General features: G+C 42.0%; 1 protein-coding gene across 1 annotated transcript; it reads right to left on the reverse strand.

Moving 5' to 3' along the window:
- Window positions 1–2213: 2213 nt before the first annotated feature.
- Window positions 2214–58306, reverse strand: LPAR3 (lysophosphatidic acid receptor 3). Its single transcript, XM_067726739.1, has 3 exons — window positions 58228–58306; window positions 48654–49410; window positions 2214–2926 (listed from the first exon to the last, which is right to left on the reverse strand). Exons 2-3 carry the CDS (start codon window positions 49387–49389, stop codon window positions 2595–2597), a joined length of 1068 nt encoding a protein of 355 aa, XP_067582840.1. The 5' UTR covers window positions 49390–49410; window positions 58228–58306; the 3' UTR covers window positions 2214–2594.
- Between the last annotated feature and the right edge of the window lie 667 nt (window positions 58307–58973).

Raw genomic sequence — 58973 nt, forward strand, 5'->3', positions numbered from 1 at the left:
GGGCAGCACCAGATGAAAAGAGCTGCACCCCCCATGCCTCCCTGGTCCCCCCACTGCCTGATGATGCTGCTGCTGGGCTCTCCCAGGCCCGGATCCTGGGCCATCCAAACTCAGGGTGCCAGGGCAGCAGGGGCATCAAAATTGCTAAATTTTGATTATCAACATTTATATAAAGCATCAAAGTGCTAACTGTGAAGGAAATTAGAGTTTTTTTCAAGGCTTACATTTGTTCTATGGTTAAGTATTGTTTTTATTTGGAATTACACAAATGGAGGCATAATCATTTCAGCGCTTAGGGCTTCTTCTAAAAGTTACATTATGGCCTCAAGTCTACCAGTCACTTAAAAAAAAAATGTCACCAAGAAACTTCAGTTTACTTCCAAAAAATTCTTTCTTTCCAAGCAGGCAGTCTTCACGAAGGACTAAACGCTCTCACCCATATAGATTTAACAGAACACCTTGGACAGTGCTACAAATCTAAGGAGAGAATGAAATCGTGCTTGGCTCGGGAGTAGCCCATGCTTTGAGTCAAGGGCTGGTCTGGAAAGGTCTAGATCAAATTTTTAGAACCATCATCACAATGACTTGCAGATAAACTCGGGGTCCTAGGATTTGAATAGGAACATTCTTTCCTTGTTTTTTTTCCCCAACTAAGAGATGGGTTTGCTGTGTTCTTGGTGAGCCCTGTGATGGCTGGCACTTGTCATCTGCAAATATACATGACTCCTCTACTCTTGCACCAGTGCTAAGATATGTGTGTGCATAAAAACAAAAGCTATGTATTTCCACCCCGAGTCTCCATAGTTGGATCCCCTCCAGACACCATTCTGAACATGACACTCTGCTGCAGGGTACTAAAAATGGTGCTTTGCTCAAAATAAAACCTTTAAAGATCCCTTAGTAGCTATTCAGGGATGGGAATTCAATCTCAATTCTCCACCCTTTGCCCGGCTGTAGATTCAAAATGCTTACATGAAACACTGAGAGTATGTACTTCCTGGCAAATCTGATTTTTCTTCTGCAATAGACGCATGTACTATAGTTACCACAAACTATACTTTTACTTAGAAAATACACAAGGTAATAATGCACCTCCAACGATAGAAAACAGATCCTCTTTTTTTATTTTATTTTATAGGTAGCTTTGGTATAAGCTTCAGATAGACCCACTTATTACACAGTTTGTGAAACCTATACCTTTAAATCATACTACTCTCTATTTTAGGCCATTATATCTAAAAGCATGACTTCTCAAATCCTTTTATTACAAGTAGTTCTTGCACATAAATGTTACACCACAATAGCAAAAAAAAAAAAATGTAAACTTCTTTTGCAAACTACATAAATACTATAATATCTGCCTTGAAGTTATTCTCATTTTAGAATCAGAAGATACTCTATATGCTTTACATAGAAAACTCTGGTCAGTAGCCTATGTATATAAATTTTTTTTTTTTTTCTTACTGACTTGCCTTTCATGTTGCCTACCTAGGTCTTTGAAGGAGAAAACTTTTAAACAGAACCCAGATCAAACTTCAATCCACAAGTAAAACAAGTAGTGGAAACATGTCAATAATTGTGGATAAAATATGAGGTGTGAAAATTATTCTAAATACTAAATCTGACAAGTCACCAGTGGCATGGAAGGAACTGGAAAGACTCATTTAAGCTCAAATTTGATCCTATATGCAAGGAACTCAGTCCGCATGCTAATATACTTTTTCACCCTGTTGAATGTCTGTTTTCAAACAAATCACCTCTTTCTATTTTAGAGCACAACAGGTCATTTCTACAACTGTAGTCCTAGACTGGAAAGTCTGGGTGGTCAGTGAATTTATTTCACCATCACTGTCTGTGATGTCTTTAAATACAAATTCGAAGTGTGTAAATATACAGGTGTGTATACACACGCACGCACACTGAGAGGACCACATCAAAGCCTCTTTTTCTTTTTCCCGCAAGAAGAGTTTTTAACGTTTACCTTTTTTGTTATTACTTCAAAGTAAATCTTTTTCCTCAGAATGTTCTTTCAGTTAAAAATCAAGTAAATTAATCTGGAGCCCTGACTGGTTTGTTATTCTGAGATTCCTATTGAACACCTAGCTACTGGCCATGATTTGTTTGAGGAGAAAAACATCACTGCTGAAGCAGTGAAATTTTTAAAATTTCAAATGCATGCAGAAAGAACTACACAGGCTTTCCGAGCAGCTACATAAGGTGGCTCAAGTAACATTTTTATTTATTTTGGCCTAAGCCCTTTAACAGCATCCTTTGGAAACACAAAGAGAATGGCTACAAGACGGTGGCAGAGCCCGGGATGCATGGCCTGGTGGGCGATGCTCCTAGGGGTTCACAGGATGTCAGGCAGGAATCCACCGTGCTGCTTTCCCTCTTTCTGTGCGTTTTCTCTAAATGCATCGTATCCTCTCTTTCCTGCCCATGCTTTTAAATGATGAAAAACAATTTAAAAAAAAATTTCCCAATGATTCATTCAGGGCTCAAATAACAATGTACGTGGGCTTAGTTGGAGACAGGTAACCATTCTGAACAGTTCTCCCAGACGAAGGCTGGGCCAGGCAGAGGGACATTGAAGCCTAGGAGCTGCTCTTGTTGCAGACCTGGCCTCGGCTGCTATTATCCTCCATATACTGGCTGCCCCCCGTGTCGCTCTGGCTGAGGACCACGGAGGGGATGTGGGAGGACCGCCTCTCTGGGTTCTTCTCCTGTGAGAAGCAGCAGAGCATCCTCTTCATGGTGCTGTACATGTCCTCATCCTTGTAGGAGTAGATAATGGGGTTCATGACGGAGTTAAGCAGCGCCAGCAGCAGGAACCACCTTTTCACATGCTGCACATTGCACCACGTGCAGTTCAGGCCGTCGAGCAGCAGAACCACCAGACCTGGTGTCCAGCACACGACAAAGGCCCCTGGAGGGAGAGAGAGGAAGCAACAGGCACTCAGACCTCAGGCTAATTATTTGGGTTTCTTCTCGCCCGGTCTTCGGTCAGTGGTGTCAAGGGACCTTGAGGATTTGTTCTGACAACTGCAAAGCAAACTTCCAGCCTTCCTCTGAGCATTTGAGACTGGGCTTCTTAGAAGCAAACAGACTCTTAACCACGTTCCACTTCACCTTCTTATCTGCTTACCCAGGTACCGTAAGTAGGGGCTTACACTTATCTCTTACTTCTTGAGCACAACACGGACCTTATTTCTGTTTGTTCTCTGAATCACACTAGGAGGCTGTGCAGTCATTATCCACACTCTGCAGGTGAGAAAACTGAGGCCAGATCCCAGGGTCTATGTGGGGAAGCCTCACACACTTAACCCTGCACTCTGCTGTTCTCCAAATCAGACGTTGCAAATGCTCTCCTGAAAATAAGATGCATTGCATCTATGGGAGTCTCCTAGTCTTTTAATCAAGTCACCTGCTCAAAAACTGTATTCTTTACAAATCCATGTTGCTGCCGAGTAAGCACTAAATTCTTTTTGACATAGTCATAGGCCATCTGCTTAATAATCTGTTCTAGGCCGAGATATTTTTGTCAGAAACAAATCTTTCTCTTTCACGATGAGATATCAATGTGCTTTTTATTAGCACATTTATTTAGCATAATTTTAGCACCAATGGCACATGAAGGGGGGTCTGTTCTGAGTCTCTACCCACATGATCATACTTAGCTTACCTCAAACTTTCTGGTATGTTTTTCCTAAAATATGAGACACATGTTCAATTTCCCTACTTAGTCATCGTAACAACAGATAACAATGACAGCTAACACATCAACGCTTCCCTTTATTAACTCATAGAACCACACTCTGAAATAGACATCATTATCATCCTCAGGAAACTGAGGCACAAGAGAAGTTCAGTAACTTGCTTACAGGCCAATAGCTTGTAAGGGACATTGAAGTTTGAACCTAGGTAGTCTTCCTCCACAGGCTGTACACTGGGCCACTATGGGACCTGCCTCCATACTGGGACGTGGTTTCTTTCTCCCAAAGTCCTTCTGATTTCTGAATGCCCTTACTTATCCACTGAATAGTCATTGTGAGGTTTCAATGTGCCAAGAACTGTACTAGACAGTGAATGAGGCGAAGACCATGCGGTGCAGGAACAAAAGGGCTAATGGGAGAGATAGAATGAACAAGCGAGTCTGTGAACCGTATCACCAACTAGTTACTCTTCCTGGTTAGAGTCAGACCTGGACAGTATTCCTCTTGGTGCTTTATCTTCCTTCTGAGAGATATAATAATAAGCAAGTCAAGAATTATAAAGAGGCAGTATGAGGCCATGAAACTCCGTGAGCTATGGGGTCAGACAGCTACGCCCAGCCCCTCACCTTACATACTGCTAGTGAGGCAAATTACTCTTCTGAGCCTTCATTCCCTTGTTTAATAAGGATAATGATCCCGACTTACGAAGTGGTTGTTAAGAGTCAGAGGTAATGAAAAGTGGTGTCTAATACCGTGTTGGGTTCACTCAGCAGTGGTTATCATGAGATGCTCTGTCAAAGACATCTGCCAAAAGTAGACGTGCAGGAGTTCTCAGGGGGTTTCACTTCCCATTTCATAACTACAGCTCTCCAATGGCCCCCTTTTTTCTCCATTCTGTATTATTTTTGGTTTGGCTGACATATGTGAAGAAAGAAGTGAACTTAGAGATAAAATAGCAGGGATTTGGGTCCTAATTCTTCACTTACTGTACAACTCTGGGAGATCCATGTCATCGGTCTGGGCTTCATCTTCCTAAACTGTAAATTGAGGATGTTAGGCAGGTTCTGGGTTTTTCAAACTGTGGGCCAAGGCACCTTAGTGAGTATGCAATCAATTTAATGAATTTGGAAAAGTTTCTTTTTATTTTTTTAATGAAAGAATGGAAATGCAAATGGAATGGAATAGCTCAGAATATATTACACAGACCAAGAGAAGTATTGTTTCTTGAAACTTTTGTTTCAGTTTTATATACTATATTTATGTGTGCATTGGTTATAAAATAAAATATTATTTTTGACTGCTGGGATTAGTCAAAAAGTTTGAAAAACACTAATTTAGATAACCTTTAAGGCTGCATCCAGCTCCAGCGGTCTGTATTTCCCGTAGAAGTAACACTTTTGTTCTCTCTGCCATTTCTGAGACAGGGTTACTATGTTGTCAGGAGGGAAGAACTAAACAAAGCAGACATCAAAAGCTGTAGCTACCAACTTTGACGTGAAGAGTCCTTTCTGTGTGAGACTGCAGAATTCCAAAGAAATCCTAGTGGGAGTGTTCCAAGGTTTTTGTTTTAATGGGTAGGAGGGAGAAATATTGATAAACTTTATACTTAGTTAAATACGCACGTCAAAATTTAATAGTGTATATAACTTCCAAACCAATGGAGGGGGAAGGATGCAAGTAAAGAAAAGGAAAAAAAAAAGTCTCAATGCGTAAGAAAGGAGGGAAACATAGAAAAATGGGATAAAGAAAAAATTAAGATGCTGGAAATGAATCCAGATAAGTTGATCCTTGAACAACACAGGGGTTAGGGGCGCTGACCCCTGCACAGTCGAAAATCCGTATATAACTTTACATTTGGCCCTCGTATCTATGATTCCACATCTGTAGATACAACCAACCTCAGATCAGATTATGTAGCACTGTAGCATGTATTTACTGAAAAAAATCTGCACATAAATGGACCCGCTCAGTTAAAACCCCTGTTGTTCAAGGGTCAACGGTATACTAATAAACAAAATCAATGTTAATTGTACAGTTAAAAAAGTGAATCTAAATAATTTGATGTCTAACATTATAACCATATGTGATAAAACCATGAAGAAAAGCAAGATGATTAACATGAAATTTATAATATGGTTATTTCTACAAGAGAGAGGGGGCCACCAGGATAGGGCACAAAGGAGGTTCTAAAGACACTGAAAATGTTCTATTAAATTGGGTGGCAAGTGCACAGGTGTTTTAAATTTTTAATATTCTTTTAAGTGTTATTCTTTAAACTTTACATGTATCTTATATAATTTTGTTTGAACGATATATTTCACACACACACAACAGAGAAAAGGATAAAAGTAAATTGCCAATATGTTTTCCTAAAGACTGTTTTTAAAATTGGATTTTTAAAAATCATTAAAGCTTTTTTCCCTAGCATAAAACTCTAGTTTGGATTAATCAGGGGACCTAAACACTCTAAATAAATCTTCAAATTGATGCCCTGTTTGTCATAATGTGGTACTTCACATACACTTTCCTTTTGCATTGAATTTCATAAAATAATTCATTCAGTCAACACTGACACACTTTTCACTGAGCAATGGTTATACACCAGGCACTGTTGTAAGCATTTTATATGAATTAACCATTTAATCCTCATAGCAACCCTTGGAAATAGGTATATATAAATATATATAAATATATAAATATATAAATATATAAATATATAAATATATATATATATATATATATATATATATATATATATATATATATATATATAAAACCCTCATTTTAAACCTGAGGAAAGTGAACCACAGAGAAATTGGTAACCTGCTCAAAGCCATGATAAGTGGAAGGGCCAGGATTTGAACAGGCAGCCTGGCCCCAGGGCTTGTGCTCCTGTTCACATGCTAGGCTGCTCAGCAGTGAGCTGCAAAGGATATTATTTCTAAAGTAAGTGATGGGGAAGGGGGGAGGGTACTTCTGACCTTTAAAGTCCCGTTCATAGAATATCATACCTGACTATGAAACTGCATACAGTATATCACAACCAAGTCATTCTTTGCTTTGCTAACAGAAAGAATTTCTGGCAAAGGAAGGAAGGAAGGGAGGGAGGGAGGGAGGAAGCGAAAACGATGAAGAAGGAAAGAAGGAAGGAAGGGAAGGGGAGGAAAGAAAGGAGAAAGAATTTCAACAAAAATACAGGTAAGAACAGCAACAAAAATCTGCTGACCTGGGGCTTCCCTGGTGGCGCAGTGGTTAAGAATCTGCCTGCCAAAGCAGGGGACAAGGGTTCGAGCCCTGGTCCAGGAAGATCCCACGTGCCGTGGAGCAACTAAGCCAGTGCACCACAACTACTGAGCCTGCGCTCTAGAGCCCGCGGGCCACAACTTCTGAGCCCACGTGCCACAACTACGGAAGCTCGCGTGCCTAGAGCCCGCGCTCCGCAACAAGAGAAGCCACCGCAATGAGAAGCCTCCGCACCGCAACGAAGAGCAGCCCCCCCTCGCCACAACTAGAGAAAGCCCGCGCGCAGCAACGAAGACCCAACGCAGCCAAAAATAAATAAAATTTATTAAAAAAAAAATCTGCTGACCTTTTCTTTACACCGTTTCCAAGAACAACAAAAGGCAAGTCTCTGACAGAACAGCCGCCACACACTGCGCTGCTGATGGGTACTTCAGCGGTGCCGTCTGAAGTGATGATTGCACTCCAAGCAGGAACCCTGGGAAACTGCAGCTCCCCAACTCCTCCACCAGCGGCCAAGCTCTACCTCCAAACACATCTCAGAGCGGGGGCACAGCTTATCTAAACATCTCATTCATTGGGGATTTTTACTGTATGTCAGCAGCAGCAGATATGAGGTCCCCAAAAACATTTAAAAGAGAAGAAAATGTCAGGAATGGTTTTGGCCTTGGGAATCCGTCTTTTTGGAGAATACTTGGAGAATGTGGAAGATGTCAGAAACATACAAATGTTTCTGTCTGTCCCAGTTCTTAAAAGAGGGGCAGAGGGTACATCCTGAGAAATATATACCAGTCAGTCCCTTATCAATTTCCAAAAAATTCTAGAGGAAAAAACTAAGATGAATGTTTTTTGAGTATTTAAACTCAATGCTCAGACCAAGACAGCTGGGACCAAACAAGGCTTTCAAAGAGACACATGCCAAGCCTGGATCTTCCCCCCTCCCCCCTAAATCAGGCATTAACAAGTAAGAGCAGATCTAAAGGTATCTATCTGGGAACTGATAGAAGAAATCAAGCATGTTTCTCTTGGAAAAGAAAAGGCAAAGGAAAACCACATTATGTTAACTATCCCCAAAGACCTGAAGGGCCATCACATAGAGAGAAGCATGACTTACCTTGAAGGTCACCCTGAGACAAGCGGAAAAGTACCAAAAGGCAGAATTTGAAGGTAAGACTTCTTTTTAAGAAAATGAAGCTATTAGGAGAGGAATTTGTTGTTCGGCAGACAGAGAGCCTCCCTCGGCCAGGGTATTTATTTTGCCCAGATCATCCTGAGATGTACAAAGGGAAGAGATTTTTCCTAAATGAGAGAGAGAGGGTTAAGTGGCTTCCGAACTCTTTTCCAAGTAGAAAACTGCTAAATTCTACAAACTATGAGTTTCAACTCCCCATAAAATTCAAACAAATTTGACGTATTGGTTTCCCAGACACCAGTATCAGACAGTATGGCTAAAAACTGATTAAGATGAATTCTCTGAGCTACCAGTTCCCAAAGCTGGCAGGCCATCAAATTCCCAGGGGAGCTTTTTAATAATACAGATCCCCCGGTCCTAGACCAGAACCAATGGTCAGACTGTCTGGGGTGGTACATGGAAATCTGTAGGACTAAAAAGTTCCCTGGGTGATTATGATGCATGGTCAGTTTTACAAACCATTTTTCTATGCTGACCAAAATGGTTTAATCAAGCTGATACTGTCAGCAAAACTGTAGATTCCATACACACTTGGCAAAAAGTCATGGAAAGAGAAAGGGGGCAGAATTCTTTAGAACAAGAAAATCACCTTCAGATCAATATCTTCAGCTTCTATTTGGAAAGAATGTTTGAGTACATCTTATGCATAAATGAAATGTACAAACACTAGCAGGGAAACTAGTCTACAGGCAAGGCATATACTGTCCTCCACTGGCCTTGGTTGGCGCTCTGGTTCGCCCTGCCAGGAATGCCTTCCTGGCTCCTAATCTAAGGTCTACTTTTCATTCTAAGCTTAGCTCCTCCACTGGACCTTTCCCATATGTCCAGCCCACAGTGACCATTCCCTCCTCTCAACTCCCATGGCATTTTCCACTTACAACATCCACATGGCACTGGGCATATTACCTGCTTAATTCCACTCTAACATTTCCCAAGAGCTCTGGGCTGGGCAGTGTGCTTAGAGCTTTACATACACCCATTGTTTAAAACTCATGGCCCTGTGAAGTTGCCACTCTTATTTTCCGTCTCACGTATGATGAATTTGAACTTCAGAACAGCTCAAGAGTTTGTCCTAGGTTTAGTCAGAAGCCAACAAATAGAAGAGTCAGAATTTGAACGCAGGCCTGATTCCCCCATGCAAACTCTTGAGCGTTGTGCTGTTCTGAGGTAGTTTTTAATATATATGTCCTGTCTCTTGGGCCCATTGCAAGCTTCCTAAGCATGTAGGCTGTGCCTCATACCTGTCTGTGTCCTCAGAATGAAGTATAGAGCTCCATACTCAGTAGCAGAGAAGATGAGTCCATTGAACATAACTGAAGTTTATTAAGAGCCCACATGGGGCCAGGTAACGCATTAGCTGCAGCACTTGCTGATGCAAACAGTGTGCTGTCCTGCCCTTCGGGCACTGACAGGCAGGGGACCAGGATGTGATGATTCTGATTACTGTCCAGGAAGGTTTCAGGTGAAATGACACTCAGTTGAGCTGAGTATTGAAGGTCAAGAATGACTGTGCAGAGGTGAGAAATAGCAATGATGTACTTGGGGAATTCCAAACAGTTTAGGATGGTTTTAACCCAGGAAGGTGACTAGGGAAGTAAGATGAAGTCTGAAAGATGAACATGGGTCAGACCCAGAAGGGCCCTTTGGGCAGTGCTCAGGAGTTTGGATTTATTGCATAGATCACACCCCATAAGTCTTTTTCAACCAGGAGTTCATCAGGTGAATGCCCTCAGGTATCCATGGCATGTAATGAATTAACCTCTCTCCCAAGCACCTAGAATGGTATGAGTCATACACCATCATGGGAGGATTAAGAAAATATTTCTAGGTTCCACAGTTCATAAAGGAAACCTAATGAGAAAGGTTAAGAGCTGAGGTTTTTCAGGCTCAGTTGCAACTCATCAGTGGCTTGTGAAATCAGTTTAGTAGGTTGCAACCAGCTTTTTTCTAAAAAATAAAATAGAACAGAAAACATCAGGATACATCAAGTATAGTAATGGTATGTTTCATGAAACTTGTTTCAATTACACACAAAAATATATGTATGTATTGGGCCATGATAGAGAATGTACATTATTTCTCACTGTGGGGTCCTGATTAAAAAATAAAAATTGAGGGCTTCCCTGGTGGCACAGTGGTTGAGAGTCCGCCTGCCGATGCAGGGGACAAGGGTTCGTGCCTTGGTCCAGGAAGATCCCACATGCCGCGGAGCGGCTGGGCCCGTGAGCCATGGCCGCTGAGCCTGCGCGTCCGGAGCCTGTGCTCCACAAGGGGAGAGGCCACGACAGTGAGAGGCCCGTGTACAAAAAAAAAAAAAAAAAGAAACCTACTTCTATAGATCATTATTATTCTTTTTAAGTAGAGGATGACTTCCCAAAGAAAATCTCTTGTTAAACTTCAATATCAGAGCTGCTCTGACTAAGGAAGGAGATGAGGTGTGGGGAGTTGACTAAAGATCTTCCTGGAGAATTCACTCCCACCTTCACACTACAGTACTCCCCCCGCCCCCACTACACATACATACACTGAGGCACTTCTGAGGAACCCCTGGGAACCTCGCTGACCTAGGTTTGAAAATGACTGCTGTAGAATGGTAGTTCTTGGAAGATTTTTAGTCAAGAGCATGGATAAGTCTTATATCTTAAAGCAAAGCTGTGTCTGAGTGCTCAGGATGGAATGGAGGTATGTGACACTCCCCCTGCATCACAGTCACCTGGGCTGACTGCTTGAAATTCAGATTTCTGGGTCCCACCCAGACCTACCAAATGAGAAACTGATGAAGGTATGATCTGGGCATCTCCGGTATTAACGAGCTCCCTGGGGAATGCTTTAGTAGGGTGAAGTATAGGACCACTGACCTAGGCACAGAGACTCCTCTGAAGACCAGCTAAAATTCAGGTGGAAAGTCTAAGGATCTGATGGAGTTGGTGAGATGTAGCCAGGTCAGCAAGGTGGTAAGGAGGAAAACCTGTAAGACTTGATGTATAAACAACTGGATCTAGGAAGTGAGGGAGAGGAAAGAATCCAGGGTGACTGGGTAGTGGGATTCTGATAACCAAGCGGGAGAGAGAGGAGGGACAGGCTTAGAAGGAAGAGATGGTGATTCAGTTTTAGGCATTGGGCACTTAGAATATCTGTGGCTCCTCCAGGCATAGAAGAGTAGAAGGCAGCCAGAAATGTGGGTCAGAACTCTGAGAGCTCCAAATTGAAATGTTAACTTGGGAGTCATCGGCAGTAGGTGGAACTGAAGCCATATGTTCTTTCATTAATAAATACTTACTAGGCAACCACCTGCCATGTGTCAGCCACTAAGAGTGAATGTCTTCCAGATGATTACATTTGAATAACAAATATAACATCCTTCTAGTGCCACGTGACAGGTCAGTTATGTTGATAAGAAGCAATTGTTTTTTTTATTTTAATGATATTCTATGTTCTTTCAGTACCTGTTTAAGAGACTCACTAATAGTCCAATTAGATTACCACTGAGCTTTCCTCTAGTAATTCAACTAGTTTCAGTGCTGTACTCAAAAACCAGTATCATGAATTCAATACAAGTTTCTAAAGTCTAGTGAATCATACACTAGAATATTCAGTTAAGTACTGAAATGATATTTAATGACTGCAATTTAAGGTAATCAGAAACATCAAGTTAAGGAATGTCTAACACTTTAGAAGAGACAATTACAACTGAAAATATTGGTGACAAGTGAAATCAAAAATCTTTCAAATTCCCTAGTCAATATTAGGCTGAAATAATCTACAACCACCATCCCCCTTATCTGGAAGTTTTCAAAATATTTCAAACAATACTCTGGTTAACACCTCATGGCTACATTATATGAAAGAAGATATACACATTATAGGAAAGAATACCAGTCCATATGGGAGAAGGGCCCCTCACTGCAATATATTTAAGATAGTTCTTGGGGTTTAGGTGACAGACAAGATGTATAGAAGATTCAGACCTCAAGTTGTATGACTCCTGTTCTTTAGGACTCATACTTTTCTATTCCATCTAGTTAGCCTTATTTTCCTCTGTTTAAAAATTCACACATACAATTAAAAAGAAAACTTGACATGTGAGTGGCACATAAATAAAACATCCATAGTGATAAAAGCAATCCCTCACACAGAATAGTCTCACTTTGGCACACGGGCTATTCATTTCATCAAACAAGAGGATATATTTTAAATATGTTCACTCTGTTATTCTTTGTTTTTAATCCAGGAAAAAACAGCAGGGCACCAGCAATAATGCTAACCTACCAAGCCACAGGGCTGTCTGTTTTACTAAAATAGAAAATTACAACTCTATATAAAAATCAGGCTAGGAACCTCATCCTATGGAAGCTCTCTTCTTATTTGAAAAGAATTTTAAAAGTAAAATTTTAAGTTAATAGCTATTCTTGGTTAGAAGTATTACAATGTATAAGTTACATATTAATAGAATACTCAAGTGAAAATGCTCTTATGATACTAAAGAATTTATTCAATAATTTAAAAATAACACCTCCAGATGTGGTTTGCATTCAAATTCATACTCATTTACCCACAGTGTTTTAGAAGTCCAATAATTCAGAAAATAGATTGTCACATATGTGAAAGGAATGAAAATATATACCTTGAGTAAACCTGACTTATTTTTACTGCAGAAAACAAGAAACACTGAGAAACTTCAAATAGATGATGAGCAGTTAAGCATTCCACAAATGATTCATTTAACACAGTTGTTACTACCGCTGTATCTTTTGACTCTAACAACTGCTTTTAGATACTTGTTTCAAATTTGTGGCCAGCTTTGGAAAGTTGAAATTCTTTGCTGCCAAGGAGTTATGAGATAAAATTTAAAGCAGAGGCGTACTAGCTAGAACCACAGCCTAGACCTAATTGTAGTGTCTAACTCAGGGCTACAGCTGGAAATCATAAAATGCAATAGTAAGAAAACACCATCTCCACCTCCAGATTCCTCTTTAAGCACCGTATGCGTGGACCTACAGTACCTCAGTACCTCACTAACTATTATATCAAGGGCTCTACAGCATCTAAGAAAAGGTGTGAGGTCAGCAGCTATTTGCCTGGTGTAATCTTAAAGACTGACAGGTCCCAGCTAGCCTGCCCACGGATCTGAACTTCTTTCTGCTGGAGTCACTCCTTTGAATTAGGAAGGCCTGCACCTTACCTAGACATGAACATATTAAGCTGTAGGCATGAAATAATCTACATATCACGTAAGCTGTCATCAGCATGGAGCAGGGTTGTGAGGCAATGCAAAAGGGATATCTTTGATGGGGTTGAAAATTTTGAAATGGGTTGCAGCATGGGACAATGTACAGGGGAGCTGACCTGATAAGGAGACAACATTCTAGACATCCAGATGGCACAAAATACCATCCTGAGCTCAGAGGAAGGGAACAGGATGTAGGAGACTTGACTCAGAGAGAGTTGGGCCTGGAAGAGTGATGGTATGGTATAGCTCAGGAAGTACAAAGTCCTGACTCAGGGCTACCCCTTTCCGTCCTACTCCCATGGCCACCATCATTAAGTCACCATGAGCTTCTGAGCCCAGATATGGCCTGGAAGCCTTCACAGCACAGTGCTCAGCCTCTAGCAATCAGCTGGAATTTGCCCTTGGGATGACATCCACTTACCATCCTTATTATGGTAAAAAAAAAAAAAAAGAGCATAGGCTAAAGATCAAGCAGACCCAGAGTTGAAATCCTGGTTTATGCCCACTGGCAAATCAGTTCACCTTCCTGAGCCTCCCTCCACTTCTTAGCTATGGAATGAGCATGAAGGATACTGACCTGACAGGATTTTTTGGGAGATATACTGCGATAATGGGTGGAGAGTGCCTAACACAGAAGACACTCAGAAAATGTTCATTGTGACTGCCCAGATGGTGTCGGACACTTCCCCTGCTGTGCTTCCTCAGGCAATTTATGAACACATCTGGTGTGTTGCTGTCATGTGAAAGCTTGCTGAAGTGTGAAAGCTTTGGCCGCTGTCGTAGGCCCACACCTGTGTGTACGCGTGCGCGCACACACACACACACACACATACACATACACAATTACACTCTATCCTATTTTGGCTACCCTGCTACACTGACATCCTCAGAGGAGATCCCTTTTGCACCTTCTTCAGCTTGGGATACACAGTGCTTGGCCATGTGCCATACACATAATAGGTACTTAATAGAAGCTTATTAAATGAAGAAGTAAGGGATCTTGATTCAAATCCAGACCCTGGACTAGAGTAATTTGAAAATGTCATTCTACGTCTCTGCCTCCAGTTTCTTCATCTGTATATTAAGGGATCTGGACCATAATGATCTGTAAGTTTCCTTCTGGCTCCTACACTGGCTGATTCTGAGTTTCACCTACAGCTTCCTTCTCCACATGCAGATGTGTAGATAGTCCGCTGTAAATCCACCCCACTAGTTCTGAAGTAGCCAGCTTCTCCAATAACTCATTTTGCGTTTGTTATGCTTTCCGCTACCAAGTGGGGAAAAAAAAGAATCCAAGTGACAAACATCGACAGTTTCAACTTGCCAGGTGTATGAATCAGAGCGCCATTCAGAATCTGTCAGAATACCTTTAACTTGCTACTTTTGATCACATGTAACTTGTCCCTAAGCTTGTTGGAATTGGTATTTACCATAATTTGCTTTAAAGGAATGTAATGTGACACCGTCTTTGTTTTCTAAAGACTTTTCTCAGTTTACTTTGTAATTTAGAAAGCAAGGCTAGTCAGAGCACAGTGCTCAAATCCCAAGAATATGGCAATAATTACTGATGAACCTTTTAACTAGCAATACAGTGATGCTAGAGGTGCAAACATAGCCTTGTTTTCTAATTTTCTTTATTCCTCAACTCCTTAGCCGCCCTGCTGCCACCCTCCCCAACCCCCAGCCATGTCCTATTCATCCCAGATGCTCTCCTTTATCTACTTTTCTTCATTTTCTCTTTTTCTTCAGGAATTCTGCTTGTATCCTATTTGTGATATAAGCATTGCTATCCCAGGACTGCATGCGTCAACCAACGAAAATTCATTGAGCCCCAAGAGGTGCCAATAATTGTGTTAATTACCCAGGACACAGATAAATAAGGTGAGACATACTAGCTCTTTCCCAGTTCCTGATTTCACTGGTTCCTTCTCATAGTTTAGCTCCAGGTATACCCTTTGGAGAGCTTTTCCTTTGTGCCATATAAAGTAGCCCAGCCCAGCCATTCCCTAAAATATTATTCTGTTTGATTTCTTTATATCACTCTCTGCACTTACCTTGTTTATTTGTTGACTGGTTGGTTGCTTCATTTACTAATTGCCCATCATCCCAGTTGGACAGAAAACATGAAAATGAGGACTTTGCCCATTTAACTCACCTACAAACACCTTTCTTGTATACGGCTCTTCTAGTTCCCTTCTGGAGGTTCTGATTCCAGGAGCCTGGAGTGGGGCCCAAGAATCTGAATGTTTAACAGATGCCCCAAGGGAGTCTCATGCTCAGGATGAATGTGTGAAGTGCTGGATTTTATACAAACCTAGGTCTTAAAGTTTGATGACCATATCTGCTTACATCCCACTTGGGGATCCTTCCACTGAAAAGGAAAAGTCTTCAATTTGGATATACTCTGTGCACTCCTCTGTGAAATGTAATTTGGTGACAGTGAATGGTGTAGGCCTACAGGAATTTAAGAAAAGCCATTCTCCATCATATTCAAGAAAAAGAAAATTATTGGTAAAGCACAACCTGCTTAATAACTTAGTGAACAAACTATGTAATCAGAAGAAGAAAAAAAACCATTATTTGGAAGCATATTCTCAGTTTGCATTGAACAAACTTTCAAAGCTTGATAGAAGGAATATGAGGGAATGGGTGACTTGAGTATACAGTAAGGATGAAAGGAGAAGAAAGCAAAGTAAGGTTGGAGGACATAAATAGAATATGTATAACAGATAACAGTGAAAGAGACGATGGATACTGCAAACAAGGAGTGCCAGGAGTACACTTGCCAGGAGTGCCAAGTACAAGGAGATGCCAACAAAGTATCCTGTAAGAACCTGGAAATGAGAGGAAAAAGGTCGTTTTTTTAAGTTCAGCCCTATACCAAAGTCATCTTAAAGAGACATTATAGTTCCCAGACCTGCAACACCTTTTCTGAAATCTGACTGAAGGCACTAACACCTCAGAAGAAAGAATGTCTTCAGAGCCAGGGATGTCTAGAACGACTGTATGTAATTCAGAGGGAGAAGAGTTCTTGGTCAAGGTCAGCCTTTCTCATGGCTGGGATGTCTCTATTGTTCCGATTCTGTACAAAAAACATCTAATGGTAACTTGATTTGCCAGGTATTGAGTACCTAAACCTCTGGGTAATTTTATTTCCTCCATCCAAATAAATACGATGGCATTCTAGTTAATCACACACACACACACACACACCCAATCCAGAGACAGGACAGGCCAAAGGGAGGAAGGAAGGAGGCAAACCGGTTGTGGTGCCATGCTTGATTCACATTCTCCCCTCTGCCTCCTGCTGGCCTGAGGGTCTCCTCTTCCTCCTTTGAAAGCAGCTCCCTTGTTACCTCCTATGTGCAGCTTTCCTCAGACACTCCTCCCAGGCTGAGTCATATGTCCCCATCCCACATTTCCATAGGCTCTCCACATACTTACTGTCAAATCGCACACCATTAGTAGATTATCCCTCCATCCGGCCAGCTGGGTTGAGAGCACCTGAAGGGCAGAGATGCTGCCATATTCACCTTGGATTCCTGACACCTGATTGGGGCTGGATGCTTAGTAGTTGCTCAGTTTTCAAGGAAGCAGGAAAGGAAAGCTGAAATGTCCCTAACCTACTGACCACACACACGACATATAAATATACCAATACCTTTGAGATCAGGCACTGTACCTTGGTGCTGCAATACCAGCAAGCTCAGACAACCCCCCGTGCATTTTTCTCCCAGAGAAACTATAAACCATGTTATCGTAGGTACCTGGGAAACCAAGGACTCCTCTTCTGATTTGGGATGGTTTATTATAATCTAGAACAGAAGAGTCTGAGGTTCTTCTTACAGTCCAAGTGTTTCCACATTTGGGTTAATCAAACACATTTAAGCCATATTATATCATAGCTTGAAAGAACTCTCTGTTTAAAAGGTTACTTTTACTATCCTATTAATCAAGTGAGATTAATAAGTCAAAATGTGTAAATGACAATAAATAGTTTATAAATTGTTAATCAGTGAAGACGAAACATCCAAATCACATAAATATAGACGCTGAGAAAGATTGTTCAAAGTTTAAAGGAGTCTATCTTTGAACTAGAGACTATCTATTTACCTTGGTCTGGGATATTGGGCACATCAAATACCCTAAGTTCAATAAAGGGCAAATAAATAAAGTCTGAGATACTGTCTCACTGAAACTGTGGAACTAAAGACATCGTGATACTCAAATAACAGAAAGCTCATCTTCTTATCCTTTAGCCCCTCCCCCACAGGAAAATATTAAACACTTCCTCTTTCAACATATACCTTTTTATTTTCCTGAAGCAAATGTGTTTATTTATTATTGGGTACAGTGAGTAATTTGATCTTTCAACCTAATGATATACATACACTGAAGGATTTACTAGTTAGGTAAACTCGGGTCATTTGCTTGAACTTGCTAAGCCTTGTTTCCTCATCTGTAAAACAGACACTAAAATTCCCCTCGTGGGGTTGGTGAGGCCCAGTTGGGAGAACAGATACAAGGCCCTTCAGTGCAGCATTTAGCACAAAGACATCGTCGTGATCAGCATCTCTTATGTGTACTCCTTTTGTGATCTGATATTTGGAAAACCTAAAACAGCATTGGTCAGAGGAGCATGTTAACAGCTCGGCTCCTAGCACCAAACTACTGGGCTCAAATCCCAGAGGTACACTTGCTTTGGGGTACCCTTGGGTGATTCTTATTTAACCTATTTAACCCACCTGTACCTCAGTTACCTTATCTGTAACATGGAGATAATAAGGACGCCCACCTCCTGGGATTGCTGTAAGGGCTACATCACTGATTATACATAAAATACCCAGATCATTGCTCAGCACTGAGTGAGACATGATGTGTTAGTCATTCTTGCTGTTGACCCTGCTTTCCAGGTTTAAAGATGGTCAGAATCAAACTCCAGAGTGGGAAGATGCAGAAAAATACTAAGAAACTAGAGTTATTTGAGATGCAGTAACTAGCTGCTATTTCCTAAGTAATCCCATAGGGATAATGATTTTTTTCAATAAATTTAATCTTTATTTTTTAAAATTAAGTCTTTTAGAACATAGCTGTATAGGAAGAACTAAGTGAAAAGACCTGAGTGACAGAAGTAGCCTGCGGAGTCCCATCCATTCAGCACATCTCTTTACAGCACTAGCAATGCTGCAAATATTTTTCATTTTCATGTCTGTTTTCTCTGCTAGACCATATGTACCTCAAGGATTATGACTAGATACAGCCAATTTACTTTTGCATTCCCAGTTCTTAGCAGAGTGCCTGACATAAAGCAGACACTTAACCAATACTTATTAATGAGTGAGTGATCAAATGAGTGAATTGAAGAAGAATGGTCTAAAGATATATGTAGATATTTGTCCAAGTACAAGAAGATCTTTTCATCCTATCAGAGCAGAATCTGACTCTTGCATCACCAGGTAGGAGCCAACAGCAAACGAGAAGATAAATGAACAGGAGTGACGTCTATAGCCTGGAACCTCAATTTCACAGAACCTAGTTTTCACCGTGTGGAGGTTTTATTATGAATCCTCTCATTTGCTTGGCAATTCTAATTAGCCCAGTCAGAGCTAATGTACTGCATGAGGCTTTGGCAAGATTGTTTTGCTTTATGTAGATGATATACACCCAACCAACTAAAGTATTTAATGCTTGCTCCCAGTTCAAATAAGATCAAGTCGTCTTCCCATACCTGCACAAAAATGTTGTCAATAAATCTAACAAACATTTTTTATAGAGTCATAGACTCTGAGATTCACAAGCGTTCTTACAGTTTGTCCATCTATCCTCCCACGTTGTGTAAGAATCCCTAAGTAGCACTACACATGAGAGTCATCTATCAGTTACCCAGCACCTCCAGCAAAGGGAAGCCCACCTGTATCACTAGGCAGCCAGCTCCATTGGAAAGCAGCTCTAATTTTTACAAAATTCTTCTGATGATGAGTTAAAATATTCTTTCTCTAATTTCTACCCCTTGATCCTAGCTTTAACTTCCAAACTTCTAAAATATAATTCCTTTGTTTGAACACATATAATGTTTTAAAATAACTGTTATGTCCTCATTTCTTCTCTTCTTTGGTGACAATTCCCGTTCCTTCATCTGTTCTGGATCCTTTCAAACCCCAGTCACTCTCCAGTAGGTACTGACTACACTGACAATATTCCTCTCAAAATGTGATGTCCAGATCTGGCCTTACGGTACCACAGTGGACGTCCTTGTATCCAGAGAAAGCAGCACACTTTCTTTCCTAAGCACAGATCCTTCACATTCCATGAGCATGGCTATGACCACACTCCCCTTTGGGACAGTCATACAGTGTGATGTCCTCAACACGGCAGCACTTCTGGTCAGTAAAAACCCTTAGTTCATGCTTCCCTGGTGGCACAGTGGTTGAGAGTCCGCCTGCTGATGCAGGGGACACGGGTTCGTGCCCCGGTCCGGGAAGATCCCACATGCCGCGGAGCGGCTGGGCCCGTGAGCCATGGCCGCTGGGCCTGCGCGTCCGGACCCTGTGCTCTGCAACGGGAGAGGCCACAACAGTGAGAGGCCCGCGTACCGAAAAAAAAAAAAAAAAAAAAAAAAACCCTTAGTTCTTTTTTTCCCCCAAACGTATATACATATATTGTTTTTAAGATCTTCCTTATTTTTTGGTTGTATAACTTCAGTGTGTGTGTGTGTGTGTGTGTGTGTGTGTGTGCGCGCGCGCGCGTGCACGTGTGTATGTGTGTGCTTTGTCTAAACCTAACGACCATATCTATTCTTATAAAGTGCTGTTCTCGCTTGCTTTGGCAGATCATTCTACTCTGTTGACAGCTGTTTGAATAAGGAACCTCCTACCTGACATATTAGCTATTCTTCTCTCTTTTTGCTACCTACATATTTTGACACCTGCAAGTAATGTTTCTTCCATCTTCTCTAAGTCGTTGCTACTTTGCTGGGGAAATACAGACCAAGCGCAGAGTTCTCTGGCATCCTTGAGATTCTTGCTAGGTTGACATCAAGCCTGTCCCTAATCACCAGGGCTCAGGTGTACCTGTTCAGGTACTGGTGAATCTTCTGACTATTCTATCATCCTGCCCACAGTTCCTCTTGATCACCAGAATACGACATCCAATTAACAAAGGGCTTCTTGACATCCACATATACATACTATCTATAGCATGCTCTTATCTACTCTTCTAGCAACCTTATCACAAATTATAAACTGAGCTAATCCGTTATTTAATTTATGTGGTATTTTACGAGCACCACTTCTCATTTTTTTAATTAAAAATCTATTCTACAATTTTGCTGAGCATGTAAGACTCTTCATCAAAGTAGTTAGTTATGCAATATGAATTCATGACTTATCTTCTGACTTCATACAAAACTGCTCATCTTTGTAAAATACTCAAAGATCTTGTAAAGGTGGTCAGAAAATGAAATTTTAAAGTTCAAAACTGTTGTTTTTTTCCACATATACACCGCATCCTAGGGAAGAAGAATAACATTTCATTTACAGTCAGCCATAATTGCTCATTTGGGACTTTATTTATAAAATTAGAACAAAATCTTAAAACCACAGGTCTCAAAATAAAGTCATTTCTGTGCTTTCTAATTGCTTCACTTCATAGGTGAGGAAACTGAGACACAGAGGGGTTAGTAAATCTTACTAGCGAATCATACAATTAAGGCTGATCTATTTAACAAATTAAAAGCCCTATATTCTTAAGAAAAAAAATAATTCTATCCCTGAAAGAAAAACATTTACTTTATCACTTATTTATTTAAAAACTCCCTTGATATGAACATAGCACTTTATTTAAAGAAAGACAGAAACTTCCCCCAGGTTGACATGGTCAGCAGATACGCCTTCCTGCAGGTACTGAGCCAGGTTGGGGCCAGTTAGGAGAATCTGGGGTCCTTTCCTATTCTAGAAAAAAACCCAAGTGACATCCACTCTGACAGAATTAACAGAGGGTATATGAAATGCCAAACTTAGGCAGGAGTTTCTCATCATAAAACATGGAAATATGGTATATATACATACATATATATATCAGTTTGTTGCCACTGAAAAGAAAGGCTGAAATCTAATGGAGGTAACAAGATACAGAAACAGGAGGGTAGTGAGGCTGGGGAGAGTTATGTTCTTATTGGCACAAAAACTAGGGTGAAAACAATCTTATTTGGAGCTGGAAGAAAAATGGTGTGACTCAGAAACGGTATCCTGACAATACACGTAATTCAGTATTATCACATCTGCTTGTGAAATATCCTCCAGGGATGGTTGAACTAGATGGCCTTTGAGGTCCCTCCTGGCATAATAGCATGTGATTTTAAAATTCCCCCTAGAACACCAGTACTCTATAAAACACAGGTCTAACATGTATTGGGGCATAAAGAGCATGAGGCCAACTCCTTGAGAAACAAGTTGCATTCATCTCCTGCTAGGGCAGGCTCTGGAGGCGAGGGGGCCAGTGGGGATCCTCAGAGCAAAAGGTATCTGAGGGTGAGGATCACTGTTGCCAACAGCCCTGTGCCAACAGTCTGGTTATTAGCCTCTCTGTACAAATGTTAAGAAATCTGTGCCACCCTGTATTGACGCCAGATCCATGGTGGATCCTTTCATAGGTCATCCTCTTTCACTGTGTACTCTACCATCTCTCATGGTCCCTTTCTCAGTGCTGCCAGAACCTGCACTCATATATGGGTTACATGCCATGAGTTCCAGGCAATAGGACCACTGTCCACTAAGTTGTCCAGGCCAGAACTTGGGTGTCATCCCAAAGGACTTTTCCCTTCTCCCACCTTCACATGCAAACAATCACCAAGTACTGTCAATTCTACCTCATTAATATCTCTCTAATGCATTCGTTTCTTTCCAACCATCCTATGCTTCCCTTAGATCGGCTCACCATCACCCCAAGCCTGCGTTAATTTAATAGCTTTCCAAACGGCCTTCCTGCCTCTACATTCTGCAAAGTGTGGTCAGAGATCTCTATATGAGTCAAGTCTGACAAAGCTGCCTCCTTGTTTAGGACATCTTCAGGACAAGTCCAAAGTCTACAGCCTGACCAGCAGGTCCCTGATGACCTCTCCCTGACTGACCCACCAGCCTCCTTGCTCCCCTCACCCCTTGTTCCTACCTTCTGTGTTACTGGCAGTGCCCTGAACAGGCCATGTTGTCTTTCGTTTCTGGGTCTCTGTCCCTGCAGCTCCCTCTGCTTCCAACACACTTTAAAGATCCATGGGCCAGTTCCTCACACAACTCCACAGCTTCCAGTGCTCAGTTTAATAAAAACAGTAGCTTCCACTTAATATGAGTGGTTCTGTTCAAGGCATTTTATGCATCCAGTCATTGAGTCCTCTCAACAACCCTTTGAGATAGGGATTATCATGTTTCCCTTTTAGAGATGAGATCCCTCAAAGCTGGGTTACGTGCCTCTTCTAAGTGCTCCCAGAGCCCCCTGTGTTTATCATAAAACTTACAATTATCTATTTTCCCAATCTTCTGCACCACAGACTGCAGGTCCAGAAGGAAAGACATGTCTGATTTTTGGTGGTCTCCTAGATGAAGCTCGGTGAATGACTGCTGAATTAATAAGTGATGACAGAGCTTGGTGATATGGTATAGGGTTAGAAGCACATGCCAGGAGCAATCTGCATTCAGATCTCAGCTCTTCCAATGACTAACTGTGTAACCTTGAGCAAGTCACTTAACTTCTCTGCCTAGAATGGGGATAATGATAATACACAGTTCAGGTAAGAGTTAAATAAGTTGATAGCTGTAGAGTGCTTAGATGAGTTCCTGGAACACAGAAGGACTATACAAGTGTTTGCTATTATTAGCATTCACGTTAAGGAAGAAACTAAAAGCGCTTGTAAAATGGAATGAATATCATTAGTTCAACTTTACAGGCAAGAGTAACTAAGATAAAGTGACAAACCTCAAAAATATGCTCGTCCTAGAATTAAACATCACTGCCCAAATACTTGTTACAAAGCATCAAGGAAACAGCTTAAGGATGGATTCCTTACAAAATAATCTCATCAGTAGACTTTTTAAAAAACAACAAAAACAACTAACTAACTAACAAAAACAGCAGATGAATGAGTCGGCTCTAACCAACTCTAAAGAGGAAATGATCTAGAAGTTTCAGAGCACACCACTTACTTACATAAAAGATAAAACTCCTACATCTGAGGAACAAATTTATAAGAAAGCTTTTGGGAAATGTTTCCTAAGACTAACTAATAGGACAAGCTCAGATCTGTGAGAATGGTTAGGACCAAAGAAATTCCATTTTACGGGGAAAATTTCCTGAACAATTTACTCACTGACAGTGAAAAAACTTTAATCCTCAGATCTCAACAGGGATTTAATTGTTTGCTCTTAAAAACAAAGCAGATGTCTTATTAAAACAATAATTTGATCTAAGAAAAGATATAACCAAAGGAATAGACACTGTGCCAGGATTTTGTGGAGTAACTGAGTATTGCATCCCTTGTTAGGGACAGTGTCTTTGCTTAGAGAATACTGGAATGGAGACCCCATTTGCTGAAACAGTGGCTGGTTTTCACCAAAAGAGACACATAAATAGAGAAAAGTTTCATTCGGAGTAGACCCTCTGCTGAGCAATCCAAAGCCTTGGTCCTCACGTCCGTGACCCATTTAAATACTCACTGGAATTTCCCTGTGAAGAAACAGCAGAACTTTTACTATAAACGTTATCCTTCAGTTCTCAACAATGATCCATTCTTTGCCAATGCTTGGCAATGAAAATAATACAGTATTCACTGAGGTTCCTATCTTTTCTTTCTAGATCCCAAGTCAAAAATGAATTCCTGAAACTCCATTTCCCATTTTTGTGATGGAGATTAAATCCTACTTAAAATGTAGCATAATCATGAAATTCTTTATTTGCCTGAGAGGTTTGGAAGAACAACCAATGGTGCCTTAGGACAGATAATGTTTGTTTTATTCATTAATTTAATAAAAAATTTTTGTAACAATAAAACCCCACTACAACTAAAAATCTGCAGAGTCCTTAGATTTCACTGAAGTGGAGTTTGTCCTTTAGTGGTAAAGAAAAATGGAAGACTCCCCCCCTCCCCGCATAAGATTCTAGGAAATTCTCAGTGGCTCTTCTGTCATTCTCCAAGTACCCACCTCTACACTTTCAAGTTATGCAGTGTGTAGGGCACCATGTTTTGGGATTAAAATGGACACCTACAAGTCAAAGATTCCCTCTTCTCTGGTGACTGCATACCCCTCTCGATCTCTCTGTCTGTGCCTCAGATCTGTAGTAATTAAGTATCACATCCCTTATCCCTCTCTGCCTCTGTCTCTCTCTGTCATTCTCTCTTTCTCACTCTCCTTCACACACTCCATCCACATGGTTACACAGGTGAGGTTCCTGGCATACCTGATTCTACTTCTGACCAAAATTGGTTCCTTTGAAACACCTGACTCAGACTGGACCAATCAAAATCCCATCCACAGACCCCAGCTTCTGGCCAGATGTGAATGGTCTAAGGTTTAGCATCTGATTTCAGGCTGGGCCAGTTGAGTTCCATCCCAGAGAATATGTCAATAGGAGAGAGGGACCTTGATATACACACATAGGAGCTACTGGCTGCTACATTTTGCACAATCTAGATAGAAGTAGCTGAACAATAAAAAGCAGTTTGCAGAGGGAGATAAGAATAAAATAAGCACATAGGAGAAACTCAGATGAAAAGGGAATAGAATTTCCTGGAGAACACAGGGCTTTCCAAGACCTGGTTCCAGGCCATTCCTTAGGTCTGGTGACCTACACATCCTTGGTTCTATGGCACTGCTGTTCCTCTCTTTTTCACTTCAGCTGACATGAGTTAGTCCCTGTTTTTGCAATTAAGAGGATAGTTAACAAATGAATGGAACTCTAAATTTAAGCATAGGGCCAGAAACTGAAATATATAGTTTCTTCCAGATATTTCGTAACCACCACAATCAGATCAATCATTTGCTGTAATTTTGGAGTCGCAGACAAAAGGAGTTCAGTCATTGGTCAAAAGCCAAAAAGTTCCCAAAGAGTTTGGGATGGGGGGAACATAATGTATGGCCACACAAGTGGTTTTAATGATGTAAATAAACTTGTAGAAATTATTTTCCTACATTTCCTTTAGCTTCGTAAGTTAGAGCTTTGAAGAGATGTATTAAAGAAATGACCTTAAGTAGATTAGTTTTCATTTCTATAAAATGCAAAGTATTCGTGCAGATTTTAAACCTCATCAGTCTGTTTATTCATAGCACTCTTACAAACTTGTCATTTAAAAAAATTATCTGTTAAAGCACTTCTGAGTAAGCACATTTTTTCTTCATGCAGGTAAATGAGGGTAGACTTGGGAGTTCCTTTTAGAAGTAGAAGATAATAATAACAGTCCTATGTTTGAATTTCAAGTTCAGTATCACATTTGGCATGAATATCAAAATCTTCCAGCGGTGCTGCTTTGTTCACAGGGAGGTTTTTCTTGTTTGAGGCTTCTTATGTAAGACTCTTGGAGAAGGGCAAAGAAAGAAAAAAAAAGATTCGCCACATGTTGAGACATAGAGGAACTGGTACGCAGTCGACATAAACCATCCAATAAGCAAGGCTTTGGCCTCTATAAGCCTTATGGCCAGGCAGCTTCATCCTTTCCTTAAAAGATGAGCTCTAAAAGGAGGGGACCAAGTGCTGCTGCGTTTTTGCTTTCAGCACATCCTCTTTCATGCCCCACACAGCTACCCCTCAATCTCCTGGCTGCTGCCCTCAACCTTTGCCTGAGTCAGAGGAGGGGGGGCAGGGGTGACCCATCCTTAGACACAGGAGTAACTTCCTAGGCCTGGAGAGTGGAAGCTTCTTTCTGCAACCATCTTCCAAACAAACTTGCTTTTTGATTATGATTTCTTCTCTCTGGTGGTGTTAAAACACTTTAACAAAGAACTGGGTTCTTAGGAAGCAAGAAAGCGGGAGGAAGGCTATGTCAGTCATAAAAGTGTGTTGGTCTAACCTTCTCCAGGCTGGAGGGGCAGTGGGTCCGTTTTACACTTTTATGTTTCAACACAGGTAGTCTTACTGCTAGGGAGAGAGACTGTGTGAAAACTCCACATCTGCTGGACCCTGGCAGAGACTTGCTGGTGGATTTTAGCGGTTAGAATCCCAGTCTACACTAAGAGCATTGCTTTACTAAAGAGACATAAGCATTTCCAAGTTCCTTCACCTAAACATGGCCTTCTATAAAGAAAGTAAGTAGCTCAATTATCCTCTTCTGGGAGATCAAGAGTCAGTGAAGCTTTAGGGCTATTTCTGGAACCCACCAAACTGCTCCTTTCTCGGGCTTTTTCTCTTGCTGCTGCCAGCTCTGTCTGGGTGGACCCTCTCTGATAAGCGCTGGGCTCAGCCCTCACTGCATCGGGGGTTCTATTCAGGTGTCACATCAGCAGAGAAACTTCCAGGACCACCCCCCTCCCCTCCGCCCGCCTCTGCCCTGCCACACTTTATCCCTTCCCTGTCACTCTTTATCCCTTCCCCTGCTTTATTTTTCATCAGAGAGCTTCACACTATTTGAGATAATATTCTAATTTACTTATGGTTCACGTCCACTAGAATGTAAGTTCACAAAGGTAGGTACTTTGTCTTTTATCACTCTATTCCCAAGGCCTAAGTAGGGCCTGGCCCATAACGGCCCTCAATAAAGGCTATTTGAATGAATGAATGGGAATGGAAGCCAAGTCTCTCCATTTCTAGCTCCCTGTCAGCTTTGATTTACTCTGTGCTTTCTGCCCTTGGTTTGCTGACAGGAGTTGGGAGATGGATAGCTCTCACCCTTTCACACGCCTTGTGCTAAAGCAGGAACACTTCATTTAAAGGTATGTGAATTATATAAGCCTGGTACTGATGGAAAGCATGAGAAGAAAGAATACCGCACGGTTTGTGGGAGTGTGGTTTGATATAATCCATTGGAGGACAATTTAGAAATATCTAACAAAATTTTAAACAGGTATTTTCTTGACCTGTTAATTCTCAAATAATATAGTCCACAAAATAGTCCCACAAATCTTCGGAGATGTATATACAAGGTGTTCACTGCAGCATTATTGATAAGGGTGAAAAATTAGAAGTAGTTTGTAAATTATCAACAATTCAGTATGGAATACAATGTAATCTTATATAGTCACCAAAGAGAATTAGATACATATGTTGATACTGACATGACCAAAAAACCCCCAAAAAACAAAAAAAAAAATCCAAGATATTATGGTCAAGGGAACAAAGCAAGTTAGAGAACTATTATGAGTGTCAAGAACACCTTTCTGGGGGCTTCCCTGGTGGTGCAGTGGTTGAGAGTCTGCCTGCCGATGCAGGGGACATGGGTTCGTGCCCCAGTCCGGGAAGATCCCACATGCCGCAGAGCGGCTGGGCCCGTGAGCCATGGCCGCTGAGCCTGCACGTCCGGAGCCTGTGCTCCGCAACGGGAGAGGCCACAACAGTGAGAGGCCCGCGTACCGCAAAAAAACCCAACACCTTTCTGTACAAAAATCATCACTATATGTGTGTATCACACACTTTTATTTGCAGGGAAAATGTCTCCAAGATGACACATCAAACTGTTAACAGTGGTGCTGACTGCTCTAAAGAGAGGGCTGAGTGGGACTTTCACTTTCTAAATATAATACATTTGTAATGTGTATATTTTAGCAACAAGCAAATGCCACATTCCTAATAACAAAAATAATAAACGTTTTAAACATCATTTAAATTCTGGAGCTGGAACACTTTAATATTTATAAAATTATTTACATTCTGAGCTCTCGTCGCCAACATTCAGATTAACAAATTCTATCACCTCTCTAGGCTTTATTTATTCCTGACCCATAAAATGAGGCTACTGCTCAGGGTTATTGGGTAGCTAAATCAAAATGATGGCATGAGTTTTAAAAACATTTTAAATTCCAAGAAGCCATTATGTATATTGTTTAAGCTTCTTATTAGCATGCTATCATTTATTCCTAAGGATACACTCTAGGAAGGATCTGTGTTATGACTTTTCCAGGTGAAGAAATTTGGGCAGAGAGAAATTAAATTTCCCCCGTAGATTGCAGAACTAGAATCAAATGCTCTGAGGTTAAACCCCCGCTTCATCCCATGCATTACTCAGAGAGAACATAGGTGAATAGACTCTGTAGACTATGATTCCCTCCAAGGTGAAAGGGACTGGGTCTAGTCAGGAGCAGTAATAAGCACCTTTGGAACTATAAAATAAAATACAACTGCAGCGAAAAAAACCCCGTATGTTTCTTTTCCTGCAAAGTGTGTTGTTCCATCTTCACCAAGGCCAATTAACCTTTTGAATTATGCTCAAATAAATGCTTTTCTGCACCTAAAACCAGAGCAGTTTAGGAAAACTTCTTCAGAATAAATATTCAGGATTTTAAAAAAGAAGAAAATGTAGGTCTTGATTCAAACATGCATTTACCTGGAGGAAAAATAAGACTTAGAAAAAAGCAGGGACACTGATTCCACCAAATTGCAGAAAGGGATACTGCAGTCACTGGGAAGTTTCTGAAGGTTTGCTTGTTGTGGCACTGCTACCATTATATACAAACGGTGTACAAACAAGTGGGCGGGACATGTCCTACCTGTCCCACCCAGCCATCGTCCCGTAAGTTATAACTCTTGCCAAGGCTTCAATAGATAAGAGGGCTCACTTCTAAATAAGGTGTGTGGGCTCCAATTCCCTCAGCTTCAAGCAAGCATTTTTTTTTTTTTTGGTCTGTGCCGTGCGGCTTGTGGGATCTTAGTTCCCTGACCAGGGATTGAACCCGGGCCCTCAGCAGTGAAAGTGTGGAGTCCTAACCACTGGACTGCCAGGGAATTCCCTCAAGCAAGCAAATTTTTTTTTTCAATATTTAACCATTCTTATATTTGTAGAATTATCCCAGTGTGATTTTTTAAATTATTCTCCCAGATTTAATTCACCAGAAATATATTTTTAAAAATTTTAATCTGTATGTAGTGGGTATGATCTTAATGTACAAACTCAATTGTTACAGAAATATCACAGTTTTTATTACTTTTAAATCAATTTACTTCCAACTTCAAGCACATATGCCCCTAGGTTGGCAGGAAATTCAGTTAGTTATCCTTGAGTCCCCTTCCTGTTACTGAGGTAGTATAAAGCTTCTGGGGTCTTACAAAGTACCAAGGCATTGGAGGAAACCCTTGTCATCAGTCACCTCTGCTCCTCAGTTGCTCCCAAGCCACCTATTATTCAGTCCTAGATCCCTGTGCTGCCATTTTCCCCAGAGGTTTTACTGCTTTCTAGAATATACCAGAGAACACAGTACAGGTCCCTGATGTTTTAGGGAATTATAAATCTTTCTTTCTTACCAGTTCAAGGGAACTTCTTCGTGGCTTTCCTCTAAGGAAAAACTGGTCTCCACCATGAAAATACTTAAACTGATCTCTTCAATGGAGTTTTTGCAAAAGAGGAGTGATAAGTGTTCAAAAATCCTTGAGGCAGCAAATGACAAATCATAAAGCTTGGGGCTGAGTGGGGTGTGGGGAAGAGTAGTTATAAAGAACAGCAACATAATTTGATAACATGAACTGTGACATTTTGCATGTCTTCCATGCTTTATAACAGTTTAAACAGGACAAAAATATCATTCCTTCTCAGAATTTGGAAGAACTTCTTGCTAAAACCATCTGAGCTTCATACCTTTTCAGAGAATACCTCTTTTACAAGTGTTTCAATTTATTACATGGTTATTGGTATATTGATTTTCTGCTTTTTCTTTGAATTTTCTTTTATACAGTAGGTTCTTATTCGTTATCTATTTTATACATATTAGTGTATATATGTCAATCCCAGTCTCCCAATTCATCCTACCCCCCATCGCGCTTTTCCCCCTTGGCGTCCATACGTTTGTTCTCTACATCTGTACCTCTATTTCTGCCTAAGCAAGCAAATTTTAATCAATGTTACAAAGTTCTATCAATTTCCCACTACTATGGGTCTAAAAACCAAATTTGAGATAGTATGTTTATTGATCATAAAAGACTGTCAAAAAGACTTCCCAGATAAATTTTCCTAAGTGTTAAAACAGGCATTTTAAAGATGATTCAGCTATATAACTAAACAGTAAACAACTACCAATTACACTGCTCCTAGACATTAGTTTTAAATAATAATTATTATTCCTCTATTCCTTGGGAGTATCATCCATGTCTCAAGGCAGGAAAAGACTGTCTTCTTAAAGATTTCTTTGCTTGGATAATTCAAGTCAACAAACATTTCTTGAGCCCAACTGTGTGTAGTTCACAGTACAATATAAAGATGAACAGAGGCACCACTCCCTGCCTCAAAGGCGTTCACCCGACACTCAGAATTAAGGCTAGGGACTTCCCTCGTGGTCCAGTGGTAAAGAATCCTCCTTCCAATGCAGAGGATGTGGGTTCGATACCTGGTGGTGGAACTAAGATCCCACATGCGGCGGAGCAACTAAGCCCTCACGCCACAACTAGAGAGAAGCCCACATGCCACAATGGAGAACAGTGAAACCCGCGCCGCAATGAAAGATCCCATGTGCCACAACTAAGACCCGATGCAGCCAAAAAAATAAAGAAAATAAAGAAATAAAATAAAGAAATATTAAAAGAAAAAAAAATAATTAAGGCTAGAGATGCTAGGCCTAATCTGCACTTCCTTGAAAGTTGCAGTCCTATTAGAGAATCGCAAAACGCAATACTGCAGAACCCCGTGCAGTTTTCGTCTTCAAGATGTTATAGTAACGGGGTCCTGTGCCCAATTCAGACATACTGGTGTTGAAGACGTGCTGCTCCAAACGAGTTGACCTTGTCATCAGGTTAATTCCCGAAGTCCCTCCTCCCCTCTCACTTATAGCTACTTATCTTTCTCTGTCTGTATTTTATGACTTTTTCCACATAAAGCACTCTCTAAAATATTTGGGGGCAAGCTTTCACTCCATGCTTCCTCAAGAGTGCAATAATACTGGAAGCACAGTTTGCAGGTCATCGTGAGAGGTCAGCGAGAAGTCCCCTGGTGTTAATCGCTTGAGTAATATTGTCTTCTCCTTTAGACCACACCATTAAATTGTTTTCATTACCCACAAAGGGGTTATTTGTGTCAGGGCAAATGAGATCTGACACAAATTCATGCTGGCTAATTTCAACCTAACAAAATAGTTTATTCCTATAGAGAAAAGAACAAGACAAGGACAAAAAATGTGTTAAGTCTCCATGATATAGAGGCAGAAGGGAAGAAATGTATTAAATAGATGGGTCCTATCAGAGCAAATGATGCAGCTTTGATGTGGTACCTGGAAGTTGTGAGGGTCTACCCTGCAGGTCATTCTCCAAGAGATTGGGCTTGGGGGAGCACGTATTTTCTAAAGGTTTTTAAAGAAATGATATTTTCTATCAGAGATTTGGGTTTGGGTCTCTCTATTTCACTGAACTTCTCCCATCTCTAAACCAGCATTTTCTTTGTTCTTTCAGTCATCCAAATGTAAAATTCTGAAGCTGAAATCATCCTTTTGCTGCTCCCCTCATGTCGATATGTCTCCACATTCTGAGGCATCTATCATTTTAATGCCTTTTAATTCCATCTTTCCTTTCCTTTTCTCACTGCCATCACAGGAACTCTTGCCTCTGAAGTGTTTATGCATGGGATGAGGGCATTCAGAACACCCTGGTAGTTTTTTCAAAACATGCATGTCAGGGCTGTGGCAGCACACCACTGAAGTAGAAACTGGTGTGTGTGTGTAGGAGGGGAGAGAGAGCTCCGCGTATGTGGAAAATGTTGCCCGGGAGCTCTTGATGCAAAGTACCACCACATTCTGTAACGAATTGTCTGGGCCCTCTTTCCTCAACCCTCCAAACCAAGCACTTGGAACCAGTTAGAGCCTATCTCTGATCAGGAGGAATCTGAAGAGCCCCAAGCCTCAGTTCAGCCTTAACCGTGGTGTCTGCCTTATATCCCTGCCCCACTAATTAGGTCTCCATGGTGACCTGACACTCAAGGTCTGCTGAGGCTGGGCCTCTCCCCACCTCCTGTCAGGGACCTTCCGGCCCCCCGCCCACCATGAATCCATCCACCCATGGTGATCCCAGCTGGGTCTGGGTCGATGATCAGGTTCCCGTTATCCACAGCCAGGTTTCCCTGACCCTGACTTCCAGCTGCTGCTCCCAAGAGGGCTGCCTGTACCTGGCTGCTGCAGGAAGTGGCGTCTGTTGTCGCCAGCTCTCCTGGCTGGATCCCAAACCCTTCCTTGGTGGCTCCTGGGCACTATTCTCGGGCCCATGCTGCCATTAAGGACCTGCCACTTTACACTTTACTCTGTGGCACTCCCTCAGTACCTCCTTTAACAACAGGCACAGGCCCAGAGTCAGCTCCCTCCCTCCACTATGACCCCTACAGCCCAGCCCCGCCTGCCAGCCGCCCCAGCCTGCACCTGCTACAGAGCTCGGACAGTGGTAGCTTGAAGGGAACAGTGGTCTCCACCTGAACGTGGCCAGCCCCCACCTGCACTACTTCCTCAACCCTACACGGGGCTCCTGCCATCACTCTGTGACCCTATCCTGGTCTGGAAGTGTGGGAAAAGCTCCACCTAGGTGGCCACCGGACCGCAGGGGACCATCTGCCCTCTCAGGTCTCCAGGCATCCACTTCCCATGCCAAGGGAATGCCCAGAGAGCTCCCTAGGAAACTCCAGAGGAGCCCACAGCTGCCAGAGAACTTTATCTCCCATGGAGACATGAATCCAGCGAGCTTTGCACCCAGCCTTCCTTGCTCAGCATAGGAAGGGTGGTCTCAGCCTATGCCCTTGACCTACAAATGTGGGACAGGCATTATTGTGCTCCAAAAAGTCTTCAAGGGACCTTAAGAGAATGAGGCCTCTCCTACAGACCCCTCGGTCCCTAGCCTACTCTCTTTTCCATTGTCCAGGGCTGCCTCTGGCTGATGAGCTCTGGCTTGGCTGTGTTCTCTGAATGGCCAGCGCCTCTAAACGATCCAAGGAGGCCACTCTCTCCTGAGACCCTGAAGCTTCTTGAGGCTGCTCTGAAATCCCAGCTTCCCGGAGCCTAACCCTGGGGGCTTCGGAGGAGCTGCAGAGCCAGATCCCAGGGAACTCCTCGGTTTAGAGATCCCCATCCTTCTTTGCCAGACCCTGAAGGCCACGGCTCCTCCACTCTATAATCACTGAGACCACCCCCAGGCTGAGCCCAAGCATCACTTTTCCATCTGGGGAGGTTTAGGCCTAATTCTCCCACCTAACAGCGAAGTCTCCTATGTTACGTCATTCCTGAGATTGAGGGAATCCAAGAAAGCCCTCAACTTAAGAACTTCCAGACTGTCCCTGCAGGGCCCCCAGGCTAGCCAATATTTCTCCCAAATGACAGAAATCCAGAATTCAGGGGTTGGTTCTTGGCATTGTCCCTGGCGACTGCATTCAGCGAGACTCCCTGAGTCAGGAGGGTCTACATGGCCCCTTGTTATACAGAGGCCAACAAAGAAGAATCAGGAATCCTAAAGATTCTCCAGGCTCATGCCAATGCTGCCGTCTCTGAACTGCAGGTTGCCTTAAAGCAGAGGAACAAGATTTCCCCTCCAAATGAGGAGAGTCCAGTTATTACCCCATAAATTAGCATTAACCTCTTGTAGGACCACGTCAATGTCCTTCTGAGGGTCCATTCCATGCTACTGAAGAGACACACTTTCAGCTTCCGAGCTGCACAGAGAGTCAATGGAGCGCCCAGAACCACTCAGCTCTGCTGTACCACTTCAACATCCTTACGTTCCCTAGTCTCGGTGACAGCACTGAACTCCACTCGGAGATGGCTTTCAAACGTCTGCCATGTCATGGTTAGAGAAAAGGCCGTGTGAGGACACAGCAAGGAGACATCCACCTACAAGCCAAGGAGACAGGTCTCAGTAAAACCCAGCCCTGCTTGATCTTAGACTTCCAGCCTCCAAACCGTGAGAAAATAAATGTGTTTGTAAGCCTAAACAAAAAGGCTTGCCATGTGTCTCTGGAGAAACAGCGAGATACCTAAGCGGCCATGCAGATCCTAGGAACTTGGCTACATGCTTTCCAGCATCTGGACCCTCAGGAATAAACTCACTACAACTCCGTTGGAACCCAGAGCCTTCCACAGAACATCAGACCTAGCAATGAGGAGCCCCAGGATCGAGGAGCTTGGAACGTGTCCTGGGGAGGAAAACACGGACCTCTCAAAGGAGGAATTGTTCGAGTGACAAGTCCTGACCTTTCGCACAAGGTCCATTTGCAGGGTTCTTGAGGTGACCCAGTCATGAGGTGGAGTGCTCTGAATACAGCACTTATCTCATAAGCCTTGCCCTGGACCCAGACAGGCGACTCAGAGCAGATACAGAGCAGGAACAGACCGTTCCCTGACTCATGGATGAGTCCAGATCTGAAAGCCCAGTAACATATAAGCTCTAAGCGGGAGCCCTGGCTGGGCCTGTGTCAGTCACGCAGCCCCACTCTACCTCCCGTCAGTACTCAAGCCTGGTGATAAGGAGCCTCACCCTTGAAACAGGACCCTGGAAACAGGCACAGGCCCTAGTGAAGACAAGGAAGCCTCTAAGAAAACACCTCTCTCGCAATCGAGGAGACATCACGAAACGACACACATGGCTGGTCCTCATAAAACTGAAGGAGCAAATTCAACGAGACCTAAGTCGTTCAAAGTGCTGGGTCCTGGGCTAGTTAAGGTCAAGGGGTCAAACTCAGCAGCCAGGGCCAGCCTCGTGGGCATGAAGCCTGTGCAGTCACAAGTCACTCACAAGGGCCCTGAGCCTGGCTTAAAGCTCTGCTGTGGCCGCCTTGAAATCCTAAGTGTACCTTTGAACTTATATTTTTGTAAGTAAAGTTTTACAGGACAATGAGCATGAGTGTGAGTAGAGGAGATGTGCAGGAGGAAGGAAAGTAGCAATTCTTTCCCCTGCCTTTTTGTTATAATTTAAAAAAAAATTTTTTTGAAGTATAGTTGATTTACAATGTTGTGTTAATTTCTGCTGTACAGCAAAGTGATTCAGTTATACATATATATACATTCTTTTTTATATTCTTTTCCATGATGGCTTATCACAGGATATTGAATATAGTTCCCTGTGCTATACAGTAGGACCTTGCTGTTTATCCAGTCTATATATAATAGGTTGCATCTGCTAACCCTAAACTCTCAACCCACTCTCAATCCTCCCCTTTCCTGCCTTCTTTACAAGAGGTCCACAAATTATGTAGCTGGACCTGTCAGCAGCCCTGACGTAATTGCTTCCCAAGTAACATAAACTCCAGGTATTTTCTGGAGCTCCCTCAACCTCTAGTCCCATGCCTCCCAAAGAAATCTCCTTTGATGCCTAGGGTCACTCCTCACACAAGTCAATTCCCATCCCAGCTTTACTTGCTACCCTCTTCAAATTCCCCCCAGCTCAAAACAAGACCACTGGTGAGAAGCAGGACATAGGGGGCCTGCATTCCAGGAAGAAATCATGTTAAGATACCCTAGGGTTAGTAAGAAGGATCCTGAGTGGCAGTAGGACCATCCCTGTGGTTATGACAAGGACAAGGATGGAGGCTGGGACAGCTGCCTTCCAGTGACCCATCCAGTAAATATTACATAAACATTTGTTGAGTACCTACTGTGTGCCAGGCACTGCAGAATGAAGGTAGACACAGTCCTGACTTTGACAAGCTCCCAAGTCTAGTAAGAGGTAAGGGCATTTAGTAAATAAATTGTAATAAAGTGAGCTAAATACTTTTATGCATATAAATAGTGTGCTATAGAAGCACTGCATAATTAACTCTGCCTGAGAGAGTCAGACCATATCACAGAGAAGGATCCTGAAAGATGGACAGGAGTTTGCCCTGCTAAGAAAAACCACAAGGAGTATCAAGCCATCCCTGCATTCCTCCAGAGGGGTGGTGAGAAGTCTGACACAACGGAAGCATGGGCTGGGGCGGGGTGGGGGTGGTGGCGGGGTGGGGGCGGTGAAGAGGCATTTGGAAAAGAAGACTGGGAACAGAGCTGTGAAAGGGGCCTTGCAATTCCAGCTAAGGCATTTGAGATTTACGTAATATGTAGGAGGAGAGAGAAAAGATCAGAGTTAATTGTGCTTTTTAGGAAGATCCCTCAGCTGGTGGTATGGAGGAAGGCCTGGGGCAGGGAAAACAGGGACGAAGGAATCCAGACAGACTCAATGTTAAGCAACAGAACGGCTTCATCAGCACGGTCTTAGTAGAGTGGCAGGGTCAGAGCTAGCTTATCATGATTTAAGGTATTAAGAAAACAGGATAATAAATGGAAGGACACAGAGCAGTAGTTAGAAAAGGGAGGTAAGATCAAGGGTTATACTTTTTAATGACCAAAAATAGAGCACAGGAAAGCAAGAATAAGGATGAGGCCCCTGGGGAGGTGGGAAATGATTCTCACAGAAAAGCTAGAAGGTTACAGGGGGGGCCTTTGTAGGTTGGCTAAGCCGGTGAAGGGAGGGAAATTAGGGGAATTCATGCCAGGTAACTTCTATCTTCTTGGTTAGAAGGAAGCAAGGAAGGAGAGGTCAGCTGGGAGGGGGGGAAGGGCAAAGCTGAAAAGCCTTAAGGAAAGTGGGAAAAGCTTGATTAGGTCCAATCTTGTTTTTGCCAGTCCCCTGGCCCTGAATCCTAGTTCAGTTCCCATGATGGATTCCTGCTTCCAGATCTCTCTGACCTTGGCCACCTGCTTATTCCACCTTTGTCTCCTACCAGATTTCCACAAGCTCATGCTCCACTGGACTGCTCCCCTTCTGCTCCCCTGCAGTCCCCGTTGGTCCTCCCTGGCTGCTCCTCCCTCCCCATGTAGACTGGGCCTGCTGGTGACAGATGTGCTTTCCTGAAGCACCTACTATGACGAGCCAGCTCTGTCTCTCTCGGGCATCTGAGCTACCTACCGCCCACAGAGCCCTGGGCCAATCCCAGCAGTTCCCTAAGTGATCTCTCCCTCTCCAGCCCACCTCGCAACTCCCACCTTCTTCTCAACCCACCAATACCCCAAGATCCTACAGGGGCTGTCCGCTGCCAGATGAGGCAACTTAGCTATGGGCTTATGACTGGCCACAGACCTATTTAACTTCGCCTGCAGGGCTTTTAACAAAAGTTGAACTGTCCCGTTAGCCACAGGTGCCACCCCTCCCTAGTGCCTTATTCCTACCCTAGGCCCAATCCACACACCAAGGTGTTCTACTCAGTCTCTGTAGACACTTGACAATAAAGTCCACACAATCTCAGGATTCAAGGCCTTCCAATCTCTGGTCCAGTCACTTCTCAAACCATGCAAAGCCCTTATTCCAGAAACCTGCCTCCGCCCTGTCCCCACCCCTCCTCCCTGTCCCGGCCCTGGCATGGTCTCCCTAGATGTATGTATGCCTGTCTCCTACCCTATCTTTCCCCCTATCGGTAAGGCCTTACCCTCTCCTCTCCACTTGTCACACTGAGATCCACTCATATCCCCTCTCTTCAAGCAGGCCTCCAAAGACCATCCAAACCCACAGCACTATTTGCCTGGACCTTTCACTTGGCTCTTGTATACATTTCTTTGTTTCTTTTTATCTATATTTCTTTTTTTCTATATTTCTTTTTATCTTTTTTTTTTGGTAAGCTTCTTCATTCCTCAGATAAGCCTATAAATAGTCATTTATATGTCTATAAATGACTATAAGTCATTTGCCCAAAAAGCCACACAGAGCAGATCTGCCGTTGTGTAATTTATCTCATACGTAACCCAACCATTGACTCAAACCATGGCTATCTCCTGACAACCATAAAACTTCAGAGCAGCACAGATTCGTAGCCTTCAGGACAGAGGCCATGTCTTATAGTTAGTATACTGCCTAAAATCAAGTAGGTACTCAATAAATGCAGAAATCTCTTCTTGTTAAGAAAATGTAAAGGATAAAATAGGCCCACTGTAAACTCTCTGACTTGATGGAAATAAACAACTTATTGTTTATCACTGCCACTCAGGCACCCAAGCACAGGTGTCTTTCACCAAAGCAAGAAGAGAGACCCACAAGAAGCAGCAGAAACTAGGAAATCCGGAGCTCTGGCCCCAACACTAGCAATGATTTACAAGATGAACTTGGGTAAATCTCTCAACAGATATTGATTTTCTAGGTAATGGGATCTTTCCTTCTCACACTCTGCAGAGCTATGATACCAGTCTGGTGAGGAGGGAGAAAGAGTAAGTACCTGGACTACAGCAGGGGGAAGGGCTGCCCACCTGGTGTACCCCTGCCAATACTGCCTGGTTTGCCCACCCTTTATCCCAGCTTCCATGTTGACCCCTAGGTCTGTGACAGGCTCTGATTCCAGCAAACACCCTCTACTCCTAATTCCTCCCCAAAATGTTTGCTTTAGCTACACAATGAATGCAGTCTCCAGTGGAAATTTTAAAAGTACAAACAATGTTAACACGGATTTGGTAAAAAGTCTACCAGGGATCAACATATACCATGCTGTTCCAGGTGTTAAGTTAGTCAAGTGATGTGACAGGTAACAAGTACATTCTCCTTTGGCAGAAGTCAAGGCCCTGAGAGAGGGCCTGACTGAGTTCTGGAACTCTAACCCTTCCAGGAGGCTGGGTGCAGAGTTGGATGTAGTTGGGTAATGAAACTTCTCTGTTAAGTGAAATAAGTCAGACAGAGAAAGAAATGCTGTACACACCACATATATGTGGAATCTTTAAAAAAAAAAACAAAAGGCTGAGTTCACAGAAATGAAACAGAATGGTGGGTACCAGAGGCAGGGGGAGGAGGAATGAGAGATGTAGGTCAAAGGTACAAATTTTCAGTTAGAAGAAGTGTAAGTTCTGAGGATCTAATGTATAGCATGATGACTGTAGTTAATAATACAGTACTTGAAGTACTGTATACTTGAAAGTTTCTGAGTGTCTCTTAAGCATTCTCACCACAAAAAAGGAACAGAGTTAACTATGTGACAGATGAAATGTGTTAATTATCTTGATCTTGGTAATCATTCCTCAATGTGTATGTCTATCAAATCATCATGTTGTGTACTTTAAAAATATACAATTATATTTGACAATTATTCCTCAATAAAGTTGGGGGAAAATAAACAAAGAGGTAGAACTTGAGAAGTGTTCCTGTACCTTGTACTCAGGAAATATTCAATAATTGTTCCGGCTGAAGAGGAAGGTTTCAGGTTGCTGAAAAGATGAAAAACCAGAAAAAAACAGTTCTGAAGGAGGGAGTGTGATAGGGAAATAAAAGAAGCTGAATGGATTTAGAAGAACAGAACTGAAGGGGTATATGGAGGAAACAGAAGCAGAGAAGGCAGAGCAGTGATTACACTGGAAACAACGACAAAGATCTGGTAAAATGACTTTTGAACTGACTGCAAAGGAAGGCATCTGAAACAGTAAAGCAGGAAAAAAATAAAAGAACCAAAAGCCAGACTCGAGATAACAAAGGGCTACATACAGCAGAGGCAGAAGGGGAGGAACAGACTCCTAAAAATGTGGGGTTAAGAAAAGATATCAAGAAGTGCAGACAATTTGAAAAGGTGGGATGGAGAGGCATACAGTGATAGATTTTTTTAAATTTGAAGCTATCTTCCCTCTAACATCAGACGTTGAGGTTTTCTCAATCACCACGTTCCCCCTCAGAATGGAGCGGTCTGTCACACTGTGTTGTTGGGGGCAGCACCTGGGGAGCGATTACATTTTTGCCCTCATTCATTCCCAGCTTGCCTGGAAGCAAAGGTCCCTCTCCCGAAGGCCCCTGCTGCAAGGACATGAAGCCCAGAGGAAAAGCGTGTGCCACGAAGGTGCTCCTTTGATTAGCTGTTTTCAAGACAAAAGTACAAACACCCCTGGACAAAACGTACTGAGTAGTGGTGCCTGGGTGGCTTGACTCTGAAAAGAATTAGTCATTCTGATATGACTGCACAGCAACAAGCGAACTCTTGAGTGCCAAAAATCTGATCGTTTCACTCAGCGTTTCTTAAAGCAAAGCTTTAACTTTTTTTTTTTTTTTAACAGATATTTGATTACAAAGGCATGCAAGGCAGCAAACATTGAAAGCAGGCTTCTGTGATGTAGAAGCCACTACAAGGTCACAGAAGCTAAAAACAAACGTTTCAGAATTCCTGGGGACCACAGTTAGTTTCTCTTCACTCCTGGTTTCTGTGTGTGTGCGTGCGTGCGTGCGTGCGTGTGTTCCCAATTCTTTTCAGACAAAGGGCAAATTTCCCAATCCTAGTAAAGGTGGTAATAGTATTTGGTTAACTGGGAATCCTGGTAGGATTCATTAGCAAGATGGGGACAGTTTCTCATGAGGAATGTTTTATAGATCCACACACAAGATGTTGGTGCTATATTACAGGAGTCTTATTAAGCTAACACTTGATAGTCAGGGTCTCACTTATCATGGTTTATTCATAAATGTTGCAAAAGCAAAATGAATTATTAATGCAAAGATCATTTGGCAGAGATAGGAATCATTAACAGAATTTCACCGGCACTGGGGGCCGTGGGGCGGGAGGTGGTGGTAGAAGATGGTTTATAGGGACTAGCAATGCAAGCACAGAGCTTTTCAGATCTGTGGTGACTGTGTTTTCAGATTGGCCTGGGTCTCCAGGAACTTAACTTGTGCCATTTGTCTGCTGTCGGATAGCCTTTGCAAAGCACATCCAGTTAGCTTCCTCCTGGCTACTCGTCCACAATACAAAACCTGCCGTTATGATGGTGCCAACAGTAGGTCCCTAGTTCCCCTCTCCACAGTACCTGCGACATTACTGGGGAACAAGCGCACTCTGCTTGAATACAGGGCAAGGCTCTTCAGATTACCTAACTCTTCTTAGTACTTACTATGTAAATTGTTTAGTACTTTCTATGTGTCAAGCACTACACTAGGTATTTTATGTGCATTGTCTCATTGTTTCCGTAAAAACGTGCCATGCCAGGGGTACTGATATTATCCCCATTTTACAGATGGGAAAACTAAGTCACAGGGAGGTCAGGTGAATTGCTCAGGGTTATGCAACTTGGAAGCTGCAAAGCCAGGATTTAAATCTGGTTCCCTCCCTATTCCAAAGCCCCTACTCTTGCCATATACTTTAATGAACATAAAGTTTGAAGAATGTGGAGCTGTCATTCCCTGGGAGATGTTGTCATAACTGTCACCAAGCTGCAGAATCTTTAAAACAAGAGCAAGGTAAACATCGAGAGATCAAGTACCTTTACTGAAATAAATTTAACTAGAAATTAAGGGAGATACAAGTTATAAACATCATTACGTGGGTAGATGTTGTTCTAGCCCTATCACTTTCAAGAGGCTACTAATTAACCTTGAAAAATTGGTTCCTGGAGCCAATCTGCTTGGATTTGAATCTCAGCTCTGCTACTAATCTTGGGCAAGACACTGAACATCTCTGGGCCTCAGTTTCCTGGTAATAATAACAGAACCTCCCTCATAGGGTTGTCATGAAGCTTAAATGCAATAAAACGTGTCTCAGGAACCATGTATTGCACACAGTGAATATTAACTATTATTATTTTTTCCAGTATGGGTCTATGGGGAAGATGCTTAAGTCCATCCGAGTTTCCTCATCTATTAAACAGATCTGCAGAGAGTTGTTATGAGGGTTAAATGAAATAAAATCCTAAAAGAGTGTAAGATGCAGACCTCCTCATAGTAAGCACTCAACAAATGTTCATTTGTTTTCCTCTTCCCAAGAGATACCTCTGTTTCCCACCCTATGAAATGGGATACCCACTCACTCCTCTCATGCCATTGTTTACCTCACAGGCATGTCACAGCCAGAGCCTGCCAAAGGTCAGGCTGCACACCTGGGTTCTACTTTTATTTCCAGCTTTTGAAAAGCCACTCCTCTAAACCTTGATTTCCTCACTTATTCCTTCTGTTACAACCTCAACAAGTGTGTTCCAGACAGCGTGCTACATGTTAGATAGGCAAAGGTAGATAAATAAGGTACAGACCTCAACTTCAAAGAATGTACACCCTAGTTCAAGATAAAGGCATGTAAACTTCAAAGAATGTACACCCTCAACTTCAAAGAATGTACACCCTAGTTCAAGATAAAGGCATGTAAACAAATGAAGTACACTGATTGAGGTATGGACAAGACAGAGAGTGGCCCAAAGGAGGTAGGATCAGATTCATCTAGGCAAGATTCAGAGAAGATAAGCCCTTGAGTTGAATCTTACAAGATGAATGCAAGTTTCCCAGGCAAAACAGGAAAGGTATTCCAGCTGAAGCAAAGGCCTAGCAATGCAAAGTGAAAAACTGTAAATAATTACTTATAGCTGAGTAGAGGGTGCATTTAGGGGAGTAGGAAGAAAATAGAATAATGTTATCTTCCCCACTTACCATACAGAATGTCCATGAGACCAAATGAGAATAATGTATTAAAACACTGAAAAAGACATAGTGTCGCAGAAATGTCATGTATGATTGTTAGTAGTACTCTAGCAAGGCTTATATGGCACTAAATTTTCACCCATTTCCTAGCATGAGAACTCCTGGTACTGTTTATTCTCTTACCACCACTTTGTCTCCCTCCCCTCTCCCCTGAGAGAAGGCAAGGTGGATTCAGCATTGATCGGAGTGGAAAAGTAGAAGGGAGAAATAAAAAATTCCAGCTCTTTGTTTCAATGACCACAAACCTTTTCAAAGTCCCTTAACTGTAATGTTGCTCATATTTTTGAAAAGCTCTATCCTTATTGGCCAAAAAAGTAACCTGGACCCTAAGACCATGGCTTTTCAAATGTTCTTCACTATAACCCATAGTAAGATATATATACACACACACCATAATCCAGTCTCACACACACACTAACATTATGAAATACACTTATACCTACTATATGCAATGCACTCTGATATTTTCTCTTCTTTTCTACTTTATGTCATTTTTTAAAAGTGTCAGTAACAATCTCCTAATTGAGTTCACTACTTGCTAGTAGGTCACAACTTGCAATTTGAAAATCACCATCCTAAGAGACAGGAAGGTTTATGAAAGATTTCAAAAGTATGGTTCACAAATCCTTTGAATCTTTCTTTTCTTTTGCATTTCAAGATACTGCAGAATAAAAGAAAGCCCAGCCCATTTCCTGGAAAATAAAACATCCATGTGTGCACAGTTCACATCGTATGTTGCTTGACAATAAATAAGAGGTTTCCACACGGGGTATCTTGTGTGTTTGGGGTTGCTGTGACTGATTAGGCTGGCTGACAGGTAAGATTTCAAAATACAGGAGTCTCTCTTAGGCAGGGCCTTGGTGCCCTGTGGAAAGTAGGATCACATGTCTCCAATGTCTTTTCGATGAGAACATTCAACAAGCAACTGGTGGTGCAGTGGTTGGGAGTCTGCCTGCCAATGCAGGGGACATGGGTTCGAGCCCTGGTCCGGGAAGATCCCAAATGCCTCGGAGCAGCTGGGCCTGTGCGCCACAGCTGCTGAGCTTGAGCTCTGGAGTCCGTGAACCACAGCTGCTAAGCCCGCGTGCTGCAACTGCTGAGGCCCACGCTCCTGGAGCCTGTGCTCCGCAACGAGAGAGGCCACCGCAATGGGAGGCCTGCTCACCGCAGCGAAAAGTGGCCCCAGCTTGCTGCAACTGGAGAAAGCCTGCACGCAGCAACAAAGACCCAATGCAGCCAATAAACAAATTAATTAATTAAATTAAAAAATAAGCAACTTCTTTCACGTAAAAGGCCCATCACATATTATAACCCAGAAGTGAGCAGCATTCTGCCTCAGGGCTGCTGAAATGGGAACACAATGCTTAGATGCCTTTCCAGTCACACACAGATTTAAAATCCACCCCCCCATCATCACTACCACCCAGCCGGCTCTGTATGCTTTTTGTGTTCAACCAAAATCCTAAAGCCAGAAAGAAACACAAAGGTCATCTGGTCTACCCCTCTCCTTCCAAAGAGCATGGCCAACTAAACTTTTCTGGCTCATAGCTGAGTTATTTCCCCTTGTACCTCAACATGCATCTGAGTCCACGGGGCCTTCCTTGTGTTACTGCACAAGCTTTACATGTCTCTGCCATCACACTTCTGATTATACTGTTTCTCCTACATAGAATTCTTTCCCTCCTGCCAATACAAATCCCACCCATCCTTCCAGATCACACCCCAAGCTCCCTAAGAAGCCTTCCCCAAACTCTACAGCCCCTAATTATCCATTCTTCCATCCATTCTCATTCTCTGAAATCAGATTAAGCTCACTGAATACATGCAGCCCTTTGCCTCTTAGATGCTATTTAACAGACAGTTGATGTATATTTATTGATTAACTTTCTAAGACTTAAAAGAAGTTACATATATAAGAATCTTTAATCTTAAATTAACCTTTCCTACAAAATATATATCAAGGAGCAAATAGAAAGGTTTAGCATTTTATCATGAAGATATTTAAATCAGGTAATCATTAATGAAATAAGTATTAAGCTATTAATTTCCATATACTCAGAACCAATGACTACAGTGATGGTAGGTCCTGCCAGTCCTGTTGATTTTTCTAATGCATATACTATCATATGAGAGACACCTGTATTAGGCAACCAAATTCTTACATGTACCAGATAGAGCAACTAAGGGGCTTCCTTCCTAAGGAGCACCATGAAAGATGCTCTCATGGAAGGGGACTCTGTGCTTTGATACACAGTCAATCCATGAACTCTGTGTTGGCTTTGGCTACTTACCGTCATGGTAGGATTACTGAATTTCATAACTTTGAAAGAATTTAAAGTTTACCTATTCAACCTCAGATGAGGAAATTTAACCAAGAAAAGGTGAGCTAATGTGCTTCAGATCACCCCTGTAGAAAATCCCAGAGGTGGGGCTAAAACCCAAATCTGTTATCTGAAGAAGTCAGGAGCTGGAAGCCTAAAAACCTCATACCACCTAGCTCTTCGGTTTCATTTCCCCCGTCCCCAAACTTCTTGTCTTCCACCGGATCCCTCTGTCTCACCACTGAGGAACTTCCCCAGGTCCTCCACACCAAACTGTCTTCCTGATGTTAACCAATTCCCCAATGTTGTTTCATCTTGATGCCCTGACTTCTCTTAACCCACTCGGCAATTTCACTGTTTCTTCTGGTTTTGCCTTTATCCAACACCACACCCGCCCAAACCACACAGCTGTTTTAAGCCCTTCCATACATTCCAGACAAAGTTACATATGACCCTGAAGCTGGTGACCGTGATGACCATCTCACAAAAAGTCCTACCTAGGATGACAGAAGGTTTTTTGCCATCTTGTGCTGTATATAATACAGAACATGCTGGAAAAAAGGTTTTCTCTTTAATTAGGCAGGTAGTTTCTCAAGATACATAGCTAAGCAAATGATTACGCTTGCAAGTTAAGCAGGGAAAGCAGCAGAGCTGCTGACACTACCAATAAATACCAAAAACATCAATAGCTCTAGCTCAAGTGTGGAAAAATGGATTCATGTGATTACTCTTTTTCTTACTGTTGTCTATGTTCTTGTCAAGACACTAGAACGAGAAAGAGGCGGTCAAAGCAGAAGACAGGACAAAGAGGAGGCCAGTACAATGTCCAAATAAAGCAAAACTAGCTACAGAGTGTGGTAATAAACATGTGGACTCCAAAGGCCAACTGGTCAGTCTTACTTCCACCATTAACAACAAATGACCTTGGGCATACTTGCTTAAACTCTCCACTCAGTTTCTTCATCTGGTAGGGGGATGACAGTAGCACCTATCTCACAGGGTTGCCATGGGAATTAAATAAGTTAATATCTGTAAAACACTTAGGACAATGTTTGACACATATTAAACCCTACATAAATATTTGTTAATGAAAATAAATCCTCAGTTTGAAATTATTTTAACTATCACACTATGTGTCTGCTGACCTCCAAATCTTATTAGCAGTTTCAGGACCTACAGATATCACGATGGCTCCCATACCACACCATATATACCCTGCATCCTCCGTTATGAATTGTTCCCCAAGAATTCATTTTATAGTTCCTTCACATTGGGAATTAAAAGGAATATACTCCTGGCTCTCTCTCAGTAATGGTCCCCATGGCTGCAGTCACCACACATGGTGAGAAAATGACCTCTCTAATGTAGAACACAAGGTCTGTGAAGCCACAGAAGTTCTTGTTTGCCCACATATCACAAATTCTACCTGTAACCCGGGACTGGAATTGGGGCACAACTGGCTACCTGCCATAGAGAAAACAAAATGAAGGGAAAATTCTTTGCCCCAAAAGTGTCTTCTTGGTCCAGGGCTCACAGTGGAGAGCAAAACCCCTCAGAGCTGTTTAAACTCTGTCTTAAAGACTCTCCTCCCTCCGTTTCTTCATTTCCTTCTCATCAGGCTCTTGGCTACACTAGTTTTGATCTTCTCAAGGTCACCAAACAACTACCACTCTGCTAAGGCTGCATCTGGCTCCACCTCTCAGGAGTATTAGCATTGCTGATACACCCTTTCCTTCTCACAGCTTCCAGGCCACCGTATTCTCCTGGGTTTTCAGGCTTCTCCTTTTCCTGGGCTCTCGTGACATTGCTTCCCGCCTTCCCACCCTCCCTACGTTGAAGTACCCCAGGACTTGTTCCTCGGTCCTCTTCTCTCTTCCATCCACACTCACCTCCATGGTGGGCTCGTCCAGTCTTGTGGTTTAAAATATCATTTTTTTTCCCCAAACGACTCTCAAATAGAGATCTCCAGCCCAGACCTAAATCCTCAACTCTTGATTCAATAGGATCAATTCAATAGGAGAAATTCAATTCACTGTCTAATAAAATCCTAAACTTAGCTAGTCCAAAGCCAGACTCCCAACTTTCCCTCCAAATCTCCTCTTCCGTCTTCCGCATCTCCACAAATGACGTGCTCCACCCTCCCCTCCTCCTCCCACCTTTCTTCATACCTTACTGCTCAGCAAATCCTATTGACTCTACCATGTAAAAAAATTTCAGGGGCTTCCCTGGTAGCGCAGTGGTTGAGAGTCCGCCTGCCGATGCAGGGAACGCGGGTTGGTGCCCCGGTCCGGGAAGATCCCACATGCTGCGGAGCGCCTGGGCCCGTGAGCCATGGCTGCTGAGCCTGCGCATCCGGAGCCTGTGCTCCGCAACGGGGCCCGCGTACCGCAAAAAAAAAAATTCAGAATGCAACCTTGTTGCATCACCTCTAGACTGCCCTCTGGTCCTAGTCATTTCCATCTCTCTTGAGTACTGAAATACCCTCTTAAGCAGTTCTCTGTTTTTACCTTTGCCCCACTACAGTACTTCCTCAAAACAGCAGCCAGAGAGATGCCATTAAAATTCAAGTCATGGGAAGCAGCCGCATAGCACAAGGTCAGCTCAGTGCTTTGTGACCACCTAGAGGGGTGGGATAAGGAGGGTGGGAGGGAGGGAGACGCAAGAGGGAAGAGATATGGGGATATATGTATACGTATAGCTAATTCACTTTGTTATAAAGCAGAAACTAACACACCATTGTAAAGCAATTATACTCCAGTAAAGATGTTAAAAAAAAAAAAATTCAAGTCAGATCACGTCACTCCCTCGTTCAAAACCTTCCAATGGCTTCTCCTCCTCTCCCTCAGAAAAGCAAAGGCTTTGTGATTAACTGTGCAGCCTGACTGAATCTGAGTCACTCCACCTATACCACCTCAACTCTCTGACCTCATTACCTCCCACCCTCCCTCCACTCCACTCCAGCCACACTGGCCCCCTTGCTGTTCAGCCTCCTACGCTCACTGAATCTCCTGCCTGGAACACCCTTCCCCCCACACCCACATGGTTCACTCCCTCATCACTTTCCCATCTCGGCTAAAACGTCACCTTCTAGATGAAGCTGTCCCTCACAACACTTTTTAAAATTGCAAACTATACCAGCTTAGTGCACGCTTTATCTCTCTTCCCTGCTTTATTTTTCCCCATTAGACCACTCAACATCTTATTTTACAAATTTTATAATAAAATATACTATAAAATTATTTTGCTTGTCCCCATTAGAATACTTATATTGTCTTCCCCTATTAGAGTATAAGCTCCAGACAGGTGAGGGTTTAGGTCTGTTCATGTTCACTGCTGCATTCCTACTACCTAGTAAGTTCCTTGTATACGGCAGGTGCTCAACAAATATTTGCTGAATGAAGGGGAATAATGGCTGACTTGGTTCCTCTTACCTAAGACAGTCATCACCGTCTTCATTAGCTTCATGGGTGTCCTCCGGTGGCTGATGGACCCACTTGTGTGCGGAGATAAGACGTTGGTTTTCCTCTTTACGTACATGTAGATCCGCAGGTACACCACGACCATAATGAAGAAGGCCATGAGGTTGGACACACTCCAGAAAATGAGGTAACTCCTGCTATAAATGGGGGCCAGGGAAGAGCAGGCAGAGATGTCACAGAGGCAATTCCAGCCCAGTGTGGGGACAGCCCCCATAAAGATGGCAATGGCCCAGACGAACAAGATGAGCAGCGTCACTCTCTTTTTGGTCAGGTTGCTGTGGACTCGCATGCTCATGATTGACATGTGCCTCTCCACGGCAATAACCAACAAATTGGTCAGGGAGGCTGTTAAGCTAGTGTCCAGAAGCCCCTGGCGGAGAAACCAGCGGTTGACAGTCAGAGTTTTTGAAACTGGGCCAGTGTTAAACATCAGGTATACATAGGCAATTCCAGCAAAGAAATCTGCAGCGGCGAGGTTAGCCAACAGGTAGTAGAAGGGGAAATGAAACTTCCTGTTTTTGATTACTGCTGCGATGACCAGAGAATTAGAAAAAAAGATAAACAGGCAGAAAAATGTTCCAACACACAAAACAATTACAAGCTTCGTTCCTGTCCACTCATCGGCAGTGTCAGTGTTGCTCCTATTATAAAAAAAGTCCATCTGCTTATCATAGTAGCACTCATTCATTGTGGAGAAGAACTGAACATCCTAGAAAGAAATTTAAAGAAGAAACAAATATCACTCTTTGGAAAAGTCAATCACTAAATCACCAAGTGCCATTGCTAAGCCCCTTGTTCTAGTCAACCCCTGTTCATCCTTCAAATCTCAGTGTAAATGTCCTTTGCTCCAGGACCCTGGCCCCCGACCACCTATCACAGCATTTATCTCATATCAGTCATCGTTGTCTGTTTCCCAGGTTAGGTGCAAACGCAGTGAGGGAGGGTCTGTGTCTATTTTGTTCACCATGATAACCCCAGGACCCATCTGCCCTGGCTGCCTCAAGACAGGTATTTGCTGAATGGCTGGCTGGCTGGTTGGCTGAATGAATGAATGGTCATGGAGGCAGGAATAGGTCAAATATTCTGAGCCTTGCAATAATCCCCCCCGCACTGGTAACGATTATAGCATAGCACGTTAAGGCTTCTCCTGGTGGTTTCCAGCTCATTTCTTACTTATAGGTTCTGTTCATTAATCAAGGGCAGGTTGGTAATGCCAGGCACATTCTTGCCCAGATAACAGGTGTTGAGTTACTCTTCACATGACCAAATGGCTTCCCCAAGAGATTAATTTTCTACCACTTCTGATTCCAATCCTGATCTCCTTTTGCCATCTTTTAGTTTCAAACTACAATGACAACACTTGTTAAGCATGTGGTGCAGGGCTGGCGACTTTGGCCTCAATCCTCCTTCCTCACCTTTTTGTTCACTTCTTTCTTATTCTCCTAATCCAAATTGTACCAGTGTGAGTTTGCATATTGGATTTTCCACCTCAATCACTTCAAGTCAGTTTCCTTCCCTGGGCTCTCTTCAACACTGATGGTAGTAGAAGGCCAGGCCTCCATGGGTAAGACTAGGATCTGGAGTCCAAGGGTGTGAGAACACTCCTGCCAAGGAGGGGAAAGTCCTCCAGACATATGTCTGAAAGTAGACCCCAAAATGGGGTATCAAACAGACAGGCAAGACACTAATCTCAGGACAAGATCTCTTGCAGCCCAAAAGTGAGGGATTCTGGCCAAGGAGGGGCTGGGCAAGGACTTAAACAATGCCCATCCATCCATGCTTATTAGGGAGACCAGGTGTTCTGCCTCACAGTAGTCTGGCTATAGCCATGAAGTGTCCAATCAATGGAGACTGGGGTTGAAGGCCAGAAAATCTAGCTTCAGGAGAGAATGACCACGGGCTCTCTCTCAAGAAACAAGGCTACAACTTTTTTGCTGGAAAGCTGGAGATCCAGAAGGCCCAGGCACTGAGCAGTCCGCTGGTGGGAATGAAGTGGCTCTAACAGTAAACGCTTACTAGAAATCCCCAGCTCTTAAGGCTCTTATAAATTCTACAGTCCAATACCACATCCAGAATCAGGATAAGTGGATCAAATATCAGCTTGAAGTAGTACAAAATAGAAATTTATCATAGACAGTCTTCTTTTTATATATTCATATTTTAGTGGTATTATGATATTTTTAATGAATTAGATATATGCATCCCTGCTGTAAATAATGAAAGGCAAAATATCATTTTATATGCTTAAAATAAACAAAATGGGAGTGGTCTCAAGAGACAAATGGTTCTAGTGCCTTTCAATTACAAGGAAGGGGGATTCAATTTTAATAAGGACAAAACAAAGATACAGCAGGGCAATATATCTACACTACATCTTGATAATTTTCCCAAATTAAAACTATAGATCTACATGATAATTTTAATAGCTTCATAATATTCCAGTATGAACATACCACACTTAACTAATCCCTAACTGTTGCATATTTAGCTTGTTTCCAATATTTCACTTTTACAAGCAAGGCTACATTCTTATGCATTAATCTTTACACACTTGGCCAATTATTTCCTTAGGATTAATCCATGGATTAATCCTAAGTTGATGAAGTAAAGAATATAATTTTTTTTAATTATTCTTTACTTTTTTTAAAGTAAAGAATATAAATTTATTTAAAGATTTCTGATACATGTTGTTGAACTGCCCTTGAGACAGATCATATTTCTAATCCCACCAGCACATATAAGAGTTGAATAGCAGATACTAATCTAGTGAAATTCAATTTTAATATCCAAGGAGAAAATGTAGCTTTCAACAGTATTGAAAGTACACAGAAATTCAAGACAAAAAAATCCGAAAACCACATAAGAAATTTTAATGATTATGTGTCTTCTCATGTGTGCAATTTTTTTTTTAATAAATTTATTTATTTTTGGCTGCATTGGGTCTTCGTTGCTGCGCACGGGCTTTCTCTGGTTGCAGCGAGTGGGGGCTACTCTTTGTTGCGGTGTGTGGTCTTCTCACTGCAGTGGCTTCTCTTGTTGCGGAGCATGGGCTCTAGGTTTGCAGGTTTCAGTAGTTGCAGCACGTAGGCTCAGTAATTGTGGCTCATCGGCTCTAGAGCACAGGCTCAGTAGCTGTGGCACACAGGCTTAGTTGCTCTGCGGCATGTGGGATCTTCCCGGACCAGGGCTCGAACCCATGTCCCCTGCATTGGTAGGTGGATTCTTAACCACTGCGCCACCAGGGAAGTCCCTATGTATGCAATTATTATGTGTCCTATCACAAATGAAAAATCCTTTTTATTTTGCTATATGTTTTAGACAGCTAAGAGAAGCACATTTCTAATTTTAAAATTATATGATTCTTGATTAACTCATCAGTTTAATCAAGATTAAATTGTCAGACAGATGTAGGAATTAACATACTACCAAAAAACTTTAAATTTTCCTAACTTCCTTTTTTTTTTAGACATCTTTATTGGAGTATAATTGCTTTAAAATGGTGTGTTAGTTTCTGCTTTATAACAAAGTGAATCAGCTATACATATACATATATCTCCATATCTCTTCCCTCTTGTGTCTCCCTCCCTGCCACTCTCCCTATCCCACCCCTCTAGGTGGTCACAAAGCATCGAGCTGATCTTCCTGTGCTATGCAGCTGCTTCTCACTAGCTATCAGTTTTACATTTGGTAGTGTATATATGCCGATGCCACTCTCTCACTTTGTTCCAGCTTACCCTTCCCCCTCCCCGTGTCCTCAAGTCTATTCTCTAGTAGGTCTGTATCTTTATTCCCGTCCTGCCCCTAGGTTCTTCATGACCTTTTTCTTTTTTTAGATTCCATATATATGTGTTAGCATACGGTATTTGTTTTTCTCTTTCTGACTTACTTCACTCTGTATGACAGACTCTAGGTCCATCCACCTCACTACAAATAACTCAATTTTGTTCCTTTTCATGACTGAGTAATATTCCATTGTATATATGTGCCACATCTTCTTTATCCATTCATCTGTTGATGGACACTTAGGTTGCTTCCATGTCCTGGCTATTGTAAATAGAGCTGCAGTGAACATTTTGGTACATGACTCTTCTTGAATTATGGTTTTCTCAGTGTATATGCCCAGTAGTGGGATTGCTGGGTCATATGGTAGTTCTATTTTTAGTTTTCTAAGGAACCTCCATACTGTTCTCCATAGTGGCTGTATCAATTTACATTCCCACCAGCAGTGCAAGAGTGTTCCCTTTTCTCCACACCCTCTCCAGCATTTATTGTTTCTAGATTTTTTGATGATGGCCATTCTGACTGGTGTGAGATGACATCTCATTGTAGTTTTGATTTGCATTTCTCTAATGATTAGTGATGTTGAGCATCCTTTCATGTGTTTGTTGGCAGTCTGTATATCTTCTTTGAAGAAATGTCAACTTAAGTCTTCTGCGCATTTTTGTATTGGGTTGTTTGTTTGATATTGAGCTGCATGAGCTGCTTGTAAATTTTGGAGATTAATCCTTTGTCAGTTGCTTCATTTGCAAATATTTTCTCCCATTCTGAGGGTTGTCTTTTCGTCTTCTTTATGGATCCTAATTTCCTTTTAAAGGGGTCTTAACATTTATTTTGGTTCATAAATTTGGTTGAATTTGTAATCAGATGATGCCCTAAAACCTCAATGATTCTACTTCAAAGATCTTCAAGTTCAAAACGTAGTAAGGTAGATAGCTAGTGGGAAGCAGCCACATGGCACAGGGATATTGGCTCGGTGCTTAGTGACAGCCTGGAGGGGTGGGATAGGGAGGGTGGGAGGGAGGGAGACGCAAGAGGGAAGACATATGGGAACATATGTTTATGTATGACTGATTCACTTTGTTATAAAGCAGAAACTAACACACCATTGTAAAGCAATTATACCCCAATAAAGATGTTAAAAAAAAAAAAATCTTCAAGTTCAACTTTCCCCCATCAAAACCAAAATGGCATGTTCTTCGACACATTTTAGCAAAAGTCGTCCTGGGAATGAGAAGCAGTTTTGTCTTCCAAAGTTGAAAACCACAGGAAAACCATGATTAACCAGAACTCCCACCACACAGTTCCCTACCTCCAAGCCTCAAATTCTACTTTTGGGAGGAACAGACAATGAGAATATTAAAAGTTCATATAGGGAATTGATGAAAAAGATTCCACGGGATGGCATATTATACAGCCATTGAAAACCATGTTTACTATGAAGTTGTAGTGATATGAGGAAAAGCATATTCCATTATTTTAATTATAAATATATATGTATGTATACATATACAGATATTTATGTATACATACATATATAACATACATATAAACACAGACAAATGTGCTTGTGTTTGTATGTCTTAACGATTTTTAAAAGATATAAAAAGAAAATAAGGAAAAAAACTCAAAGTGTAAATAGTTAATTAAGAATGGTAGAATTGTGGGTCATTTTTTAAAAATTCTTTCCAGTTTTTTCTATGTTCCACATTTTCTGTAATAAATAAATAAATAGACTTTTAAATGCTAGTCTACAAATTCTGTCTTAGGAGCACACATTCTACTTCATCTACCTTTCTTTGACAACTACAACAATGAAAAATCAAAATTAATGCTCAAAGGAAAAGCCTCAAGGATTCACTTATGTTCGTTATTACTACTCTTACCAGCACAGCGCACTTTAGCATTTTCCAGTGTTAATGAAAATAAAATGGTTTTCTACTTAAAACTTCATGTAACCACAAAACCTTATATGCTGACAAGTGATCAAATCAAGACGTCACTTTCCCCAACTCTCTTATAAAACATTTCCTAACACAATTGCTCCAGAGCCCCAAATATGAATAACTAGAAGTTTCTGAATTAGTACTTTTGATTTTTTCTCTCTGCCATATGCTATCAAGCTTGTTGACAGTCCCCAGTACATATTAACTACAGATCACCATATTCTCTTAGCTGGAAATTACCAAAAACTTTAGTGAGCTTATAACAAATTATCAACATAGTTCCTCGACCTCTCTCAAACCTTAAAGTATGATTCTATTATCTAAGCCTAAACATCCCCTCCACAGAGATACCCCTCTCTGACCAATCGAAAGTAACCCCCAGGTCTCGCTATCAGAGAGCTTCACTTTCTCTACCAGTTGTGACGTATTTTTTTGTGTGTGTGTTTGCCTTTATTATTCACCCCCCACTGCTAGACCATTTCGCTCCAGGAGAGCAGGGACCTTGCCTTTTATGCTCATGTCTATAGCATCAGCATGTGTGGAAGGAAAAAAATGAATCTGCACCCGACACTATCTCTTCCCCCACTAAAATGAAGAGGTTCAGTTAAATGTCTTTGATAACGTACACATCACCCATTAAATATGCGAATTAGAGAACTTCACTAATTAACTATGTGTTCTTGGGTTAGTTACTTAATATCTTGACTTCATTATTACTATTTTTAATTGCTAATATTTGAGTGATTACTTTGTGCCTGGTGTTGGACTAAGCATTTTATGTACGTCATCTCATTTAATCCTCCCCACAGTGATGTAGATACTACTAGCATATCCATTTTGCAGGTGAGGAAACTGAAGCAACCTTGCCTAAGGTTGCACAACTAGTAAGTAGAAGATCCTGGCTTCTCTTCAGGCAGCTCTGCTCCCAGGCTTGTGTGCTTCTCTACAACACTACATTTTCTCTCTACAGACAAATGAAGCACCAGACAGAACAAGAACTATAGTCATACTTAACAATAACCATGGGATTACCAAAATAGACGGATCCCATCAAATCACGTACAAAGACTGTCATGCACTATAAAAAAAGTTGGGCATTCTAAATACACTTCGGGTTTTTTTATTTTGTTTTAAAAGCCCTGAGAAGTACAGAAAAGGCATTTTTTTTCTGAAAATATGTTTTCGAATTTTACTGTAAGCAGGGCACACAATACAATTTCAAGACTAACGTTGCTAAACTTTAATTCTGCCAAATCGCAAGCTGTTTTCTTTTTTCTTTTTCTTTTTTTTATACTTAAGGTTTAGAGGGTTTGAATAGTTCTGACCCAGAAACAAAAGATGTTAAACTTTGGAGGTATTACCACAACTTCAAACTTCAGTAATTTAAGACTTCATAAAATGATGGTTTAGAAAGTCTATATGTGGAATCCAAATGAAAACTTCAGGAGCAAAGCTTTCATTTAGACTCTCCCAAACTTGATTCTCTGAAAAACTGTCCAGCCAGCCCATAATGTGGAAACAATTATGAAAATTAAGACATGTGCAGACCACTCAAGCAGCTTATTTCGAGCTACATCTTACGAGACAAGTTACTGCTGGCCTTTTAGTTGACTTTCAATAACACTTTCTTTTTCCCCTTAGGACGAAACAGGGTGCATCGAAACAAGATCATTTGGTGCTGTGCACATTTTCTTTTCCTGTGGTCTACAAATGTAGAACTATCCTCCCCTCTCTGGAAACTCCAGCCAGATGGGAGTTGGAGATTAGGTTAGTTGGTAGGCTAACGACCAGAAGAGACCACTCCTTCTAAGCAATCACGTTTGCTCACTGAATTCTTTTAATAATTCACGTTAACGGAAAAATTAGGATCGCATGGGAGATGTAAGTCCACATATGATCCTCGAGGTTCATTCTAGCCATAGTTTCAAGGCCCTTAAACTGCTCCTCCTGCCAGGAGCCTCTTCCCCCAGATACCTTCAGGGCTCACTTTGCCACCTCATTCCAGCCCAAAGGTCACTTCACCAGAGATTCTCTTCCCTGCCCCTTTGTAAAAAAAGCACCTCACCCAAACCCCTGCCCTCAGGCACTAGCGCCCTTTCCTCTGCTTTATTCTTCTCTACAGCATTTCTCACTACCTGACACCATCTGCTTGGGGTTATGGTCTGTCCCCACCGTGTGCTTAGGAAGTCAGGGCCTTTGTGCTGTTGTAGCACATCCACAGCACATGGAACAACGCCCAGCACACAGTAGGCACTCAGTAAATACTAGTTAAATGTAGAATTAAATTAAGTAGCCTTGGGCACACGTGCCCCCTACCCAAACTGAGCATTCTTACTTTCTTCTACTGCTGCATACTCTCTAATTTGGGTCTCAGAACTCTTTCATTTTCTTCTGTAGACTTGGATCCAAGCCCTGCTGGCTGAGAAGTGTGAGGAGTGGTGTTTGCCACCCTTGAACAGAGGCTTTACCAGAGCAGACAAGACAGGGTGGTCTGAAGGGCGGCCCCACCGTACAGACCCCCAACCCCCTGTCTGTATGGACATCAGAAATTATGACTTCTCTTTGAACATAACTTCCAAAGAAAGGGAGACCCAATGGTCAAGATAGAACAATTTGAGCAACAAAATAAATAAAGTAGGATTGGACTATATAACCCAATGCATTTTTAAAAATCTATTAGTCCATATTGTTGGAAGTAAATGACTGAAAAAAATAATAAATGAAAAAGAAGAGACATATCTCCCATACAGAAAAATTCCAAATAAATTATGTAGATATTCCACTCTAAAGGAGGGGAACATATCTCCCACTCCATAAGTGTGGACTGTGCATGGTGACTGCCTCCCAAAGAGGAGAGTATGAAAGGGGGCGGGGCTCACTTTTCAGTGGAGAAACTTGACAAACATGACTTCGGCCAGGTGATCAAGGTCAACATCAACAGTGATAAGTCATGTTGCTAGTCTGTAACCTTGATAAAATATGTTAAGAATGGCACTTTACTCTGTAATCTTCCTTCCCAAAACCCATAACCCCAGCCTAATCTGAGAAAAACCTCAGACACATCCCAGTTGGGAGACATTCTCAAAAACCATCAAGGTCATCGAAAACAAAGAAAATCTGAGAAACTGTCACAGCTAAGAGGAACCTAAGGAGACATAACATCTGAATATAATGTGTATCTCAGATCCTGGAACAGAGAAGGAACATTATGTAGAAAGTAAGAAAATCTGAATAAAGTGGGACTTTAGTTAATAGTGATGAATCTATATCAGTTCATTAGCTGTAACAAATGTACCATATTACTGCAAGATGTTAATAATAGGAGGGGAAACCATGTGTAGGAGTGGGAGCATAACATGGGAACTCTCTATTCTATCTGCTCAATTTTTCTGTAAATATAAAACGGTCTTATAAATAAATAAATATTAAAAATAGATTTTAAAAAGAGAGAGGGGAGAGGATGTTATCAATTCTACTATACCACAGTAATTTCAAAATAAATAAAGCCTGCAGGTTTCATAAGCAGTTATTTTACTCTTTGCTGTGGTAAAATAACACAAAGGAGTAGCCACCTATTGGAGATTCAACTTAAACAGATATTATCTATGACAGGGTATTGAGATCCTCGATATTCTTGGGTAAAGCTAATACGTTTACTTTAGGGGTACCTGTTAAGTGTAGGGCTTTTACAGGTCTGCTACCCTATCTTAATACACTAGACCATTTCTCTTAAGAAAGCTGAACTCAACTTTGTTAAAGTTTCATCACTCTGTTTCTTAAGAACGAATAGTAAACTCACGCACATAAAATTGTTCTGATTGTGACCCCCTGCTCGCCACACAGCAACAAGGTCCCACGGCACACCGAGTGCTTCTACTGGTAGTAAAGTTCCCAAGACAGCAGCCACAGAGGAGAAGCAGGCACACACCCAGTGCGCTTGAGAAATGAGAAACTTCCATGCCTCAAGTCATCTTCAGCTCAATGACACACAGGGGCAAATGCAGTCAGAGCTCAGCAGGATAAACAGGTTATTGTGCCAGGGCACGTTTCTGAGTCCTGTAGGTAGGGAGGACCGCCTGTTGCATGTCAGCTGTTTCAACCAGTGCTTTCTCTCTCTCCATTGAGTGGGTGGATTTACAAGAGTCCATGGTATATACAAACAGCTGCTACCCTAGGACTTGTTTAATAAACAACTATAATCAAATGTATTGTTCCTCAGATGTCACTGATGACTGAAGACCTCTTAAACCTCTTGGTTAAACAGGAAGGCAAACTTGAAAACATACAGAACTAAACCAAATAAACGAGGTGAGACAGGGATTTTATACGATCAGCAAACTCCCTGACTCAGCTTATCCAAATGTAATGTAAATCTTTAACTGTGTTTACTTTACCAATTGTATATGATTTTAATCTCATCTAATTCATTAGGCTGGAAAGATGACAGACACATTTTGTCCTTTGACCCTCATAAAAGTAAGGACACTAATCAAAATGCTTAAAATGAATAATATTTATATATAATATAACCCCATATGTTCTATTATAT

This window comes from Pseudorca crassidens, chromosome 2 (assembly GCF_039906515.1).
Source record: "Pseudorca crassidens isolate mPseCra1 chromosome 2, mPseCra1.hap1, whole genome shotgun sequence".
NCBI classification, from domain to species: domain Eukaryota; kingdom Metazoa; phylum Chordata; class Mammalia; order Artiodactyla; family Delphinidae; genus Pseudorca; species Pseudorca crassidens.

Excerpts from the sequence above, each read along its gene's own strand:
- LPAR3 (XM_067726739.1), bottom strand. The coding sequence starts at position 49,389 with ATGAATGAGTGCTACTATGATAAGCAGATGGACTTTTTTTATAATAGG. Across the intron at positions 2,927-48,653 it reads GACGGTGATGACTGTCTTAG|GGGCCTTTGTCGTGTGCTGG; the intron begins GTAAGAGGAACC and ends CTCTCCCTCCAG.